This window comes from Amblyomma mixtum, chromosome 3, assembly GCF_055824585.1.
Source record: "Amblyomma mixtum isolate Tamu chromosome 3, ASM5582458v1, whole genome shotgun sequence".
Lineage (NCBI taxonomy): Eukaryota > Metazoa > Arthropoda > Arachnida > Ixodida > Ixodidae > Amblyomma > Amblyomma mixtum.
This window is the reverse complement of record NC_143014.1, coordinates 383,436,757-383,508,845: the sequence shown is the minus strand read 5'-3', so window position 1 is coordinate 383,508,845 and position 72,089 is coordinate 383,436,757. Positions and strand designations below refer to the sequence as shown.

The 72,089-nt window shown below is 47.9% G+C and overlaps 1 long non-coding RNA gene across 2 annotated transcripts; it reads left to right on the top strand.

The window, feature by feature from the left end:
• Positions 1 to 39,050: 39,050 nt before the first annotated feature.
• LOC149357055 (uncharacterized) lies at positions 39,051 to 55,961 on the top strand. Of its 2 annotated transcripts, XR_016289864.1 has the most exons (4): positions 39,051 to 39,122; positions 41,451 to 41,511; positions 41,572 to 41,738; positions 54,905 to 55,961. It is a non-coding gene; the product is annotated as an uncharacterized LOC149357055 (long non-coding RNA). The 2 variants fall into 2 exon arrangements; XR_016289865.1 differs by lacking the exon at positions 41,451 to 41,511.
• The last annotated feature ends 16,128 nt before the right edge of the window (positions 55,962 to 72,089 follow it).

Genomic DNA, 72,089 nt, shown 5'->3' with positions numbered 1-72,089 from the left:
CGATAGAAGGGAGTCAGATGCAGTGTTAACGTTCTTCTTTCTGCTGCTCAATAACTAAAGAAATTATGCCCGGTAGTTCAAAAAAGAGAGGCGAGCGGTGTTTGCAAATGAAGCGTCTATTCCATTGTCCATTCCCGGAGTACTGGAAGGGTAAAACCAACCTAATTTATCGAACACCGCCGCCGCGGTGGCTCAGTGGTTATTGTGCTCGGCTGCTGACCCGAAAGACGCGGGTTCGATCCCGGCCGCTGCGGTTGAATTTCTTCGGAGGAGAAATTCTAGAGGCCCGTGTACTGTGCGATGTCAGTGCACGTTAAAGAACCCCAGGTGGTCGAAATTTCCGGAGCCCTCCACTACGGCGTCTCTCATAGCCTTAGTCGCTTTGGGACGTTGAACCCCATAAACCAAACCAATTTATCGAACACCGTTACTGCGCATGGGTTCAATAGATTAATCGCCACGACGGCGTTTCAAACCGGCGGCGGAGCAAGCAGGTCAGCTTCGCTGGCCACTGCACGAGGGCGCGATGCTATCGCCGCAACCGATCACGTCTCGTGTTAAACTGCAACACACTTTCGCGCTGATGAACTTCCACCTGCGGCGTAGCGCTCGTAACACGTTTCCCACAACCGGTAGATACCGACCGTGGTGGCTCAGACGTTGGCGTGCTCGGCTACTCAGCAGGAGTAACCGGGTTCGAACCCAGCCGCAGCGGCATGCGCTTCGATGAAGGGAAAACACAAAAGGAGCCCGTGTGCTGTGCGATGTAAATGCACGTTAAAGGTCCTCGGGCTGTAAAAATTAATCGGGAGCCCTCCACTATGGCCCCTCGTTCTCTCTTTCTTCTTTTACTGCCGCCTTCGTCCTTTCCCTCACGGTGCGGTTGGGGCTTCCACCGAGATATGTGAGACAGATATAACACCACTTCCTTTCCCAAACCCACGTATTTAGAGGTATATAAAGAAGGCAAAGTGACCAAATCACCATTTTCTATTTCACCAGAAACAGCTGCAGGTATTCAGGCCCCTTAGGCATTTCTTGCCCGAGCAGGAAATCAAAATGTGAAATGCGAACGATTCACACCACATTTTCACCATCGCGGCAAGGTTGAACAAAGTGGGTGTTGGTCGCGATGTGAATAGACCAGAGCTGCATGACACCGATACCAAGCACCTGCTAGATTATGATACGGCAACAAAACGTGCGCGAAACGAAAGAAAAAAGTACCGCGGGATTTAAGCACTATATATCTCACGTTTCTTTTTAAGGCCGCCAGATATTCAATCCCTATCAAAGCGACTGGCATGACTAATCAACTAAACAAAATTCTCGATTGGAAAGCGTTAACCTCATATCTCGTGGCATCCAAAAAGTAATTCGCTCTGAAACAAACCCCTAATGGGAGAGCCCTCCTGACCACTTATGTGCACTTTATAACGGGTTTTAGCGCTTTTAATCTTGGTAATCCGATCACCATATCCGGTAATCCGATCACCATATCGCTGCTTGAGAAAAAAGCCGCATGATGCCGCCACCATCACTGGAATGACCGGCCCTTGTTTCTTACAGAAGCAGGTGTCTCTGCAGGATGTGGACGGTGCGGCTAAACGGCGTTCCAGAGCATGTCACCCACAGGGCTGCACTCATCAACGGCAAGGTTTACTCGTTCGACAGTTGCCACACGGCATGGAACTTGGTCCACGTGTTCATCTTCGACCCCGCATCGCTGCGGTGGGATGTGGTGCAGACGCTACTTCCCGACGCCGGGCCAATTCCCATTTCCCTCCCTACAGTTGTAGCGTACGGCTACTGCGCGTATCTGTAGGGCGGTCCGCCCTACTGGCCATTTCCAAGTGTTCTTTATCGCTTCGACCCAAACACGATCGCATGCAGCCGTATGGCGGTGTTCGGTGAGGTGCCGCCATCGATGTACGGCAGCACAGCTTGTGTTGTGGGTCACCGCAAATATATCTTCAGTGACTGGGATCCTTCGCCATATATGCAGGTCCTTGACTTGGATACCCTAGAGTGGCATCTTCTCCCCACCAGCGGAGAGGCTCCGGTTCTACGTCCCTGCCACTCTGTGTCTGCCATCGGAACCCGCATGTATGTGTTCGGCGGCAGCCCAGCAGACCGTTCCCTCATCCTATACTATTTTGAAACCACCATCATTTCCTGGGTGCGCCCACAGGTACAAGGCGTTCCCCCTGTGTACCGGCGAGGACATTCAGCTTGCGAGCTCAACGAAGAGCTGTACATTTTCGGAGGGTACAGCGATGTGCTGAAGACCTACTTAGCAGATGTGCACATGTGCGACGCCGCGACATCGCGTTGGACCAAAGTGAAGCCCTATGGCTCACCACCATCTTCCAGGTACTGGCATGGCTGCTCAGTGATGGGTGAAAGAGTGTTTATCTTCGGTGGCTTTGGGCCGGCACCAGACCAGGATGAGGGGCAGATTGTTGAGGTGCGAAGACCGCTGACGGATCTCAATGTGTTGCACTTGGCACCGACACTGAAGAACCTGTGCTTACTTGCAGTGATTGATGCGCGGCTGGATTTAAGCCCCTTACCACCCTACATTAGAGAAATGGTCTACGCCATCACTTCTCACCCATCGTAGTCGATGGTAGATGATGCACTCCAACCAAATGGAGTGCCTTCGGCGTAGCCAGCATAGGGGTGCGGCGATAATGCAACTTCGGCGCCGCTAATTCACACAGCAATAAACTTTTCTTTTATACGCAATGAATGCCTTCCTTCAGTGCTTGATTTTAGCGCAAGCAAGAAAGTCGCTAGTGTTTTGTTTATTTCACGCCACTCTCAGGCGGAACTTTTTTTGAAAGATTACCAACAAGAAATTTTCCAAAAGAACTATTCTCTAAAATTGATTCCACTTCAGCCTGGTGGTTTCTTCAAGGGAATCGCAATGAAAGTTGCTTAGGCCTGAAGCTCGCGATGAAGTCTAGGTTGCCCCGTAGCCCCTGGTGGTCGTCCTTTTCAAAGCAGAAGGCGGATGAGATGCTGAATGTGGAGGTAGGCGTCGATTTTGAATCTTCTTCGGAAACAACTTGCGTCTTTTGTGATTACTTTAGTTGGTTGGTTGGTTAATGGGGTTTAATGTCCCAAAGCGACTAAGGCTATGAGAGGCGCCGTAGTGGAGGGCTCCGGAAATCTGGGCCACCTGGGGTTCTTTAACGTGCACTGACATCGCACAGTACACGGGCCTCTATAATTTCTCCTCCAAAGAAATTCTAGCCGCCGCGGCCGGGATCGAACCCGCGTCTTTCGGGTCAGCAGCCAAGCACCATAGCCACTGAGCCACCGCGGCGGCATTGTGATCACTTTAGAAAGCCGGGCAGTTATCATTTATTTCCGCATGTCTGCCTTCAGTTTGAGGCTGCTTTAAATGTTAACTGATTTTAAAGCCTCCTAGTTTGGTTTGGTTTATTGGGGTTTAATGTCCCAAAGCGACTAAGGCTATGAAAGACGCCGTAGTGGAGGGCTCCGGAAATTTCGACCATCTGGGGTTCTTTAACGTGCACTGTCATCGCACAGTACACGGGCCTCTAGAATTTCTCCTCCAAAAAATTCAACCGCCGCGGCCGGGATCGAACCCGCGTCTTTCTGGTCAGCAGCCCGAAAGACGCGGGTTCGATCCCGGCCGCGCCTTCCGGGCTGCTGACCCGAAAGACGCGGGTTCAACAGAACGGTTGTTCATCAAGATGTGAGTTCATGACACCGATACTAAACACCGCTACACGATAAGGCGGAAACCAAACACGTGCGAAACTAAAGAAAAAAGCTCCACAGGATTTAAGCAATATATATTTCGCGTTTCTATTTAGGGCCGCCAGATATTCAGTCCCTATCAATCCCACTGGCATGACCAGTCAACTAAACGAAAATCTCGATTGGAAATCGTTAACCACGTATCTCGCGGCGTCAAGAAGGTAATTCGCTCTGAAACAAACCCGTAATGGCAGACGAGCCTCTTGACCACTTACGAGCACGTTATAACGGCTTTTTGCGCTTTTAATCTTGGTGACAGCAACAGTACATGTTTTTTTTTCGAACATTCATTCGTGTGAGTGTCATAAAATGACAAAAGTATTTTAAAATCTAACGAAAATAGTCACCCGTCGACGCACTATGTCCGCTCACGCAGCGAATACAGATCACCACATAAAAAAGCCGCTTGATGCCGCCACCATCGCTGGAATAACCGAGCCTTGTTTCTTACCGAAGCAGGTGTCTGCAGGATGTGGACGGTGCGGCTAAACGGCGTTCCAGAGCATGTCACCCACAGTGCTGTACTCATCAACGGCAAAGTCTACTCGTTCGACAGTTACCACGCGGCATGGAACTTGCTCCACGTCTTCATCTTCGACCCCGCTTCGAGCCGGTGGGATATGGTGCAGACGCAGCTTCCCGACGGCGGGCCGATTAACATTTCCAGCCACAGAGTTGTAGCGTACGGCCGCTGCGCGTATCTGTGGGGCGGCCCGCACAGCTGGCCAGCCCCGAGTGTCCTCTACCGCTTCGACACAAGCACCATGACATGCAGCCGTTTGGCGGTGTCCGGTGAGGTGCCCTCATCGATTTACGGCAACACAGCTTGTGTTGTCGGTCACCGCAAGTATATCTTGAGTGACTGGGATCCTTCGCCATATATGAGGGTACTTGACTTTGATACCCTGGAGTGGCATCGTGTCCCCACCAGCGGAGAGGCTCCGGTTCGACGTGCCTGCCATCCTGCGTCTGCCATCGGGACCCGCATGTATGTGTTCGGCGGCAGCCCAGCAGACCCTTCCCTCATCCTATACTATTTTGAAACGACCACCTTTTCCTGGGTGCGCCCACAGGTACAAGGAGTTCCCCCTGTGTGCCGGCGAGGTCATTCAGCCTTCGTGTATAACGAAGAAATGTACATTTTCGGAGGGTACAGGGATTTGCTGCGGACCTACTTGGCAGATATGCACAAGTACGACCCCGTGACGTCGTGTTGGACCGAAGTGAAGCCATGTGGCTCTCCACCGTCTCCCAGGTACTGGCATAGCTGCTCAGTGATGGGTGAAAGAGTGTTTATCTTCGGCGGCTTTGGGCCGGCACCCAACCAGGATGAGAGGCAGGTTGCTGAGGAGCGAAGGGCGCTGACGGATCTCCACGTGTTGCACTTGGCACCGACACTGCAGAACCTGTGCTTACTTGCAGTAATTGATGCACGGCTGGATCTACGCCCCTTACCACCCTTCATTAGAGAAATGGTCTACGCTATAACTTCTCACTAGACGTAGTCGATGGAAGATGCCTCATCGCAAGCTAATTGAGTACCTTCGGCGAAGCCAGCTTGGTGGTACGGTGATGATGCAATTTCGGCGCAGCTACTTGACGCAGAAATAAGCACTTCTTTTGTACGCAAAGAACGCCTTCCTTCAGTACTACTTGACGCAGTAATAAACTCTTCTTATATACGCACAGGACGCCTTCCTTGTGTGCCCGCTAGTGTTTTGTCGGTAGTGTTTTTTTATATTCATGTCGCTCGGGGCCGCCACGTTTGCGTAATAATAAAGGGAACAAATTTTCTGAACGAAGAGTTATTCACTGAAATCGATTCACCTCCAGCCCGGTGGTTTCTTCAAGCAAGTCGCATTAACACCACTTCGGTATGAACCCCTGTTAAATTGTAGTTAGCCGCGTAGCCACTGCTGGTCATCCTTTTCAAAGGAGATGGTGCATAGAGATATGTGTCGGTAGGCGTCGATTCCTGCTCTTGTCCGGAAACAACTTGCATCTTTTGCGATGACTGCACAAACCAAACAGTTATCACTTATTTCCGCATGTCTGCTTTCACTTTGATGCTGCTTTAAAGGTTCACTGATTTTATAGCCTGCTAGTTATGGTTCTCTTTTTCCTATATAAATTCTAATTTCAATCTGGGAGCATCCTATCCGCATCTGTCTTCAAGCTGAGGTGATAGTATGCGTCAAATCTTGTGTAACTGATCGTATTTGGTGCAAATCAAATTAAATCAGTCGACAGCATGCTGGACTGTATCTGAAGCTTCCTTACAGCTTGTTTATACTGATGCGAGAGCGCTCCAGAGCAATGCGCACGCCAGATACATTCTCAACAAGCCATCCCACGCTGGTGTGAAATGTTCGGAAGATGTGTCTGTGACACCAACTTGAATAGACAAAGCAACTTTGTGCCATGGGGCTATTTAGCCACAGATGACCTAGCGCCATTAAAATTCATCACAATCAACAGTAAAGGCGAAGGTGCGAGAATAAATCGTGATCGGCTACGTGAATGGCCGAATTAGAAACGACGATCAACCGGAGAAAAGGAGGCGATGCAGGACTATTATACTATATGACATGTGAAAATGGAAACAAGCATGATGGGAATGTAACATAAGCGGGTGTATAAGCGAAAGGAAAAAACATAATAAAAAAAATGGCCAGAAACGCCTTGGAAAAATTCTTCTGATCATACAAGATAAAAAAAAATTACAATCAGGAACTGTGCCCCTTCCGTTCCGCTACCGAGCAGAAAGAGACCGTCAAGAAAGAAGCGGTGGAGCTTATGCCCTACATTTGTCGCGTTTCACGTAACATCAAAAAAGTGGCAAGCCTTCAAGCGCTCAAGATTGTTTTTTCTCCGCTGTGTAATTTTCGTAATATGTGCCCGTTTGTGATTAACGTAAATTAGAATAGACCGCAGTGCACCAAGAAGCACGATAAGAAGTTCGCAAGTGTGTTTCAAGAGTTGCGCAGAAAGTTACCCTCAATTCCGACAGCTCTACATTGGACAGAGTGGTATATGTTTTAGTGAAGGGGCATGTGAACACAGGCTGCAAATACAGAATAATCCAGGAAGTCATTTATGACACCGTTGTAAGCGATTTAAAGGCAAGGATGAGGGTAAGCAAGGTTCCTTGCAAACCTGTATTTGAAAACATGAGCTTTTGTTAACTAAACACAATACAAAAATGGTGGTCGCAGAAGCGTTTGAGAGGACTAAACCCAGTGACAAGTGTATCGGCACGCCGTCTATTTCGCTCCTGCCGAAAGAAATCGCTTTTCTGGCAAGCCGATCGTAAACGTTTTCGCTACTTTTCACGGGCTGTTTTCGCCTTGCTTGTCTGTAACCATTTCTGGCCATGCTTTTATTCCTTAACCGTGTTGCTTCTTTTCGCCCATCCACGTGCTTTTTGCTGTTACCCTCTCGTCATGCTTGTTTCCATTTTCACATCTCGTATATCATGTTTTATTCTTTCTCAATCGCCTGCACTCCGGTTGCTTGTTGTTTTCATTTCCTCTATCTACTTTCGCATATTATGTTTTATTCCCACACCTTTGTGTGTACTCTTATTAGCTGTTGTTTTCCATTCTGGCAACTTTGTTGTCATAGCATGTCTTGTTCGCTCGCCGTTCATCTTTACGCGTAATAGTATCAGATTACCCTGATGGTACCGTGACCTGATTCTCAAATGGCGCGCTTTGTGTCTATGATAATGGTGCTTCCTGCAAATGTGTGCACGATAATAAGTGGTTCTTTAACCTTGGGTGAAGTATAGGGTGAATTTGGTCGGTTGCCGCTTTCTAATACCCCAGTGCCCGCCAGTCTCCCAGGAAAATTTTACAAGACATTTGAATCTGTTTTATCACTTCTCCTATTCGAAATTTTAAGGCCAGTATTGATGTTTGATTTTTGCTGCATTCATTTGATAGAAGTCGTAATCTCTTAATACCAAACGCTCATGAAAAGGAAAAACTGCGATTGGCAGATGGCTGCGAAGCTCTCACGTTTTCTCACCTTGTTTGTAAGATTTTCGCTTCAGCTCTCTCAAATTGGCTACAGGTTGCAATGCCTGAATTGATTGGACCTCTTCAATCATGTTGCTTAGTTTAAAACGAATGCGTAAGGTGTTGAAGTATTGTAGTGGCGCTCACGAACAACTACACTGGCACAAATCGGCCTGGCAAGTGCATTTGATCGCGTGAGTTATCCTTCCCTTTATTCTCTTGTAAACTTTGCTCACACCTCGCCAAAATAAGTGCTATTTCGAAAAGCCCCAGGCAAAGCAACAGATCCATTACAAGTAACCCGCCGAAATAGCCAAAATTTGTTACGCCACTGCACCGAGGGTAACTTTTTGTTCGAAGTTCTAAATATTGATCGGATATTTCTCGCGGTGAGCTAAACACCTCTAAACACAGATGGAGGCTAACAGTAATAGTTGAAAAAGTCGTTGACCTCTGTCTTTTGAAAGAATGTCGCACGCCAAAAAAAGACGAAACAGGAAGGAAACATAGAACAGGAAAGAGGCGCAACTTCGAACTTTAATAACAGGAAAACGTAACCAGGCGCTCTTTTATAGCCGCTGAGCTGCATGACGGTGCGTGAACATAGCCAAAAAACTAAAAACAAATGCGGTGATGGACGAGTGATAACAGGACAGGTCATACGGAGGTCGCTATTACAAAAAGCAGGGTTGATAAACTTGCGAGTGTGAATGACAGCGCAGGTTGAAAGATTATGAATAAGGATAAGAACCAACGCTAAGATCTTAACAATCATAAAACCGATTGAAGGAAGCAAGCGGACTTTCCAAAGGGCATCTAAACGACACCGTCCAAAAAAGAGAGAGAGAAAACTTTATTGTCGGAAAAGGAGGGTTCTTGGACGCTTAGCAGAAGGGCCAGGTGGCCGTTAGCTGATAGCTGGCGGCGACCTCTTCGGCGCGCTCGATGGCTCCTGCCTGGACGGCGGTGTCCGAGCTGCGCAGCACTTCTTCCCAGGCGTCTGGTGAGGGAGCTTCTATAAGAGCTTCCGGAGGAGGATCCTCCGGGCAGTCACATAGCATATGATCGAGGGTGGCAGTGCTACCGCAGTGTTTGCAGGTGGGGTCTATGAGATCGGGGTAGATTTGGGCGTAAATGTACGGGTTCGGGTAAGAATGGGTTTGAAGTCTTCTCCAAGCCACCTCTTGGTGCTTGGAGAGTCCAAAGCTATTTCTTTTGAGGTGAGGAGAAGAGAAGGCGTGCTAACGCAGTTGTCTTTTCTTTGATGAATATAAAAAGCCTCAATAATTCCTTTTTCTTTCTTTTGCCCCGGCTAGAAACCAGGTATCGTGAAATTGCGGACAGCAATCTTTACACCTTCTACAATGTATAGCTAGGTTGCTTCCCGTCTTGCTTTTTAAGGTCATATTGTGCTGTCGGGCACGCTCATTGAAACACTGTCCCGTTTGCCCCACATACACTCTGCCATACGTCAAAAGGATCTCGTATACCTCATTAGTGGTGCACTTTGTGAACACTCTTTGATGTTTGACAGTACAGGCCTTTTTCACCCGGTTTCCTGATACCATCGGACGTAAACTTGCCAGTTTGCAGGGGGCTGAAAAAATCAGCTGCACTCCGTGCCTGGAAGCCACTTTTTTCAAATTGTGTGAAAACCCATGCAGGAAACCCATGCAAACCTGCACAGGTTTGTTTCCAATGTCACGCTTGCAGCCCGGTTTCTTCATTTTTTGAAGGGGGCTTTCAGACACGCTGGTGACCAGTTGCGATGGGTAACCTGCTTACATAACTCTTCCGATCTGATACTGGAAGCTTTCACTTATCTTGAGTGGACAAGGTTTTTCTAGAGCCGACCTAATGCAAAGAGAAACTATTCCTCGTTTTACTAATTTGGAGTGGGCGCTATCTTAGGCTAACAGAGACTTCTTTGAGCGAGGCGTTCAACCTCTGTGTCCAACGCCTGGCCACCCCAAACATACATTCGTGTTCCGACTGCGGACGCCGTGTGGAAGCAGCGGCTAGCTGGTGCCTCTGCACTGGTCGGAGCGCTATGCCACGTCAGGTTCTCAAGGTCAAGATAATATACACGGTGTGAGGATTCCGGGTCCAAGAAATCAAAGATGATCATCCGTTGACACAGCACACAAGCAGAGGAGATGCTCAGTGTCGGCATTTGGCCGCACATTTCCGGGCGGCTCCATGTCATAGCGAGGGTATACAACCGGTATGAGCAGCCAATCCGTGACCTTATGTCCGAGGAACTCCCCCACATGTAGGCACAGCCACCGTAGGCGACAACGCTGTGGTCGCTAAAGCTAATGGGCTCGCCTTCGGGGTGCAGCACAGACAGCGGCACACCCCACCTGCAAGTTGCAGGGTGGAAGATGTATACGCTTGAGCGGATGCCTAAGATTTCATCGCTGTCATCGTGGTAGTTGTAGAACGGGTCGAACGAGTAGACCTTTCCTTTGATGGCGACACCATGTTGTTGACGAGTTCTGGAACGCCGTTCAGCAGCACGTTCCACATCGTGCTGTGGTAACGAATCTTCTCAGAAATGAAACCGGGCGTTAGTTTTTAATCACTGCTGAAGGGCAAGCACTGGGTACGAACAGGTATGGTAGGCGTTTTTACTTTTTTTTCTGGAAGCCTGTGTTGATTTTAGTGAGATAGCTTCCAACGCGCCCTTTGCTGTTATGACGATATAGGAACTGTACCTGGGCTTACGCCAAGAACAGAGAGGGAAAGCGTGTGAGAAGGGTTGCGCAAAGAAAGAGGGGCACGAGGAGAGCAGCGAGGACTCTAAGCATTGGGTGGCGCATGCGTGTGTGACACCGAGACACATTTTTCTTCGCTACAGCCTGATGCATCGTTCGGTGTGATGGCGTGAAGCTATAGTAATATTGAACCTCTTGAGTAGAAAAGGCATTGTGTGGTTGTTTCAGAAGCCATGGAACTGTAGGCCCTGCGCATACAGAAGATTTGCTGCGCTCGTAACATTATACAAGCGACTTTGGACCGTTCAAGGATTCAGGGCCACCGCGCAGCCCTCATATTACGCGCATGTGCCCAGGGCGCGTAAGACCATGGCACTGGCCCCAATATCTGGGCAGAGTGAAGTAGACGCGAGTCCTCAGATCTGCGTGCTAGCGAATGCCTCGCTGCAATTCACGTTACTGGTGGTAACTGCTCCTTTAGATTTAATCTAGCATTGCATATTCGGCATGATTAAGGATTATTACTCGACAAGAAAAAAGGGGGAAACTTCAGTTCACCTTAATAGTACGACGTAATAGCGTTAAAGTGTCCGCACGGTCGCTAGGGTGTCCCCTGGCGCACCGTTTTGCAGACGTCGACACACTTGATGAAATCATAAACTGCTTTATTGCACATCGTCGTCCACATTATTTAGTGCCTATAATTATGACCCTCATTAGCGATGTGGTCCTCTCGTGTAATTTTCCTGCTGTGCGGTGGGAGATACTCGTACAAGACATCTATTTATCGAACTTATCGCAGGTTGCTCAGTGGCGGTTTCGATTCCGACTGACTCCATTTGCTTTTAATATAAGCAAAATAACTTTCCTACTCCTCTACCTTCTCGACCAATCAGGATTTTCCAGTGTCAACGATGCAGACGCTGGGTTGCTGGACGAACGGGACCTTTAATGCTGTCGCGTCAAAAAAAATAGGAAGGGACACTTAAGCTTACTCTTAAGAGTACGACGAGATAGCATGATGGTTTAATTCCCGTATATGCAGGCCATTGACTATTATACACTGACAGATCCTTGGAAGTCCTCATGCCGCTCCTCTCACACTGGTGCAGTGGTTAAGCGATGGGCCTTGTGGGACCCAGGTTGCTCTTCCAGAGCTACCAATAATTAATTTAACTAACACAGTGTGCAGTTTGCTCACTGTACGGCGGGTAGATTGGGATGACGCAACAAGGACACGTGACCTAGGTGGCCCATACGCCTCCTAGGTTGCTCTCTGGGAACCACATGCCAGAGCCATGCCCGTGATTTCTCTCTCACAACGCCGACGAGGACACCGGTGCCTTTAACGCTTTCGCGTTAGCACAGCACTATCAAGTCGATAGAAGGCAGTCAGATGCAGTGTTAACGTTCTTCTTTATGCTGCTCAATAACTAAAGAAATTATGCTCGGCAGTTGTAAAAAGAGAGGCGAGCGGTGTTTGCAAATGAAGCGTCTATTCCATTGTCAATTGACACAGTACCGGAAGGGTAAAACCAACGTAATTTATCGGACACCGTTACCGCGCATGAGTTCAATAGATTAATATTGCCACGAGGGCGTTTCAAACCCGCGGCGGAGCAAACAGGTCGGCTCTGCTGGCGACTGCACGAGGGTGTGATGCTATCAACGCAACCGATGACGTTTCGATTAAAACTGCAACAAACTTTCGCGCTGTGCGTTGCAAATCGCCTCTTCAACAACTTCGCTTCAACAACACGTTTCCCACAACCCGTAGATACCCGCCGTGATTGCTCAGAGGTTAGCGTGCTCGGCTACTCAGCAGCAGTAACCGGGTGCGAACCCAGCCGCGGCGGCCTGCGCTTCGATGAAGGGAAAACACAAATGGAGCCCGTGTGCTGTGCGATGTAAATGCACGTTAAAGATCCTCGGGTGGTCGAAATTAATCCAGAGCCCTCCAACAAGCTTGATGGCAATTTGAGTCTGCCTCAGACCTGGAACCTCTTGAAGAAATTGAAGTTGGTTTGTATCGACAGAATACCAGCTCCTGATTACAAAACCGCCACTCATACTGACAACAAAGCTCTTGTAACGCAGAAAAGAGCAAGAACCAAAATACAGCTATCGCCGCCACAGGCCAAACTCGCAAGTACAAGCGTGATGACGTCATATTACTAAACAGTGTTGCTAGAAAAAACGGTTCTAGAAACACTAGAACACGAGAAACCACAAATCACTGAGGCGCAGCCAATGCATACGCAAATCTCCTTGACGTCGCCAGATGGCGCCACGTACCCGCCAGCTACGCGCGCGCCAGCAGCATTGGGACCAATCAACGCCTGCTCACCGGAGGTAGGTACAAGGTACACGGTATGCTAAAGGTGTCAATTTGCTTGAAGTTCGTTGACGACTTCGAGAACGGGATCGATCGTAGCGCTGGCAAAACGCCGGTGCAAACGTAAACGAAGCGACGGTAGCGACGGCCGCAATAGCCGATAGATGCCTTCAACGTGCGACCGGCCGGTAGCTTTCTTTTCGGCTGCTGCCAGGCCGCAGTGCTGGCCGCCAGAAATCACGGAGTCTGGGTTACGTCTTGTTCACGTCATGTTTCCCGTCACCTAGTCCTGTGTCGTCATAAGAGAATCCCAAGTTTGAATCAGAGCGGCGGGAAAAACTTTTTCAGCTTCGAATCCAAATTTCTTAAAAATAAATGCATCTTTCGCTGCCAGCCAAGTGGCAACAGAGCCATGAAGTGCCGAACTATCGGATTTAGCTGTAAAAAAAATATATTAATAGAGCTCTCCTCACTGTCTCTTTAATAGACTCCACTCACTCTAAGACTGCCCAGAGACACGCCCTCACCAAACTCATACATACTTCTTATATACCTCCACCACACCTCCTCCAAGAACTTCGAAATCAATACTTCCCCACATACCCTCCTGCACACCACCCTGATTATGCGGGCTCCCCTAACGACCAGCTTGACCAACCCATTACGGAAGCAGAGGTCCAGCCTGAACTCCAGACACTTAACACGTTCTCAGCCCCCGGCCCAGACGGGGTACATAACAAGGCTCTCGGGAATCTCGACGCGCAATCCATTGCTGCACTTACAGAATACTATAATGAGTGCTGGCGACTGGGCACCCTCCCACCACAATGGAAAGAGGCGAGAGTCACCTTCATACCTAACACGTTTTGGCGGGCTAGCTGGTTAAGCATCTTGAATAAACAGCGCGAACGAAGACGAGCACAAAAGAAAAGAAAACGGACGACACAGCGCTGTGTCGTCCGTTTTCTTTTCTTTTGTGCTCGTCTTCGTTCGCGCTGTTCATACCTAAACCTGGCAAACCTCTGCTCACTTCTAACCTCAGACCCATCACCCTCACATCTTCTTTTGGCGTACTCATGGAGCATGTACTCCAGCGCAGGCTTTGTCAATACCTTGAAAGCAACAATCTCATGCCCACTAGCATGTTTGGATTTCGACCAGGGCTTTCTACACAGGACGACTTCTTGCAGCTAAAACATCACATTATCGACTCACAGACCTCCGACACTAAACCTATCTTAGGGGTGGATCACACTAAGGCATTTGATAACCTTACACACTCAGCTATCCTAGAAAGCCTTACGACCCTGGGAGTCGGCGCCAGGATTTCAACTACATCCCAGACTTCGTCAGCCACCGCACAGCCACGCTTACCTTCGGCGACCACAGCCTACCAGGGATCACGCAGGGAGCACGAGGTACGCCCCAGGGAGCCGTCCTCTCCCCTATTTTATTCAACATAGCACTTCTTGACCTACCACAACAGCTAGCTCAAATTCCTGACATCCATTTCAGCCTCTACGCCGACGACATCACTGTCTGGGCAAACAATGGCAGCGATGCCGAAATAGAAGCACACCTACAATTGGCACTAACCACCATCGACGCATATGTATGGGAGCGTGGCATGACCGGCTCCCCTTCGTTTTCCTCTACCGGCCCAAGCAACACGATTCAGTCAATGCACCCATCTCCCTCAGCCTAGGTACCCATCCCATCCCACTAGTACACAAAATACGCGTCCTAGGACTGGTTCTCCACTCCCACGGTGCGCACGGAGAAGTCATAAAGACAATTCAAACACACGCTGAACACACCACTAGACTGATTCGCCGCATAGCGAACCGCAGGGCTGGCATATGCGAGCGAAACACGACTCGCCTCACCCAGGCTTACATCATAAGCCGCACCACATATGCCCTTCCATACCTACCCCTCAAACAAAAGGAGAGAGACCGGGTTAATGCGCTTCTACGCAGTTGCACGACAACGGCTCTACGTCGTCCCCCCAGCAACCCAACGGCCGACTCCTCAAACTCGGTGTACAAAACACCTTTGAGGAGCTCAAAGAAGCTACCTTTATGGCACAACTAACCCGTCTATCCAGCTCAGAGGCTGGTCGTACTTTATTGTCCCAGTTGAGCCTGACCCCAATTACAGAGCCTACCGAGGGGGTCCCTCTTTCTGCTATCCTCCGCTCTAACCTCAACGTAACCCCCATTCCCAGAGCCTACCGAGGGGGTCCCTCTTTCTGCTACCCTCCGGTCTAACCTCAAGGTAACCCCTATCCCCAACAACAAGCACCCTGAGCTAGACAGAGAACGCAGAGTAGCAAGGACTCGGGCCCTCCATAAACAGTACAGCGAGGACCATGAGGTGGTCTACGTGGACGCAGCGGAATATACGACAGGCTCCCGTATGGCCCTGGCGGTAGCCGACAATAATGCAAAGCTTCTAACCTCCAGCTCAATAATTACCAATTCGACCACAGAGGCAGAACAGGCAGCCATCGCGCTTGCTCTCATTTCTATAGAATTGGCAGATGTATACATCTGCCACAAAAATTATCTCCGATTCCAAATCTTCAATTTTAAATTATTCGAAAGGCTACATATCCAGCACCGCTGCTCGTTTACTACAATTCTGGCAGCCCCGGCGCCTCATCACCCTCATCTGGACGCCAGCACATGATGGCCGCCCTGGCAACGAGGAGGCTCATTCCCTAGCCCGAGGTCTGACATTCCGGGCAAGAGTCGAGCCCCCTCTACGAGCCTCGGAGCGCCTGCTCTCCTTCCGTGATATTCTCTCGTACTACCGAGACAAAAGAAGGGAATATGCACCCCCAGCTCCATCCCTCACCATAGCGCCGGCTGCACATTGGCGACAACTACAAACCCGAACTGCTCCAACCCAATACTGTTGCATGCCCGATACCCAGACCAATTCCCGTCATCATGCAAACTTTGCGGCAAACCAGGAGACTTCTTACACACCCTGCTCACATGCCCCATATTCCCTCAATCCCCATCACCAACCGCGGCGGAGTCTTACTGGGAGTCTCTTCTCACCAGCTCGTCCGCTCAAGACCAGCGCCGGATCACCTCCAGCGCTCACACAAGCATTGCTCTCCAGGGGCTATCCTTCGCGTTGTAAGGGTGCCTCCTCCTCACATTGATGAGGTATCCAAGTGCCGTGTAGGGGGCTTCGCCCCCCCCCGATTTACATCATTGGCAAGAAAATTTTCCACCACCACCCTCTACTACGGCCCCTCCTTCTCTCTTTCTTCTTTCACTCCCGCCTTCGCCCCTTCACTCACGGTGCGGTTGGGGCTTCCACCGTGATATGTGAGACAGATACGGCGCCACTTCCTTTCCTCAAAACCACGTATTAAGAGGTGCATATACAGCGCACAGTGACCAAATCACAAGTTTCTATTTCACCAAAAACAGCTGCAGATATTCAGGTCCCTCACGAATTTCTTACCAGAAGCGGAAATGAAAATGTGAAATGCCAACGATCCACACCTCATTTTCACCATCGTGGAAAGAGAAGTTTATTTTTTTCAAAAGCAACAAAAATAGAAAACAAAACGGTTTAACTCAAAGGTCTCATCATTCAAGCACATGCGCAGTGCCTCTGCACTGAGCACGTGAGTAGGGGAGTAATGAGGCCGACACTCGACCGCCACGCAGAACGATGAAGAACGTCGACCACTTGCGCAGAAAGTCAGCCTCGCTCATTGACAGTGCGTCCACGCATGCTTACTCAAAGAGGCGCGTGAGGAGTCGCTGCAACATCGGAAACATCGCTCTTTGCGGACGGCCATTTAAGGAAGCCACTCCGCGCTGCCGCCACACAAGAGCATATTTGCAAACAGTTCGCGTGAACTAATGCGCGCTTCCAGGCGGGTTACAAATATCCGTGACAATAGTATCCAAAAGGTGCGCGCCACTACACAGTCGAACATTGCGTGCCGCAATGTTTCCAAGAGACCGCATTGCGGTCATCGGGCGGAGGGCGCCACGCCCCACGCCGCAAGGCGGTCTCTTGTGGGCAGGACCCGCCAGCCTCGCAACCAGCCGAAGTCCCTGATATCTGCAGGAAGTGCAGGTGAGGTCAGTTGGCGCCAGGCCGCCCGTCTCGTTTTATGGAGTTGTTTGCGGGTGAGCTCTGCTACCGTTAGTGCCTCACACATCCTGGAGGGATGGATTTTCACCATCGTGGCAAGGTTGAACAAAGTGGTTGTTGCTCGCGATGTGAATAGACGAGAGCTGCATGACACCTATACCAAGCACCTGCTAGACGATAAGGCGGCAACAAAACATGCGCGAAAGGAAAGAAAAAAGTACCGCAGGATTTAAGCAATATATATTTCCCGTTTTTTTTAAGGCCGCTAGATATCCAATCTCTATCAATGCGACTGGCATGACCGATCAACTAAACAAGATTTTCGATTGGAAAGCGTTAACCACATATCTCTTGGCGTCAAAAAAGCAATTCGCTCTGAAACAAACCCGTTATGCCAGAAGAGCCCTCCTGACCACTTATGCTCATTTTATAACGGCTTTTAGCGCTTTTAATCTCGGTAACAGCAAGAGTACATGTCCTTTTTCGAACATTCACTCGTGTGAGTGTCACAAAATGACAAACATATTCCAAAATCTAACGGATATAGTCAATTTTCGACGCACTAAGCCCGCTCACGCCGCGAAGACCGATCACCATATCGCTGCTTAAGAAAAAAGCCGCATGATGCCGCCAATATCGCTGGAATGACCGGCCCTTGTTTCTTACAGAAGCAGCTGTCTCTGCATGATGTAGACGGTGCGGCTAAACGGCGTTCCAGAGCATGTCACCCGCATGTCACCTTCCTGCAGATGTCAGGGACTTCGGCTGGCTGTGAGGCTGGCGGGTCCTGCCCACAAGAGACCGCCTTGCGGCGTGGGGCGTGGCGCCCTCCGCCCGATGCTCGCAATGCGATCTTTTAGAAACGTTGTGGCACGCTATGTTCGACTGTGTAGTGGCGCGCACCTTTTGGGTACTAGTGTCACGGATGTTTTTAACCCGCCTCGAAGCGCGCACTAGTTCACGCGAACTGTTTACAAATATGCTGTTGTGTGTCGGCATGTTTTGTGGCGGCAGCGTGGAGCGGCTTCCTTAAATGGGCGTCTGCAAAGAGCAATGTTTCCAATGTTGCAGCGCCTCCACACGCGCCTCTTTGAGCAAGCATGCGTGGACGCACTGTCAATGAGTGAGGCTGAGTTCTTGCGCAAATGGTCGACATATTTCATTGTCCTGCGCGGCGGTCGAGTGTCGGCTTTCTTACTGCCTTACTGACATGCTCAGTGCTGCGTCACTGCGCATGTGCTTGACTAATCAGAGCATTGAGTTCAGAAGTTTTGCTTTGTATTTTTTGTTGACATTAGAAAAAAATAAACTTCTCTTTCTACACCCGCAGGGCTGTACACATCAACGGCAAGGTCTACTCTTTCGACAGTTGCCTCACGGCATGGAATTTGATCAACGTTTTCATCTTCGACCCCGCATCGCACCGGTGGGATATGGTGCAGGCGCAACTTCCCGACACCGGGCCGATTAACATTTCCCGCCACACAGTTGTAGCGTACGGCCACTGCGCGCATCTGTTTTGCGGCCCGCACAGCTGGCCAAGTGTTCTTTATTGCTTCGACTCAAACACGATGACATGCAGCCGTCCGGAGGTGTCAGGTGAGGTGCCCTCATCGATTTACGGCAGCGGAGCTTGTGGTGTGGGTCACCGCGAGTATATCCTAAGTGACTGGGATCCTTCGCCGTATATGAGGGTCCTTGACTTGGATACCCTAGAGTGGCATCGTGTCCCCACCAGCGGAGAGGCTCCAGTTCTACGTGCCAGCCACACTTCGTCTGCCATCGGGACCATATGTATGTATTCGGCGGCAGCCCAACAGACCCTTCCCTCATCCTATACTATTTTGAAACGACCACCTCTTCTTGGGTGCGCCCAGAAGTTCAAGGCGTTCCCCCTGTGTATCGGCGAGGACATTCAGCCTTCGTGTTCAACGAAGAGGTGTACATTTTCGGAGGGTACAGCGATGTGCTGAAGACATTCTTAGCAGATATGCACAAGTACGACCCCGTGACATCGCGTTGGACCGAAGTGAAGCCCTGTGGCTCACCACCCTCTCCCAGGTACTGGCATGGCTGCTCAGTGATGGGTGAAAGAGTGTTTATCTTCGGCGGCTTTGGGCCTGCACCCAACCAGAATGAGAGGCAGGTTGCTGAGGAGCGAAGGGCGCTGACGGATCTGCACGTGTTGCACTTGGCACCGACACTGCAGAACCTGTGCTTACTTGCAGTAATTGATGCACGGCTGGATCTACGTCCCTTACCACCTTTCATTAGAGAAATGGCTTACGCTATAACTTCTCACCCATCGTAGTCGATGGCAGATGCTGTATCTCAAGCAAATTGAGTGCCTTCGGCGGAGCGAGCTTGGTGGTACGGTGATGATGCAACTTCGGCGCAGCTGCTTGACACAGAAATAAGCCCTTCTTTTACACGCAAAAAACGCCTTCCTTCAGTGCTCTGTTTTCGCGCAAGCAAGAAAGTCGCTAGTGTTTTGTTTATATTCATGTCGCTCCGGGTCGCCACGTTTTCGTCAATAATAAAAGGAACAAATTTTCTGAACGAAGAGTTATTCACTGAAATCGATTCACCTGCAGCCCAGTGGTTTCTTCAAGCAAGTCCCATTAACGCCACTTCTGCTTGAAGCTCCTGGTAAATTCTAGGTTATCACATAGCCACTGCTGGTCATCCTTTTCAAAGCAGATGGTAGATAGAGATATGTGGCGGTAGGCGTCGATTCCAGCTCTTGTCCGGAAACAACTTGCTTCTTTTGCGACGACTTTTGAAAGCCAAACAGTTATCACTTATTTCCGCATATCTGCATTCACTTTGACGCTGCTTTAAAGGTTCACTGATTTTATAGCCTGCTAGTTATGGTTCTCTTTTTTGCTATATACATTCTAAATTCAATCTGGAAGCATCCGATCGGTATCTATGTCGTCAACCTGAGCCACTAGAATTCGTCAAAGCTTGTGTAACTGACCGTATCAGGTGGAGATCGTATTGAAGGCAATCGACGGCCTGCTGGCCAGTATTTGAAGTTTCCCGACAGCTTATTTAAACTGATGCGAGAGCGCTCCAGTGCACTGCGCACGCCAGATAGATTGTCGACAAGCCATGCCACGATGGCTGGTGTGATATGTTCGGAAAATGTGTATGTGACACCAACTTGATTAGACAAAGCAGCATTGCGCCATGGAGCTGTTTAGCCACACATGATGTAGCGCCATAAAAATTTAGCAGAAACGACAGTAAAGGCGAAGGTAAGAGAATAAATTGTGATAGCCTACGTGGATGTCCGAATTAGAAACGACGATCAACAGGAGTAAAGGAGGCGATGCGGGACTAAAACATTATATGATATGTCAAAATGGAAGCAAGCATGATGGGAAGGTAACAGCATAAAGGATTTGCTTGGGCGAGAGGGAAAAACAGAATAAAAAAAGAAAACATGGCCAGAAAGGCCCTGGAAAACTTCTTCTGATCATACAAAAAAAGAAAAATATACAATCAGCAAGTGCAGCGCTTCCGTTTGTGAGGGGAAAAGACCCCCAGCAGGTTCGAGCGTCCTCCGAGGTGGCGCCCCGGAGGATACAGAAAATCATCCCAGACCGAGCACGTCCGAAGGGAGAACAAAAATGGTTTTACACAGGAGAGCAGTCACTGGTGGGTATGGAGCTGTGCGGCCAAGGGTCGAGGAGTGGCTCCGGTGTGAGATTGCGCTTCCCGTCGCCAGAAAGGCGCCGGGGCCAAGTACCTCTGCAGGGCTGTTCTCCCTGAGGCCGAAGTCGGGCGCGGAGCACCAGCACCAGTGGCACTGACGACGCACCAGAGAGGAGACGGCCGCCCAGGTTTGGACACCCGGGCACGGCCAGGAAGGCACCCTTTCACTGCAGGGGGTCCCAGCCACGGGACGGCAGGCGCGATCCGACAGCAAGGCCGGCAGGATCTCCGGGAAGGCAGCACCTGCCTGTGCCCGGCACGGCGCCCGCTCTCGGAGGCAGCGAGAGGCAGGCAGGAGACAGGAGACAGCAGGCTCCTGGTTGGCCTGAACTGGGCAAGGACAGCTTCCCCAGGCCTTGTCAACCGGATCCAAGAAGCCGTTCAGCCGTGACCTCGCCTGCTCCGTTGCTCAAGCTCGTCTCCTCGCGCCGCTTGCGCCACGCCCCGCGTCTCTCTTCTTTTTCTTCACCTTGCTTCTGCCGCGTGAGCGAGCGTCAGGCCGCCGCTAGTGCTGAGGGGCGCTGGTGGCGCATCACAAATATGCCTCCCCCCTTTGAGAAGTTTTTTTTTCAGGAAAAAAAAAGTTTTGCACCAAGCAGTGGACGGAGGACTGCACCACACCACGCTGAACACTTTCACACGCACGCCACCGCTCACTGGTTGTCGACAGTGTTTCACACACACAAAACACACAGCAAAATGTAACTGCACAGGCACCACCAAAGGATGTTCACACACAAAGATTGGTTACCCGACCATTCAAAAGAACGTCACAGCGAGAGTTCTCACAGGGTCATGTTTCTTAAGTAAGACAAGCGTTAATTACAAGTGGCACTCAATCAAATGAGTACGACCTGGTACCTCTAAAAAAATGGCGCTGTGAGCCTCCAACAATCTATCTAGTGCGGCTAACTGCGTCTCATTCCAAGCTCGTTACAAGTACAAGCTCGTTTGATAGCTCCAATACCAGGACCACGATTTCTGCTGAGGGTCGGCAGTGGGGTTTCTGCCTCCACTTCCTCAACGACCATGAACGATGACGCTTGGAGGGCATTCCCTGGCTGGCGCTCTTCATAGCGTTTAAGCATGTTTATCTGAAACAACTTCTTGCTGGAGCCCACGTCAAGCCAGTAGTCGACTTCGTTCTTTTGGCCTGTGACCACAAAAGGTCCTTTCCAATGCATGATGAGCTTGTTATGGGAAACGCGTAGAAGGATCAGCGCTCGATCACCAACCTTCTGTTTCCTATTAGAGGCGCGCCTATCGTAGTACATCTTCTGGGACCTCTGCGCTCTTATTAGCTTTTGGTGTGCGAGCTGCAGCGTGCATTCTAGACGCTCCCTCAGGTCTAGCACATAACCATACGTTGTTCTGACGGTGTCAGACAGTTTTCCGGCCGTCCAGAGCTCTTTTAGTATGGTGACTGGCCCTCGAACTTGGCGACCGTAGATGAGCTCAAATGGGGAAAACCCCAGGCTAGCTTGTGGTGCCTCTCTGTAGGCGAAGAGCAGTGGAGCAAGATAACGGTCCCATGCCTTGGGGTGTTCTTGACACAACTTCTGTAGCATGTTCTTCAAGGTCCCATTAAACCGCTCCACAAGCCCGTTGCACATGGGATGGTATGGTGTCGAACTTAAATGTTTTATAGCTAACAAATCGTTCACTTCTCGCATAAGTGCAGATGTGAAGCACGAAGCCCGATCACAAAGAACCTCCAGTGGGAACCCAATACGGGAGAACATTTCCAGAAGGCCTTCCGCCACAGTGGATGAATCGATGGCAGGAAGGGCTACTGCATCGGGAAACCTGGTGGCAAAATCCACCAACGTGAGGATGTATCCGTTCCCTCTAGATGAGGTGGGAGTTAAAGGTCCAATGATGTATACCGCCACCCGCTCAAAAGGTGTGGAAATAATAGGCATACGTCCTAATCGAGCGTTGCCCAGTATTCCTTTCGGCACAGTCCGCTGACAGGCGTCGCATGACTTGACAAATCTTTTGATGTCGGCTTGTACCCCTGGCCAGTAGAAGTCACCTAGTACTCTCGCCGTAGTTTTCTTCACACCCTGATGGCCGGCGAGAGCACTCTCATGCGCCTGCACAAGAACCTGAGGGCGCAAGCTCTTCGGAACCACAGTTTGTTCAATTGTTTTGCCAGGGCACACTTGATACGTTCGGAACAATACGTCGTCAACCAGATGGAAGGTGTGGGTGGTCTCTGCTTTCCCATAAAAGGTTGTCCCCAGTTTCTTCTGACACACGTCTAAGCTACTGTCCTCTTCTTGTTTCTTGCGAAACACCGGTCGAGACACGTGGATCGTGCTCTGAGAGGGATCCAAGATAGGCTCCGAAGATTTTGCCGCCACAGCTGTGCAAGGAGCGTTGGCTTGCGTAGCCGGTGCAGGAGTGGTCCCCTGGTCCTCCGAGACTGTTGACCAACCAGCTGAATCCTCCAAGGAAGGAACACGTGCACCCGGGACATTGCCAATTAACACGTCATATAAAGGCGTCGGCAGGCACCTTGCAATGGCCTTGCCTGTAAAGTACGGTGATGTGACGATCACCTCCGCCTCAGGAGCTTCTATGGTGGAACCAACCACCAAAAGCAATGCCGCTCTTTTCCCAGTATAAGCTGCCTCGGGCACGAGGGCCTGGCGCACCACGATGCTGTTACTTCCAGTATCCCGCAGCACTGACACTCTTTGTCCAAACACTTCCCCGTGCACCACCGCATACTGGCAATCGGCGGAGTTGGTCTGTGAAAAGAATCTCCCGCTTGGAAATCTAAATTTTCTCTCTCCGCCTGTTGATCAGGGCAAGAACCTTGGGGTGACATGAAACATGCGGTTGTCTCCCGGTCACTTGAACTGCTGCGCCGGCATGATTGTAAGTCGTGTCCAGACTTGCGGCAGAATGTGCAATATGGGGCCTTCGGCTTCGAACGGCAATCGGAAGACCTGTGTCCGACCTTCTCGCAGATGAAACATCGAATTTGCGACTTGGGATTAGGAACCGTGTTCGTACGTTTCACTGAACCCTGCTCACTCCGGTCTTTGAAAGTTGCAAGGTTATTCTGTCTCTGAGCCTCCAGGAAATGGTCGGCGGCCTCAACAATCTTTTCAACCTTTTTACAATCCCTTTCTCGTAGAAACACTACTAAACGATTGTGGCAGTTGTTCATAAACTGCTCAGCAACAATCATATCGCGCACCACCACAAAGGTGCGCCCTTCTCCCCGCATTTCTACCCAACGGTCAAAGAAACTGAAAAGCCTCGTGGCGTACTGGGAGGCTGTCTCGTCATCGTGAGGCTTGCTTTGCCGAAATCTCTCCCTATAACCTTCAGCGGTAAAACGAAATCTTCGTAGCAGTGCAAGTTTCGCTTTCTTATAATCCATAGAGTCCTCTGGAGATAGTCGACCAAAGATTCTAAGAGCTTCCCCGCCGAGACAGAGGCTCAAGGCCGTGGCCCACTTCTCCTTCGGCCAACCTTGCCCTATGGCGACATGTTCAAAGCGCTCCAAATACGCGTCCAAATCATCACGTCCCTCATTAAACGTTGGTATCAGGCCATGCGGGCTAATGGGAAAAATGGTTGAGGCACATGCGCTCTCCATTTTCAGCGTTAGGATTAGGAGGAGAATTTTCTCTTTGTGATAGTTTAACTCGAAGCTGTAAATTCTGCGCTTCTCGCTCTAAGTTCTGTGCTTCGAGCTCCAAACGCCGCTTTGTGGCTTCCCGATCGGCAACTCTCTGTTCTCGTGCCTTGCGCAATTCCTCTTCTACCCACTCGCGCAACTCACGTCCCTGCAAACCCAGGCGCTCTCCTACCGCGAGAAAATCTGCAGCACTCATTCTGTCTCATAAACTCCGTTAACTGGTAAACGCCGCTCGGCCTGGTCCTGTCGTAGCGGACGCCAAATTTGTGAGGGGAAAAGGCCCCCAGCAGGTTCGAGCGTCCTCCGAGGTGGGGCCCCGGAGGATACAGAAAATCGTCCCAGACCGAGCACGTCCGAAGGGAGAACAAAAATGGTTTTACACAGGAGAGCAGTCACTGGTGGGTATGGAGCTGCGCGGCCAAGGGTCGAGGAGTGGCTCCGGTGTGAGATTGCGCTGCCCGTCGCCAGAAAGGCGCCGGGGCCAACTACCTCCGCAGGGCTGTTCTCCCTGCGGCCGAAGTCGGGCGCGGAGCACCAGCACCAGTGGCACTGACGACGCACCAGAGAGCAGACGGCCGCCCAGGTCTGGACACCCGGGCACGGCCAGGAAGGCACCCTTTCACTGCAGGGGGTCCCAGCCACGGGACGGCAGGCGCGATCCGACAGCAAGGCCGGTAGGATCTCCGGGCAGGCTGCACCTGCCTGTGCCCGGCACGGCGCCCGCTCTCCGAGGCAGCGAGAGGCAGGCAGGAGACAGGAGACAGCAGGCTCCTGGTTGCCCTGAACTGGGCAAGGACAGCTTCCCCAGGCCTTGTCACCCGGGTCCAAGAAGCCGTTCAGCCGTGACCTCGCCTGCTCCGTTGCTCAAGCTCGTCTCCTCGCGCCGCTTGCGCCACGCCCCGCGTCTCTCTTCTTTTTCTTCACCTTGCTTCTGCCGCCTGAGCGAGCGTCAGGCCGCCGCCAGTGCTGAGGGGCGCTGGTGGCGCATCACACCGTTCCGCTACCGAGCCGAAAGAGAATGCCAAGAAAGAAGCGGTGGAGGTCATGCGCTGCATTCATCGCGTGTCACGTAACATGAAAAAAGTGGTGAGCTGTTAAGCGGTCAAGATTGTTTTCTCTTCGCTGTGTAAATTTCGCAGTATGTGCCCGTTTGTGATTAATGTAAAGAATAGCCCGCAGTGTACCAAGAAGCACGATAAGAAGTTCAAAAGTGTGTTTCAGGAGTCGCGCAGAAAGTTCCCCTCACTTCCAACAGGTTCTACATTGGAGTGACTGGTACATGTTTAAATGAAGGGCATGTGAACACAGGCTGCAAATCGAGAATAATCCCGGAGGTCACTCAACAAACCTTCGTAAGCGATTAAAATATAAGGGTCACGGTATGAAAAGGTTTCTTGTAAACATACATTTGGAAACGACGTTTTCTTCAGAACTGAATACAATACAAAAGAGGGTGGTCGCAGAAGGGTTTCACGATATTAATAGTGGTGAGAAGTGTCTCAGTACGCCGTATATTTCACTTCTGCTCTATAAATTCGTTTTGCTGGCCAGCCGATTGCGAACCTTTTCGCTACTTTTCACTCGTTTTTTTTTCGCCGTGCCTGTCTGTAACTATTTGAGGCTATTTTTTGACTCCGTCGCCCTGTTTCTTCTTTTCGCTCATCCGCGTGTTTTTTGTTATTACCCACCCATCGTGCTTCTTTCCATTTTCATATCTCATATATCCTATTTTATTTCTGAATATGCTGGTGTGGCGTGCACGCCTAGGCTACTCAAGCACCTTGGCGTCTTTTTGAGTGTCCGTAATAAGAGGGCACATTACTGGAAAATACCGCGTGCAAACTCTCCAGCACTGTTCTCAGACTTGAATCCCTTACGGTATCTTGATTTTTGGCATAGCGACAGCCTGAAATCTGTCTCGCGCACTAAAACTCCTTACTTACTGGAAAATATTAATTTCACAGAACTTTATACCCAGGTTTTCAAAAATTTTCGCTCCTTTATGTGAGATTCATATTTTGAATCTGTCTGAGCTGATTATCTGTGCTGGTCTGTAAACGCTGGTGGACTTGGTTTATTTACCTGTAGCTCGGATAGGTAGTTTCGCGCTTCATGTTTTTACTCGACATTACACGTCCAATAGTCCGTGCATTCTTGGAAGTCAAGTTAGTTTATGTTTTACCGAAGCTTCCTGCGTCTTCAAATGTTTCTGATAGCCTCTTTTTCTCGGGCTTAAGCATGCGGTTGTACTTACCTGTTCGTTTCCTACTTGTTCTTTTCTCCCATGATTTCCGGTTTTCAGTATCGAGAAAATCGTCGTAGAAGGATTTAGTTTGTATGCTCTTCTCTCCGTCCATGTACCACGCTGCGTATTTTATTTAATGGAGCAAGGTGTATAGATAAAAGAGTGCGTTTTTTTTCACACATTACTGACGTATTGCCCGCTAAAACGTGATTAGATCAAAGGGAAATTTTTGTGTCAACGGCAAATTTCCACCTTTGTAATGCCCCCCCCCCACCTCCCCCCCCCCCTCCGCGACGCTCCAGAAACAATTGAGCATTGTTTCATCAATCAAGACTTAATAGTCTTCTGTGATATCATACAACAGACATTGCAAAAGAAGTTTAGACACCGCATTCTCTACGATATCACACTGGACTTTCATTTGCTAATGACCCTTTGTTCTTTTTAACTGAGCTACACGGCTTCTGGAAAGCGCTCATGATATACTGGCATTGTGAATCTTGTTTCTGCAAAAGGTCACTTCAGAATGATGATTGTTCACTTAAAGGGAATGTAACCCCACAATGTGTTCAGACCCGAGTGGCACTCGCTCTTACTAATGTGCTCTTCATTGTCTTTTTTCTGTTGCTTCATGCTTAGGTTTGTCGTATTATGATGCGTTAGTCATGTGCTCTCTCCATCGTCTCTTTTCCCATCTTTGGTGACTTGAACGCGACGTGTTAATCCAACCTTTTTTTTCTCTAAAGCATGGCACACAGTTCATAGACGTAGAACATTGCATGAATGTAATAAATACCATGTTGAATAAAAAGAACATGTCTGGCCTGTGTTTTTTTTCATCCAAAATAAGAAGTCTGCCTAGCCCTTTTAGTTGTGTTGTCTTTTGTCATGGTAGTGGAGTGCAGCCACTAGCTGAGTACTTTGTAAACAATTTATAAATGAAATCTTTATTTCCAAAATGGCTTAAGTGTCATGTTAGAAAAACAAGCTCGCCTGGTCTTGGGTCAGCATGCCAGACTCGCAACCGACAGGTCAAGCGTTCGATTCACGACCAATTGCCCCAAAATTTGCTTGCAGCGCAACTGAATTGCTTTCTATACTTAGACGTCCAAAGAAATTAGAGTCTTGTTTCCACCTTCTATTCATTAGTTTTGCAGTTTTTTATCACTTTTGATTCTACGGCTCCACATGTGACGTCAGCACCCTCTCGACCAATCCGGTTTTCCGAGCACACCAGTGAAGACGCCAACTACGCGGAGTTCTCCGCTGAACGGTACCCTTACCACTACAGCGTTAAAAGCAGTTCGCTCTTCTTCCAACGTGTCAACATGCACCCAGCTAAAGAACTGTTCTTTCACACAGAACAAAAATATTGAACGCGTTTACAAATACCATTTGCTCTACAGGCTAATATGGAGGAAAGGCAAGTACGAAAGGTTTTCAATAACCTATCAGGCCTGGCAGAAAAAAAATAATACACATCAAACGCCAATTTATACGAAGTTGGTAATGCAACGTCATCTCATGGCTTGATTTATGCAGTCGGTGGCGCATTACGCAGCAGATATGTTAAATAAATTAGATAGTTGCCGCCTGTACTTCAGTACGTAATCTCCTAGAGCGCTACATGACATGTTCAACTGTAACATCACTAATGGTTAACCAATAAATCATATTGCCTGCAGAACGGTAGTCTGCTCGATTCCGCACCACGACACGGATGCAGCCTCATTGCTCTGTTTCTGTTCCCTCGAAGTCATTTTTTTTAACTACCTTATGTCGACATGCTCACTTTAAAGACGTTGGATGCAGTATTTTGTACGAATGCAGACAATGGAGTATTATGTATTCACTTAGAGTCGCTGCTATATTTTGTGCAGTATTTATTTCACGTTAGTTTATTTATTTGACATTCACTTCCGAGGCGCACCTCTTTGTAAAAGTGTTTATAAAACAGGTTTAATCCATTTATAAACAGGTTCTGCTGTTCCTTTTCTTTCGGGTTCGAATACGGATGATATTTATAATGCTAATTTGTAAGTTATACAGCCTCATCTCTGCACTCCTGTTCTGTCATTCGCTAGTGCCCAGGCCTTGTCAAGCTTTTCTTGCAGCTTTCTTGCCAGGACATCCATCAGCATTTAGTAATTTGAAAAAAAAACTTTCAAATAGGAAAAGCAATCGTTAAATGCATTTATGAATTCGAACCTGTTGAAACGATCAAATAATAACGTCTGGGCAAAGAGTTACTTCCAGAAGCTGCGCAGGAGCAAAAGATGTTTTTTCTTTCATTGGAGAGTGTCAAGAAATAACTTTTCTACCATGCGCACGATTCCAGTCGAAGCCCAAAATCGGCACCCATTACCATCTTTACTTACAACTGTGGTTTTCGTTTTGACGTGAAATCATCTACCTGCAATCCAAATTACTATGTAATGATATTGGAGTCAAGTCTGATGAGTTTCTTCTGTTCGTCATGAGTGAATTCGAAAGAAAGAAAAAATTCCATACACGACGAAATCCAAATTGTAATCTTTATTCCCATAAAAACAAAAAAGGAAAGCGCTGGCAATGTTAAACTCTCCTGAATGTGTTCCATCGCCGTGTTAGGCGTATGCCAGATGTGTAAACTAAGTTGTTCCGCAATTTTTAAAACCCGCCTTTTTCTGTAGGAGCGGTATTTACGGCTTAGCATTCTCAGCGCTGTCGCCTGTCTGAATACAGCTAAAGTGTTCTAACCAGCATAGCTGAAATTGACTAGCAGCATAACTGAAATTGACTAGTTAATTTTATTGTGTTAGAAATACTACTGTAGGTTTTGCCTCCATGCGTAGCCCGGGCCGGTAGGAACGGATTACCTTGAACAACGTTGCTTCAGCCGCGCTCCGCCAGATGGCAGCATCATCGGCACGCCGCGTGGCACGCGGCGCCGAGTAGTTTGCTGTATATACGACAGATGGCGCAACTAGGAGGTCCGCCACTTCTGGCCTTCGAAGCCGGCGTTAGCAGCATTGGCGCGCAGTGCATCGATGGCATTCGAATAATATCGGTTAAGCAAATCGCTTAATTTCTAATCAGACCACATATATAAATACCACCGAGAATGAAACTGGCGGAGTTGGGGAATAAAACCAGGGTCTCCGGAGTGCGAGACGAGCACGCTAACCACTCCGCTATTCCAGCTGGATGGTTTCGAATCAACAAAGGCGCGTCTAATGAATACAGTGTCTTCGTTCACTCCAATCTTCCTTCATTCTCGTTTCGGCGAGGTTCAGGTGTCCATCGAGATATGTGATACGGATACACTTCCCTTCCTCAGAAACCAATTAGCCGACGAGCAAGGCGTACTGCCGAAAGGGCGATGGCGTTCTGTGGACTCCCTGGCATCGTGGCGGAATGGTGACGTGACCAAATATGGCGGGGCCCATGCTCCCGCGGTGTAGAGCATCTATAAATGCACGCTTGCTTTGGCGTGAATGCTTTGCTATGCAGTCCTCTAAGGAGAAGGGGCAGCGGCAGGAAGAAGCGAGAAAGCGACAACATGCGCAAGAGACGCCAGAACAGCGTGAAGAACGTCTTGCAAAGCGTCGTGCGAAGGATGCAGCTCGGCGACACCGTTCTACCTCGCAGAGTTGTTCGAGGTCATCGGTTGCCTATGAATCTCAACACCTGACTGCTCAGGAACGCCTCAATGCTACCAGCCGGAAGCAACGCGCCGACTAACCACCAGAATGACGCGCGCACCATTCCTAACGCAATTTACCCGGTTTAACCAGAGCTACACCTCTGCCAATTTTTATTGCGAAGGCCATACTACTCCCAAGAACGGCCTTTCGCATAGCGGCGGCCACCTGTCACATGGACCTTTAGATTGACCTCTGACGTCATACCATACCTAGCGATGTGACATCGTGACGTTATACCAGGAGCGAGAGACGGGCTACAACTCGGCTCGTCGGGAAACGGCGGCCGCTTGGCGCGGCGCGCCGCGCTCTTCCCACTAGAGGCGCTGCATATGCAATATAAAACACCTCCTTTCGCTACCTACCAGGCTTAACCAAAGATAATCCCCGCCAATTTTTTTTCTCTTAGTGCTAGTCTCTATTAATTGAAAGCCTCGTAGTTCACTTCAAGTAATGTCCATGTCAGTTTTTAGAATTTCCAAAACGCAGTTACGCATAGCCCAACAAATTTTGCTCACACCGCGCCAAAATACATGCACTTTCGAAAAGCCCGCAGGCAAAACAACAGATCCTGTACATGTAACCCGTCGAAAAAGCCAAAATTTGTCACGTCACTGCGTCGAGGGTAACCTTGTATTCGAAGTTCTAAATATTGATAGGATATTACTCGCGGTGAGCTACACACCTCCCAACACAGAGGGAGGCTAACAGTAATAGATGAAAAGTCGTTGACCTCTGTGTCCAACGCCTGGCCACCCCAAACATACATTCGGGTTTCGACTGCGGACGCCGTGTGGAAGCAGCGGTTAGCCGGGGCCTCTGCACTGGTCCGAGCGCTATGCCACGTCAGGCTCTCAAGGTCAAGATTATATACACGGTGTGAGGATTCCGGGTCCAAGAAATCAAAGATGTACATCCGTTGACGCAGCACACAAGCATATGCTCAGTGCCCCCATTTGGCCGCATATTTCCGAGCGGCTCCATGTCATAACGAGGGTATACAACCGGTATATGCCGCCAATCCGTGACCTTATGTCCGAGGAGCTCCCCCACATGTAGGCACAGTCACCGTAGGCGACAACGCTGTGGTCGCTAAAGCTAATGGGCTCGCCTTCGGGGTGCAGCCCAGACAGCGGCGCACACCTCCTGCACGTTGCAGGGTGGAAGATGTATACGCCTAAGCGGATGCCTAAGATTTCATCGCTGTCATCGTGGTAGTTGTAGAACGGGTGGAACGAGTAAACCTTTCCTTTGATGGCGACAGCATGTCGTTGACGAGTTCTGGAACGCCGTTCAGCAGCATGTTCCACATCGTGCAGTGGTAACCAATCTTCTCAGAAATGATACCGAGCGTTAGTTTTTCCTCCCTGCTGAAGAGCAAGCAGTGGGTAAGAACAGGTATGGTAGGCGTTTTTATTTTTTTTTCTGCAAGCCTGTGTTGATTTTAGTGAGAAAGCTTCTAACGCACCCTTTGCTGTCATGACGATATAACAACTGTTCCTGGGCTTACGCGAAGAAGGGAGAGGGAAAGCGTGTGAGAAGGGTTGCGCAGGGAGAGAGGGGACACGAGGAGAGCAGCGAGGACGCTACGCATTGGGTGGCGCATGCGTGTGTGACACCGAGACACATTTTTCGTCGCTACAGCCTAATGCATCGTTCGGTGTGATGGCGTGAAGAGATAGTAATATTGAACCTCTTGAGTAGCAAAGGCATTGTGTGGTTGTTTCAGAAGCCACGGACCTGTAGGCCCTGCGCACACACAAGATTTGCGGCGCTCGTAAGATTGCAAAAACGAGCCCGGAGTCTAAGAAGACCTGCGTAGACGGGCAGCTGAGGTCACAAAGAAATGCTGACATCAGCATTGGGCATCCGTGGATGGATGCAGGAGGCAGGTTCGGGCTTGGGCCACTTGAAATCAGAGGGAGGCCAAAGCCAGCTAACATGCGGCCGTTGGAAAAGGGGTCAACGCAAAAGGAAAGCCGACCTCAAACGCGCTATGCGATAGGACCCCTCAAATCCGCACGTCCAAATGCTTGCGCCCCCATGATGGATGGAAAACTTTATTATGCAAGCGAGTTTGGACCGTTCCAGGCCTCAGGGGCACGGCGGAGCCCTCATATTACGCGCATGTGCCCAGGGCGCGTATAACCATGGCACTGGTCCCAGTATCAGGACAGAGTTACGTTGTCGCGAGTCCTCTGATCTGCGTGCTAGCGAATGCCTCACTGCAATTCACGTTACTGGTGGTAACTGCTCCTTTAGTTTTAATCTAGCATTGCATATTCGGCATGATTAAGGATTGTTACTTGACAGGAAAAAAACTGGCAAACTTCAGTTCACCTTAATAGTACGAAGTGATAGCGTTAAAGTGTCCGTACGGTCTCTAGGGTGTCCCCTGGCGCACTGTTTTGCAGACACCGACACACTTGTTGAAATCATAAACTGTTTTATTGCACATCGTCGTCCACATTATTTAGTGCCTATAATTATTGACCCTCATTAGCTATGTGGCCCTCTCGTGTAATTTTCCTGCTGTGCGGTGGGAGATACTCCTACAAGGCCTCATTTATCGAACGTATCGCAGGTTGCTCAGTGGAGGTTTCGATTCCGACTGACCCCATTTGCTTTTTAATATAAGCAAAATAACTTTCCTACTCCCCTACCTTCTCGACCAATCAGGATTTTCCAGTGTCAACGATGCTGACGATGGGTTTCCGGCCGAACGGGGCTTTTAATCCGGTCGCGTAAAAAAAAAAATTAAAATTGGAGGGGACACTTAAACTGCGCATTAAGAGTACGACGCGATAGCATGATGGGTTAATTCCCGTATATGCAGTCCATTCACTATTTTACACTGATAGATCCTTGGGAGTCCTCATACCCCTCCAGTCGCACTGGTGCAGTGGTTAAGCGATGGGCCTTGTGGGACCCAGGTTCCCCTGCCCGAGCGGCCAATAATTTATTTAACTGCCACGGTGGGCAGTTTTATCCCTATCCGGTGGGAAGGTTGTGATGACACAACAAGGACACGTGACCAAGGCGGCCCGTCCGCCTCCTAGGTTGCTCTCTGGGAACCACCTGCCAGAGCCATGTTCATGATTTCTCGCTCACAACGCCGACGAGGACACCGGGGCCTTTAAGTCGATAGAAGGCATTCAGAAGCAGTGCTAATGTTCTTGTTTGTGCGGCTCAATAACTAAAGAAATTATGCCCGGTAGTTCTAAATAAAAAGGCGAGCGGTGTTTGCAAATGAAGCGTCTATTCCATTCTCAATTCACACAGTACCGTAAGGTTAAAACCAACGTAATTTATCGGACACCGTTAGCGCGCATGAGTTCAAGATATTAATATTGCCACAACGGCGTTTCAAACCCGTGGCTGAGCAAACAGGTCAGCTTCGCTGGCCACTGCACGAGGGCGCGATGCTATCGCCGCAACCGATCACGTCTCGTGTTAAACTGCAACACACTTTCACGCTGTGCCTTGCAGATCGCCTCTTCAACAAGTTCCACCTGCGGCGCTCCGCTCATAACACGTTTTCCACAACCGGTAGTTACCGCCGCGGTGGCTCAGAGGTTGGCGTGCTCGGCTACTCAGCAGGATGGGTGGATGGAAACAACTTTATTACACAAAAAAAAATCTTCCAGGGTGGTCCCCTACTGGTATAGGAGTCCACGGGCTTTCGCTTCACGTAAAGCGCGATCCACCACCCATTTCTGGCCGGCGGGCTGAGCGGTCCATAAAGCAGCCTCCCAGGACCTTTGGGGAAGGACATTCCCAAAGGTAGTGGAAAAGTGTGGATCTGGGCACTCCACAGGTGCTACAATCAGGAGGAAAGGTGGGGTGCCATGAGAGACGGTGGGGGGATATAAAACAGCCTGTCTGTAATTGTCGCCATGTGGCGCTGGATGAGAGCGACAAGGTAAGTAATCCTGGACCACCTCAGTAACACCAACTGTGGCCACAAAACATTCCATTACATAAGACAATTTCTTACAGACCGTCATGCCTATATACGCATACAAGATGCGGAACACGGGCCATACACCATCGGCTCGAGAGGAACACCTCAAGGCGCGGTCCTGTCTCCGCTGCTCTTCAATTTGGCAATGCTTCGTCTTCCCTCCAAATATTCTTCTCTGCCCGGGATACATCACGCTCTTTATGCGGATGACATTACATTCTGGGCCACGCAAGGTAACCTGGGCCACATGGAGTCCTGCCTGCAAGCAGCGGCGACCCTAGTCGACGACTACGCGGCCTACTGCGGACTCCAGTGCGCCCCAGCTAAATCAGAATTTGTGCACTTACGTCCCTCCCCTCGGGACACAACACCGCTTCTCATCAGTCTTCCCTCGGGACCGATCCGGGAGGCCAAGGAGCTCCGCGTCCTTGGCCTCTTCATACACCACCAACGCAGAGTCGACACCACCCTAGCCAAACTTCGCACGCTAGGAGACCAGGTGGGCCGCATGGTCCGCCGGGTCTCCAACAAGCGGGGCGGATTACGAAGCAATGATGCACTGCGGCTTGCCCATGCTTTCGTAACGAGTAGAATCCTCTACTCAACTCCCTACTTGCACCTGCGCAAACACGATGATGACCAACTGGAGGTGATCCTGCGGAAAGTCATCAAGCGGGCTCTCGATCTCCCGGTCACCACGTCCAACCAGAGGCTTCTGGCCTTGGGCGTGGTGAACACATCTCAGGAGCTTCGAGAAGCCCACTTAGTGAACCAATACACGCGTCTTCCACAGACCACGTCCGGTCGCCGCCTCTTGGACCGGCTACACATCAAACATGACTACCACATTGAGGAAAGGGAGAGAGTGCCAGAACCCTGGAGACGCGCCCTCCGGGTCCGACCCCTTCCCCGCAACATGTCCAGAGAAGACCATAGCGGTTGTCGCCAGGCGCGCGCGGAAGCGTTGGCGCGATACTATGGTAACCAGGAACACGTGTATTACGTGGACGTTGCCGGCCCACACCACGGGGGGTGGTACACGGCCGCAGTTGTACACAACAAAAATACAGTTAACGGGCTCACTTTCAAAGCCTACAACGCAACACACGCGGAGGATATTGCCATTGCTATGGCTCTCACGAATCCCAAGTCAAAACACATCACCGACTCGCTAGGGGCCTGTCGGAACTACGAGTTGGGCTGGGGTCCTCCGCTTGCCTGGCGCATACTGGAATATAGCTGTCGATGCGAAGATCCAACTCCACGCAACCTGATTTGGGCCCCCGGTCACCAGGGACTCCAGGGAAACGACCAGGCCGATCAGGCCGCCCGCGCACTCTCTCCCCGGGCTATCTCCCTGTCCTTGGAAAGGTACTCCCAATCAGACACTCTGGCCCTTACATTCAAACAAATCACCGATTACTACAAGGAGGACCACCGGCGCTACCCGGCCCCTTGTAAGGGTCTGGATCGCGCTGACGAGCGCCTCCTCATCAAAATTCTTACCAACACTGTACTCTGCCCGGCGGTGCTTAAACATTTCAATACATCCTTTGATGGCGCGTGCCAGTTCTGTGGGGAGGCCGCTGACACCATCCACATGATTTGGGCGTGTGAATAAAACCCATCTATCCCCCCCAACCCCAACCCCACCAGAGCGGACTGGGAGGCGGCCCTGCTCGGCTGTCAAGACCTAAAGAGCCAAAAGGCTTTGGTTCAACGGACGCGGGCGGCGTTGCTTGCCAATGGGGCACCGGAATAGGGGCTCCACCCAGTATTGTAAGGGGAAAGGGCCAATATGGTCCTACCCCAATCACCTTTCGGTAAAAAACTTAATTTGCCATAAATGTTTCTCACCACCACCACCACAAGGTACTGTGGGGTGGTGGCAGTGTCATGCGGCTGAGCTTGTAGAATGTTGTAATTTGATGATATGTATACAGGACCGATGTAGCCTCTTTCGCAGGGTTGGGTGCCTGAACATCCGGGGTCCGGGAGGAGAGTTCTCGATCCAGCGCATGAACGCGCTCATTACCGGGGATCGAGGCATGCCCAGGGACCCACGACAGAGTAACCGTTCGCTCGAGAGAGGTGACTGTGGCAAGAATACGATGTGTTGCCGGCGTCGCCACGCCCTTTAGGTAGTGGCGGTACGCGGCCTGGGAATCTGTGCAAATTTCGGTTACGTTATTGTCAATGTTGGAGTCAATGGTAGTAAGACGGTATTGTCAATGGTAGTAAGACGGGTGTCAATTGGTATGTGTGGCTCAGGAAAGGTGGTTTGTGCTTGCGGAGGTAGCATGGGGGGAGTGGGGGGGTTTGAAGTTGGGTGAAGCGATGGGTAAGGTTATGTTCCAAGAGCTCCATCATCTTGGTAAGCATAGTGTCCATACGCTGCTCTAGTTTTTCGGTGAGGGTGGCGGCAAGGTGACTGAATCTGGCCTCGAGGCGGGCTCTTTTAGTTTGTGGTCAAATTTGGCCTCGAGTGATGCTAATTTACCGTCTATTTCTGGGGGAACGGAAGGGGGTGTGGCGTCTGAGGTGCGCTGCTTCTTTGCAGGAGGGGTGCTCGAAGTGTCTGTAGATGATGTGGTCGGGTTAATGACAGGGGGTGCGGGTTGAGGGGGCATGGAGGCGGCGGGGGTAATTAGGAGGGAGGAAAGGCAGCTTACCTCGTCATGCAAGGCCTTGAGTTCCTGGTCTCTCGGATCTGCCTGGGAGGACTGGTGTGGTGGGGATTGACGGATGGCTTTCCCAGAAACGCGGTCTGCCCTGGTGAGACGCGAAGAGTTGTTGCTGCCATTCTGTCTGGTTCTAGACGATGACCGGGAAGGCGTCGAGCTGCGTCCGTTGCCTGTGCTGGGTTGATCGCAGCGGGAAAGCCGTGATGCAGACTTTTGCGGAGCCGATGTGGGGCGCGTCTTTACTACACGGCCCCCTAGCGGCCTTCGATTTCACCAGAAACAACTGCAGGTATTCACCCGCTCAGGAATTTTTTGCCACAACAGGAAATGAAAATGTGAAGTGCCAACGATTCACGCCACATTTTCACCTTCACGGAGGGGATGAACAAAGTGATTGTTACTCGCAATGTGAATAGACCACCGCTGCATGACATCTATACCAAACACCTGTTAGACGATAAGACGGCGACAAACACGCACGAAACGAAAGAAAAAACGTACCTCAGGTTTTAGGCAATATATATTTCACGTTTCTATTTAAGGCTGCAAGATATTCAGTCCCTATCAATGTTACTGGCATGGCCGATCAACTAACCGAAATGCTCGATTGGAAAGCGTTATAAACGTATCTCGCGGCGTCAAGAAGGTAATTCGCTCTGAAAACAAACCCGTAATTCGGAAGAGCTCTATTGGCCACTTATGCGCCGCTTATAGCGCTTTTAATCTTGGTTACAGCAACAGTACATGTTCGATTTTGAACATTCATTCGTTGAGTATCATAAAATAAAAAAACAGGAGTTTCTAACACTGGGCCGCGGTCCACGGCGTCTTGTATTACTCTTCTGGCCAATCGCAATAGTAAACGAAATCAATTTTTTTAATGTTTGACTATATCCAACAATCCATGTATCAAAATTATAGAGCTCATAATTTTTTTCTTGTGATAAGCTTCTTGTTTAGGTAACAAGAATTGTTTAAGCAGCGGACTACTTTTTCATCGTGGAGGAATTCTATACGCCGAGGCTGAATGTGGGCGGAGCTTCTCTGCAGACTTAAATTGTATCCGACTATAAGTCCGCACACCCCGCGAATACCGATCACCATATCGCTGCTTCAGAAAAAAGCCGCATGATGCCGCCACCATCGGTGGAATGACCGGCCCTTGTTTCTTATAGAAGCACGTCTCTCTGCAGGATGTGGACAGTGCGGCTAAACGGTGTTCCAGAGCATGTCACCCACAGGGCTGTACACATCAACGGCAAGGTCTACTCGTTCAACAGTTACCACGCGGCATGGAACTTGCTCCCCGTCTTCATCTTCGACCCCGCGTCGCGCCGGTGGGATATGGTGCAGACGCAGGTTCCCGACGGCGGGGCGATTAACATTTCCCGCCACACAGTTGTAGCGCACGGCCACTGCGCGTATCTGTGGGGCGGCCCGCCCACCTGGCCATTTCCAAGTGTTCTTTATCGCTTCTACCCAAACACAATGACATGCAGCCGTCTGGAGGTGTCCGGTGAGGTGCCCTCATCGATGTACGGCAGCACAGCTTGTGTACTGGGTCACCGCAAGTATATCTTCAGTGACTGGGATCCTTCGCCATATATGAGGGTCCTTGGCTTGGATACCCTGGAGTGGCATCGTGTCCCCACCAGCGGAGAGGCTCCGGATCGACGTGCCTGCCAACCTGCGTCTGCCATCGAGACCCGCATGTATGTGTTCGGCGGAAGCCCAGCAGACCCTTCCCTCATCCTACACTGTAAGAAATGTGTGTGAAATGACAGGCATTTTTACGGAAATTTTCTGTTGTCATACAGAGAATATCTGTTTTGCGCCCTTAACAGAAACACGTTCACGCAAAAGAAAGTAATTTTCTGTTTTTGGAGCCGCAACACGCCCATTTCACCGAAAGTTAGTGACGTAAGCACCGCCGTTACACAAAAAAGTGATCCGAAAAACCTTTGCTACTTTTCATCAATCACGTTACATATTTTAAGCGTCAAAAAGTTTTTACGCGCAATATTAGCGCGCAGAACGAGAAGCAGTGCTATTTGCTGCGATCCTGCATTCATCGATTGACGGCATCATGGAGGACGGCATGGACGTGAGCCGGGAGCTAGGATAATACCGGCGTGCTGTGTCCGTGATTTTCACCGATCAGACCGTTCGCACACAAGGTAAGTGGTGTACATTTTTACCGGCATGAATGATACGCTTTTTGTCGTCTTTTGGGAGTATTGTTGCGGGCTTGTACTGCTGTTGAACAGGGCAGTGAAGATAAATCGGCAATTTCCTCACTGGCGTCCCAGAACCCTCCTCGCAGCGCCGCCCCTCCTCCTCCGCTCCCCTCCTGTTTTTCTCCCTTTTCCTCTTTTTTTCTTTCACTGCTGTTGCGCTCTTCGGTCTATTCCTCCGGCTAGTCTGCCTCCTCGCACCACCGCCGCGAATCTGCGCGTCTTCTGGACCGCGGCTGGTCCAGAAGACGCGCAGATTCGCAGGAAATACGCGTCCGGGTTTGTAGTTGTCGCTAATGTGCAGCCTGCGCTATGGTGAGGGACGGAGCGGGGGGTGCGTATTCCCTTCGTTTGTCTCGGTAATACGAGAGAATATCACGGAAGGAGACCAGGTAGTGCGCGGGCCGCGGGCGAACGGACCGTCGTGTGAATCGCCCTTTAACGCCATTTTAAGTACGTGCGCAGTCGCCTTCTTTGCGCGAGGAACGTGCCGGCCACACAAATGGCTCGAAGGGCAACGCGAAAATCGCGAGCCGAACTTTAAAACATGAAAAATATTAAAGAACACAGACCGCGTAGTCCAGAAAACGCGCAGATTCGCGGCGGCGGTGCGCGGAGGAATAGACCAAAGAGCGCAACAGCCGTGAAAGAAAAAAGAGGAGAAGGGAGAAAAACAGGAGGGGCGGCGCTGCGAGGAGGGTTCTGGGACGCCAGCTAGGAAATTGCCGATAAATCGCCGGCGGACATTGAGCGTGCCCACCACAGCCGCTTCACCGCCGATGCGTCACTGCTGCTTTACTGTCTCTCACAAAAGGTGCACAGCGCGCGGAAGAGAGAGAAACAGAAGCGAGAAACACGGAAGAGTGCGATAGTTTGCGGGAAAATGCACAAATTTTGCTTTGTCTGGAGATATGCACTCCTAAAAGAACCGAGTGAGTAAGCGCGGGAAATTTTAGGCCAGGGAAGTACGCGATTGGTTAGCGGAGGAGGACGTCAAAGAGCGCGGGATTTTCAAATTCGTTTCTCGTCCAAGAAAGGATCATAAGTGTACGTTGTGTATTTTTATTTTTATTGACGTTTATTCATGCCGGTACAAGTAATGCAGTAATTGTGTTCATTTTGTAAGATTTAACTGATCTTACCTTTGGGCCGAAATAGCGTTGCACGGGTCAACGCAGGCTGAAAAGTTTCTACACAGGCGTTTCAAATGCCGTACTTGCGCTGTCACAGGGAAGTTTTTCAATGGCACTGATGTCATTGGAGCCGACATTCGAGATTTTTGAGCGCCTTCGACACGCGAGCTCAGTCCGTCTCCTCCAATGTCAATCGAATCGCTTCGGCCAGCCTGTGGAATAGGTCAAGGGAGGAGTAACTTTATGAAAGATGGCCAAATTATGCATATTAAAATACAAATTAAAAAAAGGGGGGGGGGGTGGAATCCTAGGCTGGAGGCGCGAGCCACCGCCCGATACGAAGGGTTAAGCCACTACCATCCATCCATCCATACATCCGCCCGCCCACAACCGTGCCGCGCGTGTCTGCTTGGGCTCTGTGGCTGTTGAATACGATATCTGCTGCTTGCGTTTTTCTGGTGCTTCTATAGTAAATAGTTGGTGTACTCGCTAAATGGGCGCTTCGAGATAACAGTACACCATTCAGCATTCCTACGCGAGCTCGAACTTTCCGCAGCACTGCGCCGATCACGACGACTGCGCACCTTAGTACCTCGTACTATGCTACTTAAAACATAGTCATTTACAAACAGTTTGCTCGGTTGCTTGAGATAAAACGCAAGCTGCGCTCTACTTATGTTAAATAATTCCCCTGTGACCTAGTAGTGTGACATTTGAGGGGGCTGGCAGGTGCAAGGTTATTCACTACCGGTCGGCCGGATTAACTGCAGTGCTAGGACAGTCTCTTGACACCACTCGATGGAGAGCCTCTTTTGCTGTTGAGAGGCATTTACACTGTGTTATTGGGCTGTATTTGACTAAAATGATGGTGTTTATGTATTGTAGACAATCCAGCACGTGTAAATGCCTATGCTGATTTTTAGGGCCTTTATATGTGGTTGACACTTACTTGTATGCAATCCAAAGCATTTCACCATGCATTGTTGGGAAAACTAAGAGTCTGTGCAAGTGCAGAAATGACTTATTTATCTTTATGCTCTGCTACATGCTTATTTGTAACTGGTTTAAAGTTGCAGATTTCACATGGTGCTACTTTAGTAGACAATTCTTATACGCATTTAACTCCCTCTTATGCCAGGAATCTGCCAGTGATGACGACATCGGGGACATGCCATGTTCTCCTTTCATCATTGCAAAAGGTATAATTCTCTGTGGTTCCACACTCGGCCGAGCATTCCTGATTTGAAACTTTTGTGCAGGAGGCAGTTTCCTTACTGCAAAGAGCTTCACCATATGCATCGACACCCTGCTGGTGATGCACGCAGCCAACCCATGCCAGGCTTTCAAGCTCATGTTTTATGGTGCACTTTGCTTTCAATGTTGTGTACCCCAAGGAAACAAGCCTCTGCTTGGAGTTCACACAGCGGTAAGTACTGATCTCACTTGTTAACTGAGTTGTGATGACCTTTCTTGTTTTGGTTTTGTCACTTCTCAAATACGCAGTGATGATCAAATTTATAGGTATACGAGGGGGTACCCAAAAGAAACCGGACTAAATTTTTTGATCGGCAAAGCTTCTGTGGTACCGCGTTTTGCCACTAGGAGCGCATAGAACGAACATTCCAGAGTCAGTAAGCAGAGTGCCATCGTTGAAGGAGGTCAGACTAGTTTAGGCAGAGTTTTAGAGTGACGACTGTTTTGTGTGAACGTCGTTTTTGCAATGGCTGATTTTCGTGAACAGCGTGCGCCGGTGAAATTTTGATTTTTGCCCGGAAAAAGTTGAATGGAAACTCTTGAAATATTAAGGAAGACGTACAAGGACGATGCTATGGGGACAACTCAAGTGTTCCTGAATCGAATCCTGAATCAAAGCAACAATCATGCCAATGGAAAACTTCAAATTCACCTCGCCTCAAGAAAGCTCGTCAGGTGAAACCAAACCTCAAAACAATGCTGATTTGTTTTTTCGACGACGTGAGAGGAGTCGTCCATTGAGAATTTGTTCCGCAGGGTCAGACAGTTAGCCAGGCTTTCTACTTGGATGTTTTGAGAAGACTGGGCAACAGTGTGCGGTGGAAGCGGCCAGATTTGTGGCGGTCGGGTGACTGGTTTTTCCATCATGGCAATGCCCCTGCTCACACAGTTCCGTCTCTACGACAATTTTGGACCAAAAATGGCATGACTCCTATTCCTCAACCCTCATACTCTCCCGACCTTGCCCCGTGCTACTTTCTTTGTTTCCTAGAATGAAAAAATAGGTGAACGGAAAGCGTTTCGCTGATGTTACTGAGGTGAAGAAAAAAACGACGGAGGCACTCTCAAGCATCACAAAAGATGAATTTAAACAATGTTTTGAAAAATGGAATGAAAGATTCGACAAGCGTATCATTGCAAGTGGGGAATACTTTGAAGGAGATTGAAGGTCTGTGCTTAAAATGTGAACAAATAAGTTCAAACAAAAATAAGTCCGGTTTCTTTTGGGTACCCCCTCGTATACCACTGTATCATAGCACCTTTTTACGTAAATGCTGACAAAGTTCAAAAGCAATTTTCAAAAAGTAAGAAAATGTTTGCTGAACCCAGGCAACTAATCAGCTATGGAATGAAATTTTGCCGCTGCTGCTGCTTGGTTAATGCAGCTGGTAAAATAGCGCTCTAAAGAAATCTGTAGAAAGGAAAAACAGATAAAACTGTTTTTTCTGGAGTTGATCTTCAACCACTTCTTTACAGATTATGGCTATACTATCTGCATTGCATGGCGCCCAGTCACTAATATGAAAGGGTTGGAGAGGGTGGTACTATATTGCTTCTGAGATTGTGTAGCAGTGTATGGCTATTTTGGTGGAAGTTATACACAGTGCTTGCTCATAGGGGTCAAAGATATTTGCCCAGGGCAGCACAGCACCTGGGGGAGAGGTTTTGTTGAAGACTGCGTATGTGCATGCAATGCCAGTAACCCTTTTGTGGCCATGTAACCATCCATTGTTTATGGATAGATTTCAATGTGTCGCCATCCAGATTTAATGGATTTGACGTCGTAGATGGTACTTCGCAGAAATTGTCAGCATTCTTTCGCTATTAGTAAATATGAGGACTTGTGTTCATGTAACTGTGCGATGAACTTTGTGATGGTTTGATCGCATTTACACTACGGCTGCTGGAGCTTCTTTGATCTTGAGCTCTGGCAGCTGATGTGGTTCTGGCGTTATTTGGAGGGTATGCTATATTTTGTATTTTGTTTTTGTATTTTGTGGTGCTTAATCAGTGTTCGGATAGGATAATTGATGAGGATTTAAATATTTGTCCAATGTCTGGTGCTTTTCATTGCTGTATTATGTGGAAACACATTTGTCTTGTAATCTAAGCCAATTTTTAATACTCTGCACTTTAAAATAAAAATTTCAAATATGAACACACTTAGTGGAGACAACTTATGCTCAGAAGAATAAAGGTTATGTTAACCATTTGTGTTAGAGAAATGGAACAGAAAAAGCAAAGATAGCTTCATAAGTCGCATTGAAGCTGTACTTTCGTCAAGAAGAAATCAGCTGCCTCAAATAAGAGCAAATCTATTTTGATTGCAGCGTTTGAAGTTTCAGTATATAGTTTTTTGCTGTGAATAGATCATGTATACTGTACATTACCATTGGCCACTGTGTTTTCCGGTCTGTTCAGTATTCAGAGGATTTTGACTTAAATAGTCGGGGAAACCATGGAAAAGTCAGGGAACTGAAAGAAAGTAGCTTGCTTGACACCCTGGTTTAGTGGCGGGTCATGCATGGTGTTTGTACTTATCATGTCAGTCAACATGACTGGAATCATGGTGTAAGTGTACAAGCCTTTGCAACCACAGTGCTTCATTTTTGCAGCCAATGTTTTGAGCACACTAAGTCAATGAGGCTTCCTTGTTCACGTTAGCAGTCATTTTGTGAGTTCTGTCAAAAAATAATATTATTTAGCTCCAGCATTTTTTGGAATTGCATTCATCTGCTAAGTCTTTTGTCTATATAACTCACAATGGGGTTATTAAATAGAGCAGTGAAATTTTTGTATGGTGTGCTCTCACTACTGACTGCGAGAGGAGGCTGTGGCTAAAGGTACGCCGGATGGACCCGGTGCATTTCCTCCCCTTAGTACGTTGGGTAGACCCGGAGCATTTTTTTTCCAAATACATCGGACAAATCTGACAGTGTTTTTCAAAGTCCGGCCATTTGATTCTTGCCTGGCAGTCTGCTCGATTTACTCTCATAGTTCTCCTTTGAATTCTATGAGGATTAGTCATACCTTGGGCTCAAGAATGTTTACTCACTGCCCGGAATGGGCCAATTGGTGTTTGGCGCACATAATCTGAGAGCTCCTTGCAATGAACTGCTTGATCGCATGACAAACACCATGTTCTCCGGTTGCACCGTTCACCACATGTCGTTTGATTAGGGTGTGTGAACTGCAAAGTTATTCCTGGCTATTTCCATGCAGCATGGTGCACATGTGTGCTTTTCTGTTGTGCGGTGAAGTCCGCTATGTGAACTTGAAGGTTTGTTTACTTGCGACGATCCGCTGTCCCTCAGTCGAAGCTGAGTGCGTGTGCAGGATCAGTGCTCCAAATACACGTGTGGTGTGTGGCATTGGCTGAGAAGGGCCCATTGGCTCATGCTAAGCTCGAACCACTCAATATGTGCAAATTTCCGCCTGAAAGACCAAGCAGCGAGCCAGGCACTTTCCTTGTATTCCCCTCAGAAATGTCAATGTTGGCCCAGAAGTGGTCTGTACATGCTTCCTGCTTTGTGGTTGCTCCTCCACAATGTTCTTGTGTATTGTGGTGGAGTATCTCTTCGAGTCACCTAGGTCAACGCTGTAAATAAATTCCCCATACTGTTGCTTTTGCATGGCTGTGAGGCATAATATAAATATTTTAGACAAATATTATATCAGGCCGCCGCGGTGGCTCAGTGGTTATGGTGCTCGGCTGCTGACCCGAAAGATGCGGGTTCGATCCCGGCCGCGGCGGCTGGAATTTCTTTGGAGGAGAAATTCTAGAGGCCCGTGTACTGTGCGATGTCAGTGCACGTTGAAGAACCCCAGGTGGTCGAAATTTCCGCAGCCCTCCACTACGGCGTCTCTCATAGCCTTAGTCGCTTTGGGACGTTAAACACCATAAACCAACCCAACCAACCAATATTATATCTGGTGATAAAAAAGAGCTAGCATTATGTTTCTTATGTAATACGGATAGGTGCATCTAGGAATATGCGTGCTGTGCAGAGCATATGTGCTCGATCTAGCAAGCATTCTGCTGCGCTTCAGTGCTGGTGATAACTTGCTTAAATTATGATCAGAGCTGACAGATTACAAGACCAGTGCGAAAGCACCAAGCCGCTGGTGCACGCCGCGTAGCTTGCTGCTTATATATGTGAACTGGTGCGAGCGATGGTAGTGCTAATATATATGCACGTGCAACCGGGTGTGAAGACATATATCGGGGATTTTTTGGGAGAGCTGGGCTTGTTTTACTTCATCTAAATGACAGCCGGCGATATAAGAATGGGAAATCTTCCATTTGAAACTCCTCACAAGTCACAATATGTGGCATGCAACTTGCAAATGCTTCGCAGAGAAGAGTGTTACACGCAGCAGTAGTGCACTGGCTGGCAGCATCCACTATCATGTTGGATGAGATTTAGCCATGGGCCGGCAGCTACATCCTCCATACGCTCAGTGAGAATGAAGTCTTTGAGGTGTATCTTTAGACACTGCAGCGAAAGAAAAGCGGAAATTAGAAAAGCGGAGAGTTTAGCTAGGCTTGTGCTGGATACATTGTGCTGCGGGAAGGACTAAAGAAGAAAAAGATGGAAAAAATTCTTTTTACACTATATGATATATGCAGATGCCTCCAGAGATGCGGAAAAGAGGGAAGTGTGCTTGGTATGCGTCCAATGTCTCATAAACAATGGCCAAGGGTAGATCTCTGAATAACATGCAACTTTTCATTTCCAGCAGTTTGTAGATTTCATGCCAGTGCCCTTGCATGGAGTGAAGGACCCCATATTTAACTAAGTAATCAGTGATGACAGTTACCAAACAACGCTTTGCCAGTAGCTTCCCAGTCTGTGTGCACAGGCATATACGGTAGCAGAACAGTCCCTCAAAATACTCAGTGATTCACAAGTACCACCTTAAGATGTGTCCCAGCCTCCGTACTTTCTTAATTTTCTCCTTTCAGTAAGTGTAACCCCTGCAACATTGCAACATTGCCAGGTAATTTTGGCAGCATCACGTTGCCTCAGGGACGACCTTACCGCACCTTGTGTGAGCCCTTGCTGAGGCCCATACTTGCAAAGCCTCTCATTATTTCCTTTTGTTTATATTACCTTTTTATATTGCAATTTTTTTTCGGTATTTTTCAGAGGCAAGCCTAATTGTAAAAACAGAATTGTGCTTTACAGTACATTACCGCAAGCTGTGCCCTTAGATGGCTGTAGCCTGAAGGGATACTGCAAACCAATAGCGGCAACCGGAAGTCGCCACCACAATGCCACCGAAGGTCACGGACCACCGACTTTGCAAGCAGATAGTACGGTTTAAAACGTAGAAAAGCAAAGAGGCTTGCCACTGAAAGATGGTGTAAAGCTCGAGGCTACGCACAGGAGGGGTGTGGAAAACAGCCCATTAGTGTGTCAACACCTCGCCGCGATTACCAGCAGAGTTCAGCGGAAAGGGAACAAAGGAAGGAATGCGGCACGGGACGACTGAGACATCTGGCGGTCAAGGGCGCGGCTAACGCAACGGGGGGCTTCCACGAAGGGAGACGGGAAGGGGGTGGTCCCGCGATTCGGCGGCAGGGACGCGCCATATGTAAGCTACCCCGTAGGAGCCGCCGTGCCGCCTGGTAAGAACAACTGATGAACGGCCGGACGAGGCGCCCGCCTGTCGGAGTGATGTCTGTGATGGTCGCGTGCGGCATGGTCGCGAGGGCCGGGAACAAAAGGGCTTAATGGGGTCCTGGTGGATGCTCCCGCAGCGGGAAAAGGGACACCGCGACACTTCGGGGAGCCGAGGGGTCTCGAAGACGTAAACAAGTCGTAAATTTAAGGATGTCACGGACAACCGCGCGACGGAATGCCAGCAGCTTAGCGGCAGCTGAGAACCCATGGGTTGCCAATACTTGGAAACGATGACCGCACGTGCTTGCAGAAACAGGCGATGCCGTGGGAACGACTCGGCGCACTTGTATTTGTTTTCGCTTGATTTCAGGAGGGGAGAGAGTTTGGACAACACTGCAGAAGTTGAGGGCGGGGCATGTAATCCCGTGTACCAATCGGGTTGTGCTCGCTTCCGGGAATGTGGTTTGATTTTAGTAACTCTTGATGCTCCTTTTTCAGTATATGTTTTAGGGAGAGGGTTACAGACATTCTCAAAGCTAGAGAGAGCGAGCTACAAGTATGGTAGCCAATGATGTAAAGAGTTAGCCGCGATTGGTTAGTGCTGGTTTTGCCGGGATTGGTCAGTGTTGATTGCGGGCCACGCCTCGCAGTGTTTAAAACCCGGGCACTGTAGCCCGAAAGGTCGTTCTTGGCTAGGGTTTAAGCTAATACCAAGTCTCGGCTAAGTATGCCGAGCTAGCCAGTTCCATGTTTGATTTCATGCCACCTTGCTGTAAATATTGTATGTATATAAACTTCAGTTAACCTCTTGTCTTTTGATCAAGTGTCGCTGTCTAAATTCTCGCAACACCGTCTCTGACCCGGGGCCCACCTTGTGGGCAATTGCACCAGTCTCCGTAAGAAGAACGAACCAGCCACATCATCGGCAGCATTAACATACATCATCGGCGCGGCATCAACGATAGAAAGAGGGTTTTCACTGATGGGTTTAGTTACATGAACTGAAAATGCTGACACCTTCAGATCCTCTTCTAAAAGTGCAGGCATAAGCAATGCATAGATATTATATGTCGGATTAAAATTTCTTTAATAAATCAACCAGTCCAAGGGACATAAATAGAATGGGCATCAAAGTAACACAAATAGTATAGTTATTCAAAGAGAAGTGGCAGCAACAAGATCCCAGTAATGAAAGGACCGATAAAGAGCTTATTTGGTAAGAAACAGTCGCATAGAGTGAGCTCCCGATTTATCCAAGCGAGTCAGTTGTTGCTGTTGCAGTGCCCCAGAAGCACTTGCACTTGCGTTACGGGGGAAAAAAGAACAATACTTATTAGATGGCGCAGCATGATGCACTTTTCACCAAGGTATCTTTGCCACCGTGGTACACATTTCTTTTTCGGTACTCATGAAATTGCTAGCTAGAAGGGAGGCATCAGAGGCAAAAAAGCACTCACTTCAGTCATTTCATTTTCTGTGAAGTGCTTGATCACATTCTTCACCATCACGTGAAATATTTTATTCTAATTTGTTTTGCTGCAGTAGTGTACTGCCACATCTTGCACACACCTAAATGCTCTTTCATGACTGTCATATTAACCAAGAAGCTCAGGTAATCGCAGAATGTTTTCAGTGAAAAGCTAGAGCAACACTTTCTGTTGGGCAAAGAGCTGCACAGAAGGCGGCAACGTGGATGCTGAACTGCCAACTTTTATATCAGAAGAAACGGGGACAGCTATTTGTACACCTTCCTAGCTGTCGGATACACGACGAAAAAAGCTAGGCAAAGTCCATTTGATATGAAAGCTTGTATCACGGAACAACAAAATAAGACAAAAACATTCGACAAGGAGATTTTTTTTAGGCGGAAAAGACAGGGAATGGGCCAGCAAGAATTTGCGCAGCTGCATCTATGAAGCAGCAAGAATCCAAAGGTTGCGAAGAATGGCCAACAAGAAACATGCCAAAAACCACGATGAAAACAAGTGAAAAAATAAGACATGCTCTTGAAGGTTACAAGTGATAAAGAGCTCAGAGGGCAGCAAGTAACAGGCCAAAAAGCTAAAAAGTTAAAAGTGATAAAATTTGACAATGAGGGAAAAGACGAAGTGTAAAACCAGGAGCAAGTGGTGAAGGCAAAAAATTTAAAAATACTGCTGAAGGCCCAGGATACACATGATGAGACAAGTCTTGTGTAGCTAAAACCAGGCATTGGATGGCAGGTAGGCTAGTTCTTTTTCTGATAATGAGTAATGCTGCCATCTTGGCATTCACTGTCGGAACTGTAAAATTTGGAAACAGGACGTTTATCCGAATTTCAAAGAATGGAATTCATAGCGAAGAACAAGAACTCACTGGCTTGTGAAATCATAAAAGCGGGCAAGGTACTGGCAATGAAGGAGCAGTGCATAAGGAAACCTTCAGTTTCATTATTTGGAAAAGTACCAGCCTATTTGTCATGCAATACCAGTTTTTATATATGCAACACTTGTCTCACCATGTGCACCCTCGGCGTTCAGTCGTATTTTTTATTTTTTGCCTTCACCACTTCTGGTTTTACATTTGGTCTTTGACCTCATTGTCACTTTTGCGACTTTAATCTTTTTAGCCTTTTGCCCTGCTATTCATTGGCCTGTGACGTTTTTATCACTTTTATTGGTTTTAGCTTTCAAGACCATGTCTTGTGCACTTGTTTCCACCCTGGTTTCTTCCATGTTCCTTGTTGGCCATTCTTCACTAACTTTGCTTTTCTGCTGTGTCCTAGAAACAGCTGTGCAGATGCTTACTGGCTTATTCCCTCTGTTTTTTCAGACTAAAAAAACCACTTGTCACATTGTTTCGGGGTATCTCCTGATATGGTTTCACTTTTTGCCATGTGTGCTGACAGGAAACTGTACAAAAGTTGATCATTCAGTGCTTCAGTCCATGTGGTCCTCCTTCTGTGTAGTCTGTTGTCATTTTTTTTTGCCCTGGTTCCTGACAGATTGCAAAAAGCCAGTCTGAACAGCCATGAAATACCATATATGCTTTTTATCTTGATGAGGTGCTCTAAGACATTCTTGAAGAGTTTCTTCGCTTGTGCCATGATGAGTTCATGCTCCTTGTCAGTGCATTTGCTATGCTTCATTCTTAGACTTGCCTCTGTGCAAGCTTGATATGGTGCGAAGTGATTTGTCAAATATTCGAGGCTTCTAAGAATCTGTGCCATGTGCCTCCAGTCATTTTATCCAGTTGCCGCTGGTGATTACATGGGATCCCTGTCAAAGAGCTTGCAGCACAAACAGAATACTCTGTCTTAATAAGTTAAATATCCAGCGTCCACTGAAGACTTGTTTTTGAGGTGTCTTTGAGAAACCTTGTTTAGGATATATGGTAATGCTCACCTAGGAGAAATTGATTAAAAGGAAAGGATTCCCACTGGAAATTATTAAATAACAGCCATGTTGAACCTCATTTCTTAGATGAAAAATGTCCAAGGAATACATGGTTCTAATGCACCCCACCCCCCTCCTTCAAATCCCCCCCCCCCTTCCAGTTGCACCCATGAATCTGCCCCTGCAATAACCACTAAAATGTCTTGAATGGTTGTAATATTCGGTCACGGACGGGACCGGCCAGATTTACTTTGGTGTTATCGTAGTCAACATGTGTTACGTTGGTGTACATATCCGTGAAGCAGCAGAGAAGTGGTATCCAGATTTTTAAGTTGTGTGTTAGTTTCCTAGAACCATGAGCACACTCCACCTGTCCCACTTTTCATGCAATCTCTCTTCTCTGGGTCGCTGTGTTTCACGATGCTGGCCTTCCCAGGGCATTTCCGCTTCTTTTGAAACCATTATTTAGCTCATGAAGCTGATGTTTTAGTGTTGCCTGCTCCGCTTTTAATAGTGACTACAAAAAAGCCAGCATAACAAAATTTTGATAGCGTTAAATTGGGTGACAGGAAAATTGAAACCTTTTCCCAGTTGGATATGTAGAAAATGGTACAAGCGTTATATTTATCATCACGGATTCCTTCTGTTCCTAATAACAGTGCCTTGGCTGCAGATTGGTGTGAAGAAGGTCTGGCGTACCACTTTTCTGCATACACAGGGCAAAAGTTTAGTGGGGCGAAACAGCTATTGTCGACATGAGCTGAACTTATTCAGGTTAAACAGTAGGCCGTGCAAAGTTAGCCAGGCTAGATCAGGTTAGTTTTAACCTTAGTACGATAATTCATCTTGTTCCTGTACTTTAAAAAGGGCTTTTTCCATCGTCTCTGCTTTTTCTTGATAACTGTCACAATGCACCAGCAATTTTAGCACTTCGGCATTCTTTTTCTTTCATAAATTGTCTTGCTTAGAACTGTGCATAAGGCAAGACAGCTTGTTAGGAGAGTTCATTTGCACAGTCCATAGCTACAATGCAAGAGGCAGGACAGGTGATTGGGTAGAAGTAAACGAATTTCAAAGTAAAAACAAACCATGCCGACATAATGCCAGACACAGGAAATCAAATCTCTGTTTCTAAGTTGCCAGAACGCTGCACAAAATTTGTCTACATCTATGCACATAGCAACAATAGTAGCACTACAACCATTCTCTACAAAATCATTCAAATTTTCTGTGCCCATTTTCTCGCCATTCAGAATTAAAAACATTTTTTTGTCCAAGACAGGTATTTCTCGTGAACGAGTAACTATGGGCTCACTGTCCAAAATCCCGTGAGTCTCAAAGATGATGATTAGCAAAAAGCCCAGTCTACATTTAGGTCTGTAATTAACGCCTAAAATCAAGCAGTGCTGCTCTGCAGCACTGGGTGCCTAAAAGAAGAACTAGCTATAATGAAATTCTCACAGAGCAGAGCATGCAAAAGGGAGAGAAATGGTGCACACATTATTTCCTACCACCATTAAATGCAATACAGCTTGACACAGTCAGATGTGTTCCGATTTAGGTAATGCACAGGGCGTGCTGAAGGCAGTATTAAGTTCAAAGATGGAAAGAATCTGCACAACTGAGACGGGACAAGGGCTAAGCAGTGAACTGACAAAGCTCTCTAAGCACAACTCTCCTCCCCTACCCCTTTCCCTTCTGCCGCAGCAGAGCTTACAGGTGGAAAGAATGTCATTTAGATGGTCCTGCCCGCAACAAACGACACCTGAAACTATGCCGCGTCTGTAAGGTGCATGCACCCTTTGCAACCCTCTACAGTAGCGAGTTATGCACTCATTTTGGCATGCTTCAGGCATACATATTGTCTCCCTCATTTTGAAGAGCGCTGGAAATGTCTCTTTTGAAGGTCAAGGGACAGAGGGAGGGCGGGTAGAGGATGGGAGGATGTAGCATAACACCCACAGGGCAACTCAGCATCCCCATTTTGGTGACGTCTTGTGCGATTGCACCGGTCACCCTCCCCTAAGGCTGGCATTGCTCCCACTTGTCGGAGACAGGTTCACTGCTAATGGGAAGTTTGGGTTTTTTCTCTTTTGTATTTTGATTTGCATTCATTTGAGCGTGAACTGTTAGGCAATGCTTCATATTGTGACTATAGCTGGATACAACTGAAGAATGCAGCAGCAAATGCCCCTATGGTGTTGAATGATTCTGACGACTTCATTGTTAATTCCCATGCACTTGCTAATCCATCACACCAGCTGGCAAAAGGAAAGGATAAACCACAAATTAGCCAAAATAACCACAACATCGTAATGGTTGGTTGGTGCCGTCGACTGGAAGACTTCCTTTTTGCGGTATTTGAGCCTACAGTCTTGAATTGTATACTATGCAAGATAACCCATGCATACAGCATTGCATATTGTTGTGGCATATACCTCACTATGTGTGCCTCAATAAACTGGCTCCTCAGTCAATTACGTGAGGATTGCTGATGAGAGATACAGCATTGTTATTGCTGCATTTGACATGAAGCTTTCTTGATGGGTGCGCTGTAAGCCGCACATATTTCTTCCAAAGTGCATCTGTAGGGGGGAATTTATATGTGGAAGGAGTGAGGAGCCCAGGATGCTCTACAGATACGCTCAGCTGTGTTGACTAGCCTCGAGGACTGCTATGCGCGATAGTGAAAGTACCTTTTCCTTGCAGCCCAGTTCAAACTGAGCATAAGCCAGGATACTGAAAAAGGCTGTTAGTACTTGCATTGTTGAGGCCTGCATGTGAGCCGTGCTAGCGGCGTATGGGGAAAATGCTACAGCACTGAATGTGTGCGACTTCCAATGCTCAACGAAAAGTTTTATTCGAAGCTATTGCTTAATTTTGTTTTGGTTCTGCCTACAGAGAATATTTTGTGTGCATTCTGCATGTGTCTTTAGCTGGGTTATTGCTTGAGGTTGTGGTCAGAAAAGTTTCATCACTCAGGGCAGCAGGCACTTTGCACTATTCTTGGACAGTGGAAGCTGAGTGCAGATTTAAGAGGGTAACGTCACATTCACGTAACAGCTTGCTCTGCAGCACTAGACCTCATTTTAGACTTGCGTATCACTAGTTGGGCATTAGTAATACAAACAAGCCTCTGCTCAGTTCTGTTAATTCCAGCTTCACTAAAATGTGCATATCCCTCGTCATGCATCTGAATCTCTGTAAAGACAAAGCACGTCAATATGTGCTGCAAACTTACTTATTACCTGTCAAAAGATTTTTGCTTACGGCTGTGCTTTCGGGTGACACAGAATAGGCATGCTGATGATTCGGCCTATGTATACATAGACATTGCTACTCTAGTGTCAGAGAGCGCTTTGAAGGAACATTGAATGGAAACTGAAGTTGGCCTTTGTCGAGAGGCTACTGTCTGATTGCAAGGAGACTGAAATGGCGCTTTTACAAGCTACATAAAATGAAGAAACAAAGTGCAGGTGTTGTCATCATTGCCTCATTTTCTAAGTAGACTGCAATCTACTGACACGTCAGATTTCTGGGTGGAGACAACAAGGCCCTAAGAAGCCCCGCAACTAACTTCAAAATGTGGTCATGAAGTCCTTTTCGGCGTATACATCAGAATTTGAATTTAGTGACCGGAAAATTTCTAATGTAGTTTTCTCAGCAATAAATGCATTTTTTCGCTGCCACACTGACATCAACAAAATGGTTTGATTCGATGTATTGGGGGTTTTATGTCCCAAAGGGACTTACGCCATGAAGGACACCGTAGTGAAGGGCTCCGGAAATTTCAACCACCTGGGGTTCTTTAACGTGCACTGAATTTGCACAGCACACGGGCCTCTAGAATTTCGCATTCATCGAAATTCGGCTGCCGCGACCGGTATCAAACCCACGTCTTTCGGGCCAGCAGCCGAGCACCATAAGCACTGAGCCACCGCGGCGTGCAACAAATTGGGAAAGTGCAGACAGAATGAATTTTTCCCAATAACAACAGGTTTCATGGAGTTGTTTTTGCATCCCTTTAAAAACTAGTGTTGGAGTTCAGTGAGCAGCTTTCACGCAAGTAACAAAACACTATGGTTGTTAAAAACCTTATTAAAGTGAACATTTAGGAAAGGTTTATTTTGGCTTGAAGTCTGGTTTTGTACTGAGTACTAAAGACTACTGGATATATTCATTAGTGCACACAATGAAACTGAAATGTGGGCTACAAAGGAATTAAATTTTGGGGTAGGAGGAGGGGCGCAGTCTTCTTGCAATGTTTATTATTTCTTTGAAGGCAATATAGATATGCTCACTGTCCGAGGAGTAACAATGTTCTGTCCTTGTTTCAGGACCATTGCTGCTGTGAATCCTGTCCGGGGAACGAAGGCAGAGCACTCGAAGAAGAAGCAACACTGCCCCTCTTCAAAAGTTCCTTCCCTCATCATGCAAGACTTTGACTTTTAACTGTTCTGAAATCTGACAACTTTTTAAATCAATATTTTGTGTACGCTGTGATAAACCAAACAGCCTGTGGCATGACTTATCATGCAGTAGTCACAAGAGTGGATGTACTATGTATAGAGAATCAATGTTATATGGTTACACTGATAAGTCAAACAGCTTGTGGCACGCTTTATGTCCTGTTGCTTCTATCTCACTTCATTTCGTACTAGTGTCAGGCAAGACACAATTTGCTTAAGATGCCTTATTTATGCTTATACTTGCTGTTACACTTCAGTGGCTGGTTGTATGAATTGTAGCACTACTTTCTATCTTGTCTGTGTTACTTTCTTCATTTTAAAGTTATTGTAGTCTCAAGATAAGACGTACTAACTGGAGTGAAAAAATGTTTTGCAGTTAAACTGTGATAAGGCAAACAGCCCGTGGCATGCCTTATGTCCTGTTGCTTTCATCTTGCTGCTTAATGCAGCACTAGTCATGAGCAAAACATATTTTTCCAATACTCTCCTTTTGCGTATGCTTGCCATTAGTTTAGTGACTGGTTGTGTTCATTGTTCAGGTATTATTACTTCGTGTCGTATTCATTGTATTGTATTACTATTTCAGAGTGAATCATGCCATTCTGTATGACAGAAAGGCACAGGTTTCGTTTCTACTTTACTTGCCATTACTGCATATTTTGCATGCTTTTACTGTATGCCTGTAGTGCAGGCAGGGCAACGTAAGTTTCTTTTTTTCTTCGGCCACCCTTCTACCGTTTAACTTAGTTAAGTGATGCTGAAAGATATTACTGTATAGTAAAATATCAGCCATGATTGCATTGTTTAACACTGCATATTTTCCAATATTCTTGAATACTCACTTGCCTTTGCTTGTGATTGTTTAAAAGCGGTGAAATATTTTATTCTATTGAAATGTGGCAGCAGTCCTAATGTTGTATATCTGTTTTTATGTCAGTCATTAAAAGATGATGTGAAAGAAATAAAGTGTGTGAAATGACAGAACATGGAGCTTCACTGAAAATTTCTGTGTCATGAAAAAAAGCTGTTAAATGACAGAAAATATGGCAAGAGAAAATGGAACATCAGATAATTTTTCTGTTAGCAGCAAATCGAAAAACCTGTGAAATGACAGAAAAAAGTAAACAAAAAATTTCTGTCATCCTCACAGACATTTTCTGTTAATTGTTAACAAGAAACCCTGTGAAATGACAAAAAAAGGAAAAACAGAAAACATACAATAACAGAAAATTTCTATCGTCTTAACAGAAATTCTCTGTTAGTCGAAAACAGAAAAGATCTGTAAAATGACAGAAAAAGTAAAAAACCGAAAACATAGCATAACAGAAAATTTCTGGCAGGCCAGCTGCCAGAAAATTTCTGTTTTTTTCAATAAATATTTTTTACAGTGTATACTATTTTGAAACGACCACCACTTCCTGGGTGCGCCCAGAGGTACAAAGCGTTCCCCCTGTGTATCGGCCAGGACATTCAGCCTTCGTGTTCAACGAAGAGCTGTACATTTTCGGAGGGTACAGCGATGTGCTGAAGACCAACTGAAGACCTACATAACCAGAAGAGCATAAAACGCATTCACGGTAGAACCCTGGCTTTTAATTCATCTGCACTTCCACGTGCCATCGATCTTTGGAATGATCTTCCTGACAATATCGCATCCATCGGCAACCATCAAACATTCCAGGTTCAGCTACGTAGATATCTCACATCACATCGCTTTATCTCCTATCTTTGATTTTCTTTGTCGCAGTGTACTTTTGTTCCTTCGTTGCCATTACGTTTTGTTTTGGCCGTATGTCCGGCATTCATGAAACTAATAAGTACCTTGTATCCTATGTATAATTTCGCCTTTAAATTTTGCTTTGTACATTAGTTTCTTTTTACTTAATCTATTGTATCTCAAGTTGTATTAATTAGTTTCTTTTGCACATTTGTCGTTCTTTGCCCGCCTTACTCAATGGCCTTCTGGGCCCTGTAAGGTATTGTGAATAGCTAAATAAATCGATGTGCAGAAGTCCGACCCCGTGACGTCGTGCTGGACCGAAGTGAAGACATGTGGCTCACCACCGTCTCCCAGGTCCTGCCATGGCTGCTCAGTGATGGTTGAAAGAGTGTTTATCTTCGGTGGCTTTGGGCCGGCACCCGACCAGGATGAGGAGCAGGTAGTTGAGGAGCGAAGATCGCTGACCGATCTCCACGTGTTGCACTTGGCACCGACACTGAAGAACCTGTGCTTACTTGTGGTAATTGATGCGCGGCAGGATCTAAGCCCCTTACCACCCTTCATTAGAGAAATTCATTCATTCGTTCATTCATTTTATTTCTACTTTTGCCATACAAATTACCAAAACACTGACTGAACCCATAGCCAGAGGCTAGTGTGGGGTTCATAAACAAAATATATCAAGCCAATGACACAGCACTTGTGAAAAATGAAAAGCACAAAATCATGGCGAAAGACCCAAATACATCATCCAACAAGGAAAAAATAAAATAATGTGCATTTTACAGCAGAATGAAAAAAACCTTTCACGAACAACATGGTACAACAGACAAACCGAAGACAACTGTCACATATGTCAAATAAGGCTCATAAAGTATGTTGGCAATTCTCTATATGTTTCATGAGACTGTTTTATTTCTGGGGGTAAAGTATTCCAAAGCTTGGCTCCTGAAAACTGCACCAATCTTTCGCTGTACTCGTTATAATTCGGTGGTAGATTAAAGTTACTATGTGTAAGGTTTCTTGTGAGTCGAGAAGATGAGCGAAATCATCTACGCAATCACTTCTCACCCATCGTAGTCGATGGTAGATGTGGCATGTCAACCAAATCGAGTGCCTTCGGTGTAGCCAGCTTGGGGGTGCGACGATAATACAACTTCGGCGCCGCTACTTCACATCAGAATAAACTCTTCTTTTCTACGCAATGAACACCTTCCTTCAGTGCTCGATTTTCGCGCAAGCAAAAAAGTCGCTAGTGTTTTGTTTATTTCATGCCGCTCTGAGGCCGCACTTTTTTTTAAATATTACCAACACACAAGTTTTCCGAACGAAGAACAATTCTCTGAAATCGATTCCATTCCAGCCTGGTGGTTTCATCAAGAGAATCGCATCAACGTTACTTCGGCCTGAAGCTCGCGATGAAGTCTAGGTTCCCGCGTAGCCCCTGGTGGTCATCCTTTTCAAAGCAGTAGACAGACTGCGATGCTGGCTGTTGCGGTAGGCGTCGATGTTAGATCTTCTACGGAAGTAACTTGCGTCTTTTGTGATTACTTCAGAAAGCCGAACAGTTATCATTTGCTTCAGTCTACTAGTTATTGTCCACTTTTCCCGACATACTTTTTAATTTCAATCTGGAAGCACCCGACCGGTGTGTATGTCTTGAACATGAGCCGATAGAATTCGACAAAGCTTGCTTAAGCGATCGTATCAGGCGGATATAGTATTCCCGGCAGTCGGCTACATGCTGGCCAGTTCTTGAAGCTTCTCGACAGCTTATTTGTACGGATGTGAGAGCGCTCCGACGCACCGCATACATCACATACACTCTCGACGAGCCATCCAGAGGCGGCTGGGGTGAAATGTTCGGGAAATATGTCTGTGACACCAACTTGAGTAAACAAAGTCACTTTGTGCCATGACGCTCTTCAGCCGCAGATGACCTTGCGTCATAAGAATTCATCACAGACAACAGAACGAGAAGGCGAAAGAATAAAATGTGATATTTGTGAATAAAATATGAAATTTTTTACACCACCATTGATGTTCATTTTTGCTGCATTCATTTGAGAGAAGTCGAATTCTCTTAATACCAGACACTGACGAGAAGGAAAAACTGCGACAGGCACATGGCTACGAGGCTCTCACGTTTTAAGGCGAAAGCCTTTAATGCCTCATCGTTGTAGACAGAAGGTTGCCAGCAGAGGTGTCACGCTTTTCGGTTGGTCGAAATGGTTATGACGTCAGAGTGCGCAGATTCGATGTCATGAGGTCACCCACGGATGTCTGACGCCCCCTTTTGGAGCGCGCGACAACTAATAAAATAGTTGTCGTCCGCTCCGACAGGGGGCGTAAGGGGTCCGGACTGACCACATTACATACCTCATTACTGCGAACAGAACCATGGATACAACCGAACACATCGAAGCAGAGAGAGAGTCGTGCTAGAGTGCTAGAGAAGCAGTCAAAGTGTGTAGATATAATGTGTAGTCAAAGTGCGTAGTCAAATAAAGCACTAGTACACCGCAAATAGTCTTGCAGTCAACGCCAAACAGTGCGCCAGGAAAGCCTTTCGCCTTCCAGCACTTTGGAGAGTCAAAGTACCTCTGAATTTTCTCACCTTGTTTATAAGATTTTCGCTTGAGCTCTCTCAAATAGGCTACAGCTTTCAATGCCTACTTTAAATGAACCTCTCCAAACATGTGGCTTAATTAAATGCAGTGCGTACCGTGTTGAAGTATTGCAGTGGGGCTCACGAACAATTACACAGGCGAAAATCGACCTGGGAAAGGCATTTGATCGCGTGTGTTATCTGTTTCTTTATTCTCTTGTAAACCACGTCAATCTTGGTTAAAGTCTTCCGACTGGGATGCGCCTTTGCCACAAAAACTGTTCCTCGTGTTTTATTGAGAATCGCCCTCTGGCACAAACAGTCCGCATGCGGTGCTCTATGAAACAAGCTTGTCCGTTGTCCCTGCTCCTGTTTGCAGAAGAACTGAGGATTGGGCGAGTTGGTGGTGATCCATCTTAAAAAACCAGCGCTTAAGAACACGGACGGAGGACAAGGTGAAACAGACTGACGGCGCTGAACTTACAACTGAATTATATTCACACGTAGGCAGGCAACTTATACATTTACACAAACATGCGCAATGGCGTCTTGTCAAACCCAGATACACTGTTGCAACTCACAAGCGTAAAACTAGAGAAAACAAAGAAACAGAAATCATCCATTCAAGGCACGTGTGCCATTACCTCACCCTCCCTAACCAGAATTAAATGATTGGTTTGGTTTGGTTTATGGGGTTTAACGTCCCAAAGCGACTGAGGCTATGAGAGACGCCGTAGTGAAGGGCTCCGGAAATTTCGACCACCTGGGTTTCTTTAACGTGCACTGACATCGCACAGTACACGGGCCTCTAGAATTTCTCCTCCAAAGAAATTCCAGCCGCCGCGGCCGGGATCGAACCCGCGTCTTTCGGGTCAGCAGCCGAGCACCATAGCCACTGAGCCACCGCGGCGGCGATAGAATTAAATGAGCTTGCTTCATTCTGGGTAGGGAGGGTGAGGTAATGGCAGACATACGAGAAGTTTATTTGCACCCTCGAACAAAACTGGACATATGTCCCTCTACAAAAACAAAGATACATTGCGGCAACTGATGTCGCCCTATGCACACACACTCAGAAGGAACGTAAGTGTCCAAAAATAAAAAGTGTCCAAGAAAGTTCTAGTGGGTCCATACGCGGAGGAAGCACGCCGGGTTGAAAACCGCGCAAAAAAAAACCGCGCACGAACAACGCGCATGAACAACGCGCGCCACACACACGCGCCACACTTAATATCGCAGCGGCACGCGCCTTGCACACGTGCCGCAGTAATCGGCCTGCTTTCGGGTCCGGCATGTTCATCACTGAGCCGCTTCTGATAACATCCAATTAAATGGCGGATGTCAGAAATGTAGCGAGCATGTTATCCGCCGCTGATACTAGTCACGCGGGAAGTCTGTAGCATTTTACACGTATGCTTCGCGGACGTGAGGCTTTATCTCAAGGCATACAGTGGTTTCAAACAAATATAATACATAGTGTGGAAATATTGCATATTCGTAACACTATAATCAGCTGTTAGAGCACTTGTAAACGAATTAATATATGCGACTGAAACTAGCGCGTAATGGTACTGGTTCAAGTCCTGAATTGAAGGAGGGTGGAATGAGCGATAACAAGCATTCGTGTATCATTAAAAAAGTGCAACTTTTTCACAGCGACGCAAGTGGCGCGATGTGTTAATGGGCCGCTGAAACAAAATATCCTAAATTTTTTTCTGGCAGTATATTTTACGGAGAAAACATAGCCGCAGAATTTGATTGCGTAAATATAATAGAGGAAGGCACAAATTAGTTTTCATATTAGGGGTGCTGGTGGTACGATGACAGCAGTTGAGAATGTAACGAGCAGACCGATTCTTATTATGTTCGTAGCTAACTAGAAAATCAAGACCAGGGTGCCGTACTGAAGCCGCATTCTTAGGTTTAGAACGAACAAGTGATTTTTAACGTTGTAGGTAAAGGAATATAGAGACAAGAAATTTTGTTCCAAGTAACCTAGACAACGGTTAGCATTACTGGTCATACACTTAAAGTGGCGATCCGAAGAAACGTTAGAAAACACACAGAAGCCTAAGCAGTTATACCATGTTAATATAGTGGCGCGTGTACTGTGCGATATCAGTGCACGTTAAAGATCCCCAGGTGGTCGAAATTACCGGAGCCCTTCTCTGCGGCGTCCCTCATAGCCTGAGCCGCTTTGGAGCTTTTAACCCCCACAATCCAAATCTTTCACTCCCACCTTCCTCCCTTCCCTCACGGCGCACTTGGGGTGTCCACCTAGAAGTGAGACAATAGTGCAAAATTTCCTTTCCTCCAAAGCACCTTATTTAGAAGTATATATGGAAGGCACAGTGACTAATATCACATGTTTCCAGTTCATCACCAACAGCTGTAGGAATTGACCCACTTTAGGCAATTCTTGCTAAAAGATGAAATGCCAAGGTTAAATCCCTACCATCCACGCCACATTTTCATCATCGCGGCCAGGTTGGTGGTTTGTTGGTTTATTGGGGTTTAACGTCCCAAAGAAACTCAGAGTATAAGGGACGTAGTGAAGGGCTCCAGAAATTTCGACCACCTGGGCTGACATCGCACAGTACATGGGCCTCTAGAATTTCGGCTCCATCAAAATTCGGCCACGGCGGGCCGGGACCGAACCCGCGTATTTCGGGTCAGCAGCCCGAAAGACGCGGATTCGATCCCGGCCGCGCCTTCCGGGCTGCTGACCCGAAAGCCGCGGGTTAACAGAAGGGTTGTTGCTCACGATGTGAATGCATGACACCGATACTATACACCTGCTAGACGATAAGGCGGCAACCAAACACGTGCGAAACGAAAGAAAAAAGCTCCGCAGGATTTAAGCAATATATATTTCACGTTTCTTTTTAGGGCCGCCAGATATTCATTCCTATCAATGCGACTGGCATGACCAATCAACTAAACGAGAATCTCGATTGGAAATCAAGATTTGGCGTCAAGAAGGTAATTCGCTCTGAAACATAACCGTAATGGCAGAACAGCCTCTTGACCACTTACGCGCACTTTATAACGGCATTTTGTGCTTCTAATCTTGGAGACAGCAAGAGTACATGCTTTTTTTTCGAACATTCATTCGTGTGAGTGTCACAAAATGACAAAAGTATTCCGAAATCTAACGGAAATAGTCACCCGTCGACGCACTATGTCCGCTCACGTCGCGAATACCGATCACCATATCGCTGATTCAGAAAAAAGACGTATGACGCCGCCACCATCGCTGGAATAACCGGGCCTTGTTTCTCACAGAAGCAGCTGTATCTGCAGGATGTGGACGGCGCGGCTAAATGGTGTTCCAGAGCATGTCAACCACAAGGCTGTACACATCAACGGCAAGGTCTACTCGTTCAACAGTTGCCACACGGCATCGAACTTGGTCCACGTCTTCATCTTCGACCCCGCGTCGCGCCGGTGGGATATGGTGCAGACGCAACTTCCCGACGCCTGGCCGATTATCATTTCCCTGTGCACAGTTGTAGCGTACGGCCACTGCGCGTATCTGTGGGGCGGCCCGAACAGGTGGCCAAGTGTACTTCGCTTCGACACAAACACGATGACATTCAGCCGTCTGGAGGTGTCTGGTGAGGTGCCCTCATCGCTTTTCGGCAGCGGAGCTTGTGTTGTGGGTCACCGCAAGTATATCTTCAGTGACTGGGATTCTTCGCCATATGTGCGGGTCCTTGACCTGGATACCCGAGTGTGGCATCGTGTGCCCACCACCGGAGAGACTCCGGTTATACGTGCCAGCCACACTGCGTCTGCCATCGGGACCCGCACGTATTTTCTCGGTGGCAGTCCAACAGACCGTTCCCTCATCCTATACTATTTTGGAACGACTACCTCCTCTTGGGTGCGCCCAGAGGTTCAAGGCGTCCCCCCTGTGTATCGGCGAGGACATTCAGCCTTCGTGTTCAACGAAGAGCTGTACATTTTCGGAGGGTACAGCGATGTGCTGAAGACCTTCTTTGCAGATATGCACAAGTACGACCCCGTGACGTCGTGTTGGACCGAAGTGAAGCCATGTGGCTCACCACCATCTCCCAGGTACTGGCATGGGTGCTCAGTGATAGGAGAAAGAGTGTTTATCTTCGGCGGCTTTGGACCGGCACTCAACCAGTATGAGAGGCAGGTTGCCGAGGAGCGAAGTGCGCTGACGGATCTACACGTGTTGCACTTGGCACCGACACTGCACAACCTGTGCTTACTTGCAGTAATTGATGCACGGCTTGATCTACGCCCCTTACCACCTTTCATTAGAAAAAGGGTCTACGCTATAACTTCTCAGCCATCGTAGTCGATGGCAGATGCCTCATCTCAAGCAAATTGAGTGCCTGCGGCGAAGCCAGCTTGTTGGTACGGTGATGATGCAACTTCGGCGCAGCTGCTTGACACAGAAATAAGCACTGCTTTTACACGCAAAAAACGCCTTCCTTCAGTGCTCTATTTTCGCGCAAGCAAGAAAGTCGCCAGTGTTTTGTTTACACTCACGTCGCTCGGGGCCTCCTCGTTTTCGTAAATAATAAAGGGAACAAATTTTGTGAACGAAGAATTATTCACTGAAATCGATTCACCTCCAGCCCGGTGGTTTCTTCAAGCAAGTCACATTAACTCCACTTGGGCATGACGCTCGTGATCAATTCTAGTTTGCCGCGCAGCCCCTGCTGGTCATGGCTTTCAAAGCAGATGATAGATAGAGATATGTGACCGGTGGGCGGCGATTTCTGCTCTTATCAGGAAACAAGTTACGTATTTTGCGATGACTTCAGGACGCAGTTATAACTTATTTCCGTATGTCTACCCTGACTTTGACGCTGCATTAAATGTTCACTTATTTTATAGCCTGCTAGTCATATGGTCCTCTTTTCCCGATATGCATTCTAAATACAACCTGCAAGCACACGATCGGTATCTGTCTTGAATCTGAGCCGATAGAATTCGTCAAAGCTTGTGTAACTGATTGTATCAGGAGCAGATCGTATTAAAGGCAATCGACAGCATGCTGGCCAGTATTTAAAGCTTCTCTACAGCCTATTTACACTGGTGTGATCGCGCTCCAGCGCACCGCGCACGCCAGATACATTCTCGACGAGCCATCCCACGATGGTTTGGGTGGATGGTTGTGGATATGTGTCTGTAGGTGACACCATCTTGAATATACAAAGTCGTTTTGTGCCATGACGCGCTTTAGCCACACATTACCTTGCGCCGTGAAAATTCATCACCATCAACAGCAAAGGGAAGATGAGAGGATAAAACGTGATAGCCTCAGTGGATGGCCGAATGGGAAACAACGACCAACCGGAGTAAAGAGGCGGTGATGGAGGATTGAAACATTAGATGATAGGTGAAAATAAAAGCAAGCATGACAGGAAGGTAACAAAAAAAAAGTGTGTCTATGGGTGAAAGGAAAAAAACAGAATTAAGGATTATAACACTGCCAAAAACGCCCTGGAAAAATCCTTTTCCTCGTAAAACAGAAAAAAAATACAATCGGCAACTGCAGCGCTTCTGTTCCACTACCGAGCGGAAAGAGACTGAGAACAGAGAAGCGGTTGAGGTCATGCCCTACATTCATCGCGTTTCATGTAACGTCGAGGGGTCAGGATTGCTTTTTCTCCGCTGTGTAAACATCGCAGTATGTGCTCGTTTGGTGATTAATGTAAATAGTAGGCCGCAGTGTACGAAGGAGCACGATAAGAAGTTCGCGAGTGTGTTTCAGGAGGTGCGCAGAAAGTTGCCCTCACTTCCAACAGGTTCTACATTGGACAGACTGGTATATGTTTAAATGAAGGGGCATGTGAACACAGGCTGCAAATCCAGAATAATCCAGGAGGCCATTTCAACAGCCGTCGTCAACAGCATAAGTGTGCAGTGCGAAGCACTGCACACATTATGCTGTTGACGACGGCTCCGAAGGCCAGCATATGAATGTCGAGTACGTACAGATGCCACGTGTATTTTGAAGCAATGTGCAGGTAAATAAAGGAATATGCTCCTGTGGTTGATTGGTGGTAAATGTGACGAAGCTGTTTGCATTTCATGGCATAAGCCGAAATTTTATGAGCATTTTCCTGCATGTTCATTTTCGTTTCTGCGAGAAAAGAATGATCATGAGGTGTTTTAGGGAATAAAAAAATTGGCATAAGTATCACAAACCCTACGCGCCAGCTTAGTTCACTGTCGAAAGTTGCTGCAGGGAAGTGAGAGAGCTGATGATTTTCACAGCAGCAATATATTGCGCCGTTGTTTTGCCGCTGCGCTATTGTCACAGTTTTAAACAGAATCCTGCTTAGATTATAATTTTTGTTCACCTTCACGGTGAAGAAATTGTGCAGAGAAGCCAGGCCACTGTGTGCGCGTCTGCAACCTTGCTTGCCTAATTTCGACGACACGTACTCACCCAATAGGTCAACAAGCCGATGGTGTTATGGCTGCGCATATACATGGGAGCGTGAAATGTTTCATAAGACTTTGTATAATTCAGCTTGTTCCAAATGGCTACACCCTCTGGTCATGAGCTTGGACGTAGTACTTTTTTTTTCGTAGCATAATGAACGCCGCCTAGTGCTTGAACCTGCCTTTGTACAACGTGCATAGTCTTCCTTTGTAAATCAGAACGTTAGCGGAAGGTAAGACAATATCTAGACAATAAGTGGGCAATCACATGCTTATAAGCGTTGAGTTGCAGGTCTTCTATGTAGTGTTTAGTGGTGAACATTTTCAACCCTGCACTTATTCTTCGATCCTTTCAGAGAAAAATACAGAGCCCTGAAAGGCAGCCTTCAGACGTTTGCAATCTGGCAGTTTTACAATGAACTATGGTCCACAAAGAGCATTACTCTGAATCGATTTAAAGAAAGAAAGTGCAGCTCGCGTTCTGATTCGACAACACATTTGTGAACACAAATGTCAACACATTGTCTACCTCCTCCGGCCGAATATCTGGATTCTCTCACTGAAGATTCTTTGATCTGGTTCCTTCTTACAAGAGCCCAGGTTTTTTTTTAGCGCAGCGGCATCCACCCCTAGACATTGCTGAAGGAATATTTATGTTTATGGCCGCCCCTTAAATGACGCCTTAATTTCCCATGGTGAGGGATGAAATAATGCGTCTTTGGTCAGGACTGCTCGTCATGGGCGCAAGCGTGGAAGCCTATGCATTTTATGTATACGCTATATCCTTTGGTTTAGGTTTATTGGGGTTTAACGTCCCAAAGCAACTCAGGCTATGAGGGACGCCGTAGTGAAGGCCTCCGGAAATTTCGACCACCTGGTGTTCTTTAACGTGCACTGACATTGCACAGTACACGGGCCTCTAGAATTTCGCCTCCATCGAAATTCAGCCGCCGCGGCCGGGATCGAACCCGCGTCTTTCGGGCCAGCAGCCGAGCGTCGTAACCACTCAGCCACCGAGGCAGGGTACGCTATATCCTTTGTACGTCTACTAGTTTTTCCTGCTACTTTCTCTTCTTCTCAGATCACGAGATTAAAAATTGCAGGGGACACATGCTCCTTCCTAAGCATATGAGGCGGTAGTGTTAATGGCCATATATACTGAATTTGTCATTCTGTACATTCATAGATTCCTGGGAGTTCCCATACCACTCCTGGGGCATCGGTGCAGCAGTTAAGCAATCCGCCGGTGCCCAGCGATGGCAGGTGCTGCTACCGGTGGGGCTTGTGAGACAGTAAGGAAGAATGGAGAAACATTTCTTGAAACAAATGAGATAAAAGATGTTGAGTTCTTGTGGGTGGCTTTCTCATTCCAGGACTCGAGTGGCCATGGCTGCTTGATGAATTCGCTGGACAAGCGCTTCTTTTCCCGCCAGGGTGTCGCCGGACAGGTGTACCTCCCAGAGCTCAAATGACGTGCTAGGCGTCTTTGAAGTGTTGTGGTTTGCGTCCGTACCCCCACGAGAAGTGGAAGAGTGTGGGACCTGTATCGGCGTACCAGGGGCAGACGCCACAATATGTTAGGGGGTAGATTTTGCTGTATCTGGGTAGGTTTGGAAATGTGTATAAGTCTGAGAGCTGGTGCTTCTTCAGTCTTCAGTGCTGAGCTTTTTGTGAGGGTGAGGATAAATCCTGCGGGTAGCCGCAGGATCTCGAGGCGTGCGCCGTTATTGGGTGGCAGGGGCACGAAGGTAAAGGGTGGGGATTGAGCGGACGATTGGTTTTGCCAACCTAATTCGGTTGCACGATGGAGGAATCTACAAGTTAGCCAGCCCCATAGACTTCTATGTAGAGGGCCAGGAGATCCCAGAGAGCAACAAGACCAGTACTCTGGGTTTCTGGGTCCAGAGCAACCTGTAAGCATCCCACACCATTGAAACGCGGGCAACCTCTCGCACACACTGCCATGGCAGGCTGTTTGCTCACAATCCGATGGGCTGATTGTAATGACGTCACAAGTTCCCTTGGCCCAGATGGCCCTCCTAGGTTGCTTCTCTGGGAATTTTTCGTTCACGCCGCCGACGGGAAATGACGCCAGGTCTTCCGCTTAACAGTATCCTTATCGCTATCACGTTAATATGGGTGACCCTCCCACACTTGCGGCTGTATACATATATGAAATGTCCACTGTCTCATCCAGGCGAGCTGCAGTGCGGACGCAAAACTGGTTCTGCAAAAAGGTGTGCTAACTTGGAATCCTTAGAAGGCATTGCAGCATTTAAAAAAAATCAAAGTACGTAGCTATGTGTAAATCACGTGCCGGTACAAACTTTTTTGCGTACAATAGTAACATTTATTGACCGCATCTTCTGGGCTGAAATACCATCAGCGTAGTGGTCCCGGTCGTAGGAAGGAAACTTAAAAATGCGGTGATGCCGGCGACTGGGACCGGGGCGAGGTACCCGGGCACCTTTCCCGGTACCGTGTCAAAGGTCCGCGGGGCTCACCACTTGGCTCCGGGGGCAGCCGGACTTCGGTGATTCTTGTAGGAGGGGAGGCCGTTCGCGGACAGCCACTGTGTGATGAAGACCAGCCGCGACACGACGATGTAGCACGTGGCGGCGATCACCGCCAGGACGGCGAAGATGAGGCACGCCCGCGGCATGCTCACCGCGTCCCGCTGGACAGAGGGGAATACGTCGTCCGGGGTGGAAGGCCGCGGAGAACGGCGGGCTCATCTCCACTTCGGAGCGGCTCTCGTCGCAGCTGCGTTTCGTCCGCGGACTCCTCCGGCACCCCGTGGATAGCGGCCTCGGGGATGTTCCGGCCTTTCGCCGAACGATTCCTGTCATTCGCCGTCGGTGATGCAATTCGCACCGGGGTCCCCATTGATAGCAGACGGGACATGTGCGTCTATCCAGGACCACTGAGGGCTTGTTCTCTGGGCGTGGATCGCGCGGCTTGCGCGCGGCATGAGCTGGCGCCGTCCTAATTGTCATTAACTTTCTCCGTCTAATATGAAAGCCGCGTTCTTTCTGTCGCGAGACATGGACATTGCCAGAACAGATTTATCTGGTAGGAATTCTTCGTTGTTCGCACTATTTCTTACTAAGATAACGCAAATTATAAAAGGAAGAACACATTTAGCAGAATAGTTGAATAAGGCCGCCGCGGTGGCTAAGCGGGTATGGTGCTCGGCTGCTGACCCGAAAGACGCGGGTTCGATCCCAGCCGCGGCGGCTAGAATTTCTTTGGAGGAGAAATTCTAGAGGCCCGTGTACTGTGCGATGTCAGTGCACGTTAAAGAACCCCAGGTGGTCGAAATTTCCGGAGCCCTTCTCTAAGGCGTCTCTCATAGCCTTAGTCGCTTTGGGACGTTAAACCCCATAAACCAACCAACCAGAATAGTTGTATAGTGACCTGATATTCGGCGTCGGAGAAGACGACGAAGACGAGATTGGCATAGCGAGCAGACGCCAGAAAGAGAAAGTATTTTTTTAATGAAAGAAGAGTAGAAGGAAGGAACACATCGCAGCGCGTCTAGGGTACAAAGAAACAAACAAATATAAGAGTACTCATGGAAGGAAAAAACAAATGGACGGAAGATGCCTCTGTGGGCTTTCATATGACGGAATTAGAATTTTACATGTACGGGAGAGAGAGAGGATTTTATTAAAGTTGACTTTGGCTTCGAAGGTAAAACTTTTATCTGGAATTGCCCAGCGCTGATTATAATCTCCAGCGCACGGCGGGCCAACAGAAGTTGGTGGCTGGGCAGCCAGTAGTCCCACGAGGCTCAGTGGATGGGCGGTTGGGGGATGCTCACCACACATTCCCAGACCATGTTGCAGGGAGTCTGCGAGCCTGCGCATAAGCTACAAGTTGTAGTTGTGTCGGCAGAGAGGCTGGCTCGTCGGTTCTGTGGCGTCGGCAAAATGTCTGTCTGTAGCTGCCGATACAGGACAGCTTCCTTTCTCGAGAGTGAACGCTGAGGGGAGGGGGGAGGCGAGATACAGTGTGGTCGAACGCTTGTATTTCAAAGCAAATTTTTTAGCCATCTCATGGTTGTTTTCAAAAACCTGACTACCAAAAGCCTTTTCGGTGCCACGGCTCACTTCACAATCTTTCTGCGCACGAAAACAATTGTTCAGCGCCCCACTCAGATCAAGCTGTGAATTTCTAAAGCGGACCATGCAAAAAGGTTGTCACCGGCTCATGTCGATCCTCCATTTTAGGAGAAATTACCTTCACCTTCGTTGTCACCTCAGCTACGTCGGAGAAGTCATCAGATACTCCAACTTCGAGAGCTGCGTGATCGTTGTTTTCAAAACCTTTCGACCTACTCAGATTGAGTAGCAATCAACGTCTACAGGGCCATCGTAGTCGAAGCAGATGAACGTGTTTTGCTTGTTGTGATGTGCCTTGTAAATATTTACTTTAATTATGTCATTGCAAAAGTATGCACCGTCCTCCTACTTTTACCTTGAATAATTATGTGTTGTTTTTTGTAATGAGAGTGTATGAAGCTCTTGCTTCTTTTGCCGCTTGTTCTGAGCATTGTGTCGGGTGCTTGGGCCCCGTCCGGCAGAGTGCATCTGCCTTTTGCCCCTGTATCCGAGACCTTGTTGTCTAAATAAAGATCTATCTATCTATCTATAACCGCCTGTTGTCTTCCAACCCAGCGACCGGTTTTAGACTTTCGTCGTTTGTTCGCGAGATGGGAATGCATTTGTTAGCTACCTACAGGAAACCTATAATCAGGTGCTCGCTATTCTACCTGTCAGTTTCCCCTTACCCTTGTCCGAGTTTTGTACTTCTGAGTGGCGCAACAGATGAATAATACATTCCGACGGGCCCAATCGCAAGGGATTCTGAACACGAATTCGGCATCCACGATCATGAACTGAAAAGAAAAGTCATACTCGAGAAAATTCTACCAACTATCATTGTCCTCTCAACATTGGCACGCATATTTATTTTAGGAAAGTGGTATAACACGAACGCAACCGTGCATGGGTTTTAAGACAAGACTCCAAAACCAGGTCCCTCAAACTAAAAGTCTTTATTCACACCCTGTAGATTTAGTTTGGATATTCAAAGGATCTTTGATGTCCGAAATGTATTTCGTGACTAAAAGCACAGGCATTCCCCTGGTGGCTAGCAAGGATTTTACTCACCATCATATTTGCTACCATTATGGGTCAACTCTCAAATGCGACGGGACACTGATTGGGTTATCTCCTCTGATAACACTAAGAAATTCATTAAATACGTGAGTGGTGTTCTTCAGTATGTTTCTCGTTTGAAACTTGCCGTTCTCTTGACTAAAATTTTAATATTGACGTAATGGCAACGGTAGGTTTCAAAAGGGAAACACTTTGAAGAACACCACTCACGTATTTAATGAATTTCTTGGTGCTATCGGAGGGGAACCGATTAGCTAACGCAATCTGTGTCCCGTCGCATTTGACAGTTGCTTCATAGTAGTAGCAAACATTCGAAAACACAAGAAAAACTGCGTACATCAGATTAACTTTCGGCAGAACCGAAATAGGCAGCGTGTTGACTGACTTGTCGCAAGTTTTAATACCGTGAAACGCTTCTGTGACCACCCTTTGGGAAGTTGGGAAGAAAAGGTCATGTTTTCAAATACAGGTTTGCAATAAACATTTTCTTACCCTCACCTTTGCCTCTAAATCTCTCGCAATGGTGTGCTAAATGGCCTCCTGGATTATTCTGAATTTTCAGCCTGTGTTCACATGCCCCTTCATTTAAACATATACCAGTCTGTCCAGTCTAGAACCTGTCGGAAGTGAGGGGAACTTTCTGCGCAACTCCTGAAACGCACTCGCGAACTTCTTATCGTGCTCCTTCGTACACTGCGGCCTACTATTTACATTAATCACCAAACGAGCACATACTGCGATGTTTACACAGCGAAGAGAAAGCAATCCTGACCCCTCGACGTTACATGAAACGCGATGAATGTAGGGCATGACCTCAACCGCTTCTTTGTTCTCAGTCTCTTTCCGCTTGGTAGTGGAACGGAAGCGCTGCAGTTGCTGACTGATTTTTTTTTTCTTTTTTACGAGCAAAAGGATTTTTCCAGGGCGTTTCTGGCAGTGTTATAATCCTTAATCAGGTTTTTTTCTTTCACCCCTACACTCGCTTTTTCTTGTTACCTTCCCGTCATGCTTGCTTTTATTTTCTCCTACCGTCTAATGTTTCAATCCTTCATCATCGCCTCTTTACTCCAGTTGGTCGTTGTTTCCCATTCGGCCATCCACTGAGGCTAT